Here is a 72,089-nt window from a genome sequence, read left to right on the forward strand (position 1 = left end):
CCGCGCCCCCGCGCCCCTCCTCTTCCTCCCTCACCCGCGACGGCGCTGGCCTCGCCATGCGCCGCATGTGCCCCGCCTCGCCCCTCTCTGCCGCGGCCACAGCTGCGGCCCCGCTCGCCCACGTCCCGCGCGTGCCCGCGCCGTCCCACGCGCTCGCCCCCGCGCTCCGGCCACCGCTGCTCTCCCTCCGCCCCTGCTGCCACTGCTGTGCTGCGGTCGCGCCCGCTCGCCTCTGCCGCCTCGCGCGAGGCCGCACGGCGCGTGCTGCTGCCTCTGGCACCCCCTCCTGCGTCGGCTTCCTTCGCCGAAGACGGCCGGCCGGTGAGCCCCGCCCTGGCCGCCGGCGCCAGTGCCCTCCCGTCGCGGCTCGGTTCGCCCCTCGTTCGGGCGCCCGCCCGTAACCGCTAGCGCCAGCGCTCGCTAAGAGCCCCCTTGGGGCCACAGACATGTGGGGCCCGCCCAGAACGTTTTTGTAAAAAAAAGGGGATTTAAAAAATAAAATAAAAATAAAATAAAATAATAAATAATAAAAATAATTAATCAATTAATTAATTAACTAATTAGTTAACTTAATTAATTCTGATTAAATTAACTAATTAAGATTAATTAATCTAATGACTAATTAACCTAATTAACTATTGTTAATTAACTAACAGAGTATGACAGTGGGGCCCACCCCCCTAATTAATACTAATTAGGTTAATTAATTTGTTTCATTAAAATGTGTCACTGACCGGTGGGACCCACTGGTCAGTTTGACCAGTCAACCTCTGTTGACTGCTGACGTCAGCATGACATCATGTTGATGTCATGAATCCAATTTTGAATTAATTTAAATAATTAATTAAATTCCAGAAATTAATAAAATCTTTAGAAAATCATATCTTTTAATCCGTAACTCGGATTAAATTATTTTCAACATGAAAGTTGCTCGGAACGGCGAGACGAACCCGGATACGCAGCCCGTTCGTCCGCCGCGCATCCCTAACCTATCGAACTCGCACCTTTCCCCCTCCAGCTCCTCTGCCCGAAAACGCGAAACACCGGGGATACTTTCCCGGTTGTTTCCCCCCTTCACCGGTATCACCTCATACCGCGTTAGGGCACGCCTAGCATCACGCTTTGCTTTGTCATGCATCATTATGCATCTGTTTGCATTGTATTCATTGTTTCTTCCCCCCCTCTTCTCTCGCTAGACACCGAGACCGACGCCGCTGCTACCCAGTACGACTACGGTGTTGACGACCCCTCTCTCTTGCCAGAGCAACCGGGCAAGCCCCCCTTGATCACCAGATATCTCATACTCTACTCTCCACTGCTTGCATTAGAGTAGTGTAACATGTTACTGCTTTCCGTTATCCTATCCTGATGCATAGCCTGTCTTGCTACTACTGTTGTTACCCTTACCTGCAATCCTAATGCTTAGTATAGGATGCTAGTTTATCATCAGTGGCCCTACATTCTTGTCCATCTGCCATGCTATACTATCGGGCCGTGATCACTCGGGAGGTGATCACGGGTATACACTATATACTTTATATATGATACATGTGATGACTAAAGTCGGGTTGGCTCGAGGAGTACCCACGGTTGATTCACGAATTGGAGGCTGGAAGGACATACTTTCCCGACAGCCCTCTGTGTGGATCTTTGTGGCGAAGCGACAGGGCAGGTTGAGACCACCTAGGAGAGAGGTAGGCCTGGCCCTGGTCAGCGTTCGCGGTTATTTCAAGATAACACGTTTAATGAGATCTTGGTATTTGATCTGAGTCTGGCCACTGGCCTATACAAACTAACCATCTACGCAGGGACAGTTATGGGCACTCGACGTCGTGGTATCAGCCAAAGCCTTCGTGACGTCAGCGACTGAGCGGCGCGCGCCGGATTGGACCGTAAGCCTGCTCTTGTATTAAGGGGGCTAGTTCTGCTTCCGGCCGCGTTCACAACGTGGCAGGCGTGTAAAGGGCGATGGGCCCAGACCCCTGCGCCATAGGATTTAGACCGGCATGCTAACCTCTCTGTTGTGCCTAGGTAGGGCTGCGACGTGTTGATCTTCCGAGGCCGGGCATGACCCAGGAAAGTGTGTCCGGACAAAGGGGATCGAGCGTGTTGGGAAATGTGGTGCACCCCTGCAGGGAAGTTGATCTATTCGAATAGTCGTGTCCCTCAGTAAAAGGATGACACGGAGTTGTACCTTGACCTTATGACAACTAGAACTGGATACTTAATAAAACACACCCTTCCAAGTGCTAGATACAACCGGTGATCGCTCTCTCACAGGGCGACGAAGGGAGGATCATCGGTTAGGATTATGCTATGCGATGCTACTTGGTGAACTTACCATCTACTCTCTTCTCCTACTGCAAGATGGAGGTTACCAGAAGCGTAGTCTTCGATAGGACTAGCTATCCCCCTCTTATTCCGGCATTCTGCAGTTCAGTCCACATATGATACCCTTATTCCATTTGATACCAATGCATACATATGTAGTGTAGCTCCTTGCTTGCGAGTACTTTGGATGAGTACTCACGGTTGCTTTGCTCCCTCTTTTCCCCCTCTCTATACCCGATTGCTGCGACCAGACGTTGGAGCCCAGGAGCCAGACGCCACCGTCGTCGACTACTACTACTACTACTACTACTCGGGAGGTTCCTACTACTACGTGCAGCCCGCTGACGACGACCAGGAGTAGTTTAGGAGGATCCCAGGCAGGAGGCCTGCGACTCTTTCGATCTGTATCCTAGTTTGTGCTAGCCTTCTTAAGGCAAACTTGTTTAACTTATGTCTGTACTCAGATATTGTTGCTTTCGCTGACTTGTCTATGATCGAGCTCTTATATTCGAGCCCTCGAGGCCCCTGGCTTGTAATATGATGCTTGTATGACTTATTTTATTTGTAGAGTTGTGTTGTGATATCTTCCCGTGAGTACCTGATCTTGATCGTACACGTTTGCGTGTATGATTAGTGTACGATTGAATCGGGGGCGTCACAAGTTGGTATCAGAGTCGACTGCCTGTAGGAATCCCCCTTCCACACTCCTTGGCCAAAGTCGAGTCTAGACATTACAAAAACTTTTACTAACATGGTTGTGTGCCTTACGGGCCCACGTCGCCATCTGGGTGGTATTAGTATCTTTTACTCCTTGATCCTTACTCTGGGGCTCTGAACTCTCTTCTACTCGGGTTAAACAATTTTACTAACTTTAACATTAGGATCATGTGACCACGTTCACCCCAAAGTTGGATAAGCCCTAGATATTCTTTAGAGTAGTATATTTAACATTATCCACACTGTTAGTTGACTCCTTTGAAACATCTTTGTTTTCAGTTGGAACCCACGAGAAAGGTCGTGCGCCACACGACGGCCATTGGTGCCTCAGGATCACCTGCTGTACACCGTCTGGGTTATCGCTGGCACCCTGAGTACACCGTCTATGAGGAGTACCAGGACTTCAACCAGGAGCAGTACCGTGCCATCGTCCACCTCTACTCTCGGGAGTATGACTCCACTACCGTGTTGCACACTGCTCATGGTGTTGGAGTGACTATTGACATGCCGGTCCACGATGCTGCTTATGCTGCTCTGACACGTCTTCGTGGAGAGTATCAGGAGTTGGACACCTCCCCCTTCAGGCACATTGCTATCGCATCTGATGTTGGTGTGGAGGGATACTACCCTGCTGCCTACTCCCCTGTCACCCGAGAGCCCTTCTACTATCAGAACCTGGTTCTGCATGCTTATGGGCTAGATAGAGCTAACCGAGCTCTTCGCCACGAGTTGTACACCACCCGTCAGCACCTGTACCGTGCTCTGACACTGTTGCACCCCTCTGTCCGATCTGGTGATCTGTCGCATTCTACGATCTACCCTTCCAGGACCGTGATGCCCCAAGGTGTCGGCTGGCCAGATGTGGGAGGCTACTCTCCCGCACTTGGTCCTCTCCTACCACCTGCGCATCGGGTTCCGCACCAGAGTATCCGCGGACCCCAGGTGGAGGTCTTCCCTTCGCGTCACTACCAGCTGTTAGGCTACACCTACCTCCATAGTTTCTCCTGGGACTAATGTAGGCTTGCTTGTTAGTGCTAGATGCATTCGCCGCGAGCCTGCGTGCCGCCTATGATGTTCTTAGTTGTGTACTGAACTCTGTGTGCTGAACTCTATGCATGATCACTTTTGTAAGATATGCCAACTACTATGCAGTATCTATCGTGTTCCTTTCATTATGCATGTTTCATCATGAATGATTTTTGCCCGTGCAAATTCTCAATGCTGAACTACCCCTGTTATATATTAGCAGGATGGTTAGACTAGGTGGTCGTGGTCGTGGTAACCCTCCCCCACCCCCGCCTGAGTACATGGCTGGGATGATGCAACAGTTTGAGTTGAATCGCTAGTTTATGGAGAATATTATGGCTCAGTTTCCTCGCCCCAATATGAACCAACAGCCAACCCAAGTGACTCTGCAGGATTTCATGCGTCTCAACCCAACTGTGTACCGCAGCTCAACTCAGCCTCTAGATGCTGATGGCTGGCTCCGTGACATCACCTATGAGATGAAGTCTGCTGATGTAGCCCCTGCCAGCTATGTCACCTTTGCTTCCTTCTTCCTGAAAGGACCCACTGCTCAATGGTGGGACAGCCACAGGCGTACTCTACCGGTTGGAACAATCATCACCTGGCCAGACTTCCAAGCTGCTTTCTATGCTCGCTTCATTCCTCAGGGAGTCATGGACCGTAAGAAGCATGAGTTCCGCAACCTCACCCAAGGCAACAAAACTGTTGAAGCCTATCAGGCGGAGTTTCTAGACTTGTCCTGCTATGCTGAAGAGGACATTGCAACTGATGCACGCAGACAGGAGAAGTTCCGTGATGGCCTTCAAGCTGACATCAAGCTCGCACTTCTAGTGCATGACTTTGCTGATTTCGCCACCCTGGTGAACAAGGCCATCAATGTCGAAACTGGTCTGCAGGAACACCAGAGCTCTCACAGGTGCAACCGTGACACGGGCTCATCTTCGGGCCCGTCCTCGCAGAAGCGTAGGATATGGATTCCCAACAGCATGTACCAGCCAACTGCACCTGCTCCAAGGCAGTCCTATGCTGCACCACGTCTGCCTCCCCAACCAACTAGGCAGCCAAGCCTTCCAGCTCCACCACCCAAGCTCCTGTTCCCACTCCCAATAATGGTCTCTGCTACAAGTGCGGTCAGCCAGGTCACCGTGCCAGGGACTGCAATCAGAATCAGAATCAACTGGCCCTTCCCACAGCTGGCCGTGGAAGCAACCAACCTCGCAACAACAATGCCAAGTCTTATGGTCGTGTTCATGCCAACCACGTTGATCTCAATGAAGTTCTAGACCAGCCTGCTACCGTGATGGGTACACTCCTCATAAATTCAGTACTAGCATCTGTTTTATTTGATACAGGAGCATCACATTCATTCATATCAGCTGAGTTTGCATTCATGCATGGCATTAAATACAAAGAGATGAACACTGCGATTGTGGTACACACTCCTGCGGGCCAGTGTCAAACCTCTATGGTTAGTCACAACGTTCCCGTTGAAATTGAAGGACTGGAATTCCTTGCCTCTCCCATCATACTGAAGTCCTGTAGCATCGACCTCATTCTGGGAATGGATTGGTTGAAAGCGCATACTGCTTCTATAGTTTGCGCCACTAAGGTCGTCCATCTGCTACACCCATCTGATGAAATAATTGCTTACCAAGCTCATCTAGTTCAGAACACCGAGGCACGGCTTTATGCCTTGAATGCGTTGAATGCCGCACCACTCAAGGGCATTGAAAACATTCCCGTCGTTCGTGAATTCCAAGACGTCTTCCCAGAAGAACTTCCAGGGATTCCCCCTGCTAGGGCTGTCGAATTCATCATCGACTTGAAACCCGACACCACCCCTATAGCTAAACGACCCTACAAGATGCTGCCGCATGAACTCATTGAGATTAAGGAGGAAATCGACAAATCTCTTGTCAAAGGTTTCATTCGCCCAAGTTGCTCTCCTTGGGGAGCACCTTCTCTCTTTGTTATGAAGAAGGATGGGACAAACCGATTAGTCCAAGACTACCGTCCTATAAACCAAGCTACCATTCAGAATAAATATCCTCTTCCTTGGATCGATGATCTTTATGATCAACTGGCTGGCTCATCAGTGTTCTCCAAACTCGACTTGAGGTTGGGTTACCACCAGATCCGTGTTCGTGAAGAGGATATCCCAAAGACCGCCTTCGTGACTCGGTATGGGTCTTACGAGTACACCGTCATGTCATTCGGCTTAACGAATGCTCCCGCCACCTTCTCTCATCTGATGAACTATATATTCATGGATTACCTCGACAAGTTCGTCGTGGTTTATCTGGATGATATCCTGGTATTTTCCAAGAACAAAGAAGAACATGCTGAACATCTTCGTCTTGTGCTGGAAAAGCTTCGAGAGCATCAACTGTATGCTAAGTATTCCAAGTGTGAATTCTGGCTCCCCGAAGTAACCTATCTTGGGCATGTCATCTCCAAGGATGGTATTGCCGTCAACCCTGAACGAGTTCAGGCTATTCTCGATTGGACTCCTCCGAAGAATGTCAAGCAAGTCCTAAGTTTTCTCGGTCTCGCCAGCTATTGCCGTCGATTCGTCAAGAACTTATCCAAGATTGCCAGGCCTCTGACTAATCTGTTGCATAAGGGTGTCAAGTTCGAATGGACAGACAAGTGTCAGGAAAGTTTCCAGGCACTCAAAGACAAGTTGACTTCTGCCCTAGTGCTTGCTCCACCTGATACTAAGAAGGACTTCGTCATTTACTGCGACGCTTCCCGTCAAGGATTAGGCTGTGTCCTAATGCAAGAGCGCAGAGTGATTGCTTATGCCTCTCGTCAACTGCGCCCTCATGAAGAAAACTACCCAGTTCACGACCTAGAGCTTGCTGCTGTCATTCATGCACTGAAGCAGTGGCGACATTACCTTCTCGGTAATCGTTGTGAGATCTTCACCGACCACCAAAGTCTGAAGTATCTGTTTACTCAGCCAGATCTGAACCTCCGTCAGCAGAGATGGATGGAGACTGTTCCAGACTTTGACGTGGGTATATCCTATACCCCCGGCAAGGCTAATGTAATGGCTGATGCCTTGAGCCGCAAGTCTTACTGCAACCACCTCCAGGTTCACAAAGTTCAGCCCTCGCTTGTCGAAGAATTTAGAAAGTTGAACCTTCATATTGTTCCTCCTGGAGCACTCGCTCCCCCTCCCCTAGAGTTCCAAAAGATGAATCTTCATGTTGTTACTAAGGGTTCTCTAAATACCCTGGTTGTCGTACCAGATCTCGTAGCTGGTATAAAGACTATTCAAGGTTATGACTCTGAAGTCCATAAGATTAAACGCCATCTAGCAGAAGGAAAGCCCTCATTCTTCACTATCGCCGATGATGGCGCCTTGTACTTCAAAGGCCGCCTAGTGGTACCATGTTCGAAGAAAAACCTGGATAGGACTAAAAGGGTTATGAAAGAAGCTCATGATACGCCTCTGTCCATCCATCCTGGTAGTACAAAGATGTACCAGGATATTCGTCAAAGATTCTGGTGGTCTAATATGAAGCAGGACATTGCTCGTTATGTTGCTGAGTGTGACGTTTGCCGTCATATCAAAGCTGAGCATCAAAGGCCTGCTGGAACACTGCAACCTATCTCTATTCCTGCATGGAAATGGGACCATGTTGAAATGGACTTCATCACTGGATTTCCCAAATCGCAGAAAGGTAATGATGCTATTCTTGTCGTCATTGACCGGCTTTTTAAAGTTGCACATTTTCTGGCGGTCAAAGAATCAATCACTGCTAGCCAGCTTGCAACTCTCTACATGTCCAGAATTGTTTCACTTCACGGTATTCCACTGGTTATCAGTTCAGACCATGGCAGCTTATTCACTTCAAGATTCTGGGCAAGTTTCCAAGAAGCTATGGGAACTCATCTGTCGTTCAGTACTGCGTTTCATCCTCAGTCACAAGGTCAGGTTGAACGTGTCAACCAAGTTCTTGAAGACATACTTCGAGCTTGTGTAATTTCCTTCAGCAAGAAATGGGAGGAATCTCTTCCATATGTCGAGTTCTCTTATAATAATAGCTATCATGCTAGTCTGAAGATGTCCCCCTTCGAAGTACTATATGGACGAAAGTGTTGAACCCCTCTGAACTGGTCAGAAACTGGGGAACGTCCACTCTTCGGTCCGGATATTATCCAACAGGCCGAAGAACAAGTTCGCATTATTCGCGAGAATCTCAAGACTGCTCAGTCACGTCAGAAAAGTCAGTATGACCGTCATCACCAAGACATGGTCTATCAACCTGGCGAAAAGGCTTATCTTCGAGTTACACCAATGAAGGGTGCTCACCACTTCGGGATCAAGGGCAAGCTAGCTCCTCGCTATATTGGCCCATTCACTATTCTGGAAAGGCGTGAAAAAGTGGCTTATCAACTAGAGCTTCTGCCGAACCTTTCTCAGGTTCACGATGTGTTCCACGTGTCACAACTCTGACGCTGCTTCAAGGACCCAATCCGAGCAGTGGATCATGAAGTGCTCGAATTGCAACATGACCTCTCCTATAAAGAGCATCTGGTCCGCATTCTCGACCAAGCTGAACACCGCACCCGTCAGAAGGCGATCAAGTTCCTCAAAGTCCAGTGGTCGCACCATTCTGAAGATGAAGCCACTTTGGAACTGCTACCTCTTGAGCTTGCGTTGGATTTCCCCGAAGAGGAAAGGATGATGCAAGAGAGTAGCGTAAGTATTTCCCTCAGTTTTTGAGAACCAAGGTAGCAATCCAGTAGGAGGCTACGCTCAAGTCCCTCGTACCTGCACAAAACAATAGCTACTCGCAACCAACGCGATTAGGGGTTGTCAATCCCTTCACGGTCACTTACGAGAGTGAGATCTGATAGATATAATATTTTTGGTATTTTTGGTATAAAGATGCAAAGTAAAAAGTAAAGGCAAAGCAAAAAGCAAAGCAAGATTAAAGTGATGGAGATTAATATGATGAGAATAGACCCGGGGGCCATAGGTTTCACTAGTGGCTTCTCTCCAGAGCATAAGTATTCTACGATGGGTGAACAAATTACTGTTGAGCAATTGACAGAATTGAGCATAGTTATGAGAATATCTAGGCATGATCATGTATATAGGCATCACGTCCGTGACAAGTAGACCGAAACGATTCTGCATCTACTACTATTACTCCACTCATCGACCGCTATCCAACATGCATCTAGAGTATTAAGTTAAAAATAGAGTAACGCCTTAAGCAAGATGACATGATGTAGAGAGATAAATTCATGCAATATGAAATAAACCCCATCTTGTTATCCTCGATGGCAACGATGCAATACGTACCTTGCTGCCCCTTCTGTCACTAGGAAAGGACACCGCAAGATCGAACCCAAAGCTAAGCACTTCTCCCATGGCAAGAACTACCAATCTAGTCAGCCAAACCAAACGGATAATTTGAAGAGACTTGCAAAGATAACCAATCATACATAAAAGAATTCAGAGAAGATTCAAATATTATCCATAGATAGACTTGAACATAAACCCACAATTCATCGGTCTCAACAAACACACCACAAAAAGAAGATTACATCGAATAGATCTCCACGAGAGAGGGGGGGACTTTGTATTGAGATTCAAAGAGAGAGAAGAAGCCATCTAGCTACTAACTATGGACCCGAAGGTCTGAGGTAAACTACTCACACTTCATCGGAGAGGCTATGATGATGTAGAAGCCCTCCATGATGACGACCCTCTTCCGGCGGAGCTCCGGAACAGGCCCCAAGATGGGATCTCGTGGATACAGAAAGTTGCGGCGGTGGAATTAGGTTTTTGGCTCCTGTTCTGATCGTTTGGGGGTACGTAGGTATATATACGAGGAAGGAGTACGTCGGTGGAGCTCCGAGGGGCCCACGAGGCAGGGGGCGCCCCCACCCTCGTGACCGCCTCTTTTGTTCCTTGGAGCAGGGTCCAAGTCTCCTGGATCACGTTTGGTGAGAAAATCACGTTCCCGGAGGTTTTATTCCGTTTGGACTCCATTTGATATTCCGTTTCTTCGAAACACTGAAATAGGCAAAAAACAACAATTCTGGGCTGGGCCTCCGGTTAATAGGTTAGTCCCAAAAATAATATAAAAGTGGAAAATAAAGCCCAATATAGTCCAAAACAGTAGATAATATAGCATGGAGCAATCAAAAATTATAGATACATTGGAGACGTATCAGGCATCCCCAAGCTTAATTCCTGCTCGTCCTCGAGTAGGTAAATGATAAAAAGAGAATTTTTGATGCGGAGTGCTACTTGGCATAATTTCAATGCAAATCTTCTTAATTGTGGTATGAATATTCAGATTAGGAAGATTCAAGACAAAAGTTCATATTGACATAGAGAATAATAATACTTCAAGCAAACCAACAAAGCAATTATGTTTTCTTAAAGTAACATGGCCAAAGAAAGTTCATCCCTACAAAATCATATAGTTTAGTCATGCTCCATTTTCGTCACACAAGAATGCTCTCATCATGCACAACCCCGATGACAAGCCAAGCAATTGTTTCATACCTTAATAATTTCAAACTCATAAACTTTCACGCAATCCATGAGCGTGAGCCATGGATATAGCACTATGGGTGGAATAGAATAATGATGGGGGTTATGTGGAGAAGACAAAAAGGAGAAAGTCTCACATCAACGAGACTAATCAATGGGCTAGGGAGATGCCCACCGATTGATGTTAATGCAAGGAGTAGGGATTGCCATGCAACAGATGCACTAGAGCTATAAATGTATGAAAGCTCAACAAAAGAAACTAGTGGGTGTGCATCCAACTTGCTTGCTCATGAAGACCTAGGGCACTTGAGGAGGCCCATTGTTGGAATATACAAGCCAAGTTCTATAATGAAAATTCCCACTAGTATATGAAAGTGATAACATATGAGACTCTCTATATGAAAAACATGGTGCTACTTTGAAGCACAATATATGAGACTCGCTATATGAAGAACATGGTGCTACTTTGAAGCACAAGTGTGGAAAAATGATAGTAGCATTGCCCCTTTTTATTTATTTTCTTTTTTTGGGCCTTCTTTTTTTATTTGGCCTTTCTCTTTTTTTATTTGGGACAATGCTCTATTAATGATGATCATCACACTTTTATTTATTTACAACTCAATACTAGAACAAAGATGACTCTATATGAATGCCTCCGGCGGTGTACCGGGATTGCGATGAATCAAGAGCGACATGTATGAAAAATTATGAACGGTGGATTTGCCACAAATACGATGTCAACTACATGATCATGCAAAGCAATATGACAATGATGATGCGTCATGATAAACGGAATAGTGGAAAGTTGCATGGGAATATATCTAGGAATGGCTATGGAAATGCCATAATAGGTAGGTATGGTGGCTGTTTTGAGGAAGATATAAGGAGGTTTATGTGTGATAGAGCGTATCATATCACGGGGTTTGGATGCACCGGCGAAGTTTGCACCAACTCTCGATGTGAGAAAGGGCAATGCACGGTACCGAAGAGGCTAGCAAGGATGGAAGGGTGAGAGTGCGTATAATCCATGGACTCAACATTAGTCATAAAGAACTCATATACTTATTGCAAAAATCTACAAGTCATCGAAAATCTCGGTACTACGCGCATGCTCCTAGGGGGATAGATTGGTAGGAAAAGACCATCGCTCATCCCCGACCGCCACTCATAAGGAGGACAATCAAATAACACCTCATGTTTCAAATTTGTTGCATAACGTTTACCATATGTGCATGCTACGGGACTTGCAAACTTTAACTCAAGCACTTCTCAAATTCACAATTACTCTACTAGCATGACTTTGATATTACTACCTCCATATCTCAAAACAATTATCAAGCATCCAACTTTTCTTAGTATTCAACACACTCAAAAGAAAGTTTCACAAATCTTGAATACCAAGCATGTTATTATTAAGCAAATTACCATGCTATTAAGACTCTCAAAATAATTTAAGTGAAGCATGAGAGATCAATAGTTTCTTTAAAACAAATCAACCACCATGCTCTAGAAGATCTAAGTGAAGCACATGGAGCAAAATTATAACGCTCAAAAGATATAAGTGAAGCACATAGAGCAAAACTACTTAGCTCAAAAGATATAAGTGAAGCACATAGAGTTTTCTATCAAATTCTAATTCATGTATGGCTCTCTCAAAAGGTGTGTGCAGCAAGGATGATTGTGGTATACTAAAAACCAAAGACACAAATAATACAAGACGCTCCAAGCAAAACACATATCATGTTGGTGAATAAAAATATAGCTCCAAGTAAATTACCGATGGAAGTGGACGAAAGAGGGGATGCCTTCCGGGGCATCCCCAAGATTTGACTTTTTGGTGTCCTTGGATTATCTTGGGGGTGCCATGGGCATCCCCAAGCTTAGGCTCTTGCCACTCCTTGTTCCATAATCCATCACAAGAATTCACCCAAAACTTGAAAACTTCACAACACAAAACTTAAAGTAGAAAACTCGTGAGCTCCGTTAGCGAAAGAAAACAAAAGACCACTTCAAGGTACTGTAATTAACTCATTCTTTATTTATATTGGTGTTAAACATAATGTATTCCAACTTCTATATGGATTATAAACTATTTTACTAACCATAGATTCATCGAAATAAGCAAACAACACACGAAAAACAGAATCTGTCAAAAACAGAACAGTCTGTAGTAATCTGTAGCTAGCCAAAGATCTGGAACCCCAAAGATTCTAAAATAAATTGGTGGACATGAGGAATTTATCTATTAATCATCTGCAAAAATAATTAACTAAATATCACTCTCCAAATAAAAATGACAGCAGTTCTCGTGAGCGCTAAAGTTTCTGTTTTTTACAGCAAGTTCAACAAGACTTTCCCCAAGTCTTCCCAACGGTTCTACTTGGCACAAACACTAATTAAACACAAAAAACACAACCAAAACAGAGGCTAGATAATTTATTTATTACTAAACAGGAGCAAAAAGCAAGGAATAAAAATAAAATTGGGTTGCCTCCCAACAAGCGCTATCGTTTAACGCCCCTAGCTAGGCATAAGAGCGAGGATAGATCTAGGTATTGCCATCTTTGGTAGTAGAAAAGGAAAGAGCAAGGTTGCTATCTATAGAATTAATATTTCTATTTTGATAAAGCACATGGCCATTAATGGTAGAAGAAAGATTAAGTATGTTACAGAAGTTTGTATCTAAGCTAGCCTTTATCTCTTTAATAGATTCGTTTTGGTAAGAAAGCAAGAGAGATGTGATTTCAGTTTTCTCATTAATGGGGTGCCCAAATATAGTTTTCATCTTCTCATAGGTATCTATGGGGTCCCCTTCAAGAAAACCCCCCTCGAAAATAGAATCTAAAATTTGTTTGAACGAAGCGGGTAGCCCAACATAAAAGCTTTTTAAGTAAACCTCAATTTGATATTGGGGTACATAGCTAGCCCGGATCCTTAATAGCCTATCCCAAGCATCTTTCAAGGATTCATCAAGTAAATAGCGAAAAATTCCAGAATCATCTTCATCAAAATTACTAAGGTTCTCATTGACAACTGCAGCAAGTTATTCTATAGCATTCCGATTCATGAGTTTAGATAAGATAACAGGATTGTCTAAAGCACTAGAACTTGGGAGAGAACCCCCAACTCTTTTTGGTTCTGACATGACGAGGGAAAAGAGGCAAACAGAGAAAGAGAGGGAGGATAGAGAGAGAGAGGGCGAATAAAACGGCAAGGGTGAAGTGGGGGAGAGGAAAACGAGAGGCAAATGGCAAATAATGTAATGCGAGAGATAGGGATTGTGATGGGTACTTGGTATGTTGAATTTTTGCGTAGACTCCCCGGCAACGGCGCCCGAAATTCTTCTTGCTACCTCTTGAGCTTGTGTTGGATTTCCCCGAAGAGGAAAGGATTATGCAACAGAGTAGCGTAAGTATTTCCCTCAGTTTTTGAGAACCAAGGTATCAATCCAGTAGGAGGCAACGCTCAAGTCCCTCGTACCTGCATAAAACGATAGCTACTCGCAACCAGCGCGATTAGGGGTTGTCAATCCCTTCATGGTCACTTACGAGAGTGAGATCTGATAGATATAATATTTTTTGTATTTTTGGTATAAAGATGCAAAGTAAAAAAGTAAAGGCAAAGTAAAAAACAAAGCAAGATTAAAGTGATGGAGATTAATATGATGAGAATAGACCCGGGGGCCATAGGTTTCACTAGTGGCTTCTCTCAAGAGCATAAGTATTCTACGGTGGGTGAACAAATTACTGTTGAGCAATTGACAGAATTGAGCATAGTTATGAGAATATCTAGGCATGATCATGTATATAGGCATCACGTCCGTGACAAGTAGACCGAAACGATTCTGCATCTACTACTATTACTCCACTCATCGACCGCTATCCAGCATGCATCTAGAGTATTAAGTTAAAAACGGAGTAACGCCTTAAGCAAGATGACATGATGTAGAGAGATAAATTCATGCGATATGAAATAAACCCCATCTTGTTATCCTCGATGGCAACGATGCAATACGTGCCTTGCTGCCACTTCTGTCACTAGGAAAGGACACTGCAAGATCGAACCCAAAGCTAAGCACTTCTCCCATGGCAAGAACTACCAATCTAGTCGGCCAAACCAAACGGATAATTCGAAGAGACTTGCAAAGATAACCAATCATACATAAAATAATTCAGAGAAGATTCAAATATTATCCATAGATAGACTTGAACATAAACCCACAATTCATCGGTCTCAACAAACACACCGCAAAAAGAAGATTACATCGAATAGATCTCCACGAGAGAGGGGGAGAACTTTGTATTGAGATTCAAAGAGAGAGAAGAAGCCATCTAGCTACTAACTATGGACCCGAAGGTTTGAGGTAAACTACTCACACTTCATCAGAGAGGCTATGATGTAGAAGCCCTCCGTGATGACGGCCCTCTTCCGGCGGAGCTCCGAAACAGGCCCCAAGATGGGATCTCATGGATACAGAAAGTTGCAGCGGTGGAATTAGGTTTTTGGCTCGTGCTCTGATCGTTTGGGGGTACGTAGGTATATATAGGAGGAAGGAGTACGTCGGTGGAGCTCCGAGGGGCCCACGAGGCAGGGGGCGCGCCCTAGGGGGGGGGCGCCCCCACCCTCGTGACCGCCTCTTTTGTTCCTTGGAGCAGGGTCCAAGTCTCCTGGATCACGTTCGGTGAGAAAATCACGTTCCCGAAGGTTTTATTCCGTTTGGACTCCGTTTGATATTCCGTTTCTTCAAAACACTGAAATAGGCAAAAAACAACAATTCTGGGCTGGGCCTCCAGTTAATAGGTTAGTCACAAAAATAATATAAAAATGGAAAATAAAGCCCAATATAGTCCAAAACAGTAGATAATATAGCATGAAGCAATCAAAAATTATAGATACATTGGAGACGTATCAGGAACGCGAGGATCGCCTACGTGATGAATACCCCGCACTGTTTCCTTCTACCTCCTAAATTTCGGGATGAGATTTCTTGTAGTGGAGGAGATTTGTAACGCCCGGGTAATTAGGCTACAGTAAAACTCTCCTAATGATGCCATGTCATCTTTGATTACTGTTGCTAAACTTTCGTTAGTTCAAACCGATTCAAAAATCAATTCAAAAAATCGCAAACAACAAAAGTTTTGAAAAGTTGAAACAAAAATGTTTGGACAGTGCCAAAAGTGGCATAGGTAATTATGGTGTAGAGGACACAATTTTACAAAATACCTAAATGCCCTAAACTAAATAAAACAGAAAAGGAAAATAAATAAAAGAAAGAAATTACAAAAAACAAAAATAAGAGAAAAACCCCCACTGGGCTCCTGCCCAGCAGGCCACAACCCTACTGGGCCAAACCACAGTCTGAGCCGGTCGAACCCCCCCACTCACTTATCCCCCCACTCCCCCGGTTAAACCTTAGCCACCACCACTCCCCCCCACTCGCGCCCCCACTCTTCCCTCCCCCGATCCAGATCGTATCAGGGCACGCACGCACGCATCGGCCTCGCCACCGAACGCCGTCGCCCCCTCCTCGCCGTTGGACATCGCCACGCCAGAGCTCCCCCACCGGCCTGCCTCCTCGACGCCGACGACGTCCCTGTCCTCCCCCACGACTCTCGCTGCCCCGTCCCTGCTCCTCGATGTGAGCACGCGCCCCCCTCTTCCTCTACCTGTCCAGACGCTCGCACGCTACCGCCGCGCACGTCGTGGCCGCCTCTGCGCGCCCGCGCCGCATCGGCACCCCTCCACGCCGCGGCCCCTTGCTCCTGGTCTCGACAACCGTCGCGCCTCGCCCCGCCTCGCACCGCCCTGCGCCCGACGACCGCGCCCGCCCGCACGCACCGCTCGCCGTCCTCACCCGCAGCCCCGCCCCCGCGCTGACCACGTCGACGATCGCTCCACCGCGCCCCTCCTCTCTCTCCCTCGCCCGCGGCGGCGCTGGCCTCGCCGTGCGCCGCATGTGCCCTGCCTCGCCCCTCTCTGCTGCGGCCACAGCCACGGCCCCGCTCGCCCACGTCCCGCACGTGCCCGCACAGCCCCACGCGCTCGCCCACGCGCTCCGGCCACCGCTGCTCTCCCTCCGCCCCTGCTGCCGCGCCCGCTCGCCTCTGCCACCTCGCGCGAGGCCGCAGCGCGCCTGCTGCTGCCTCCAGCGCCCCCTCCTGCGTCGGCTTCCTTCACCGAAGACGGCTGGCCGGTGATCCCCGCCCTGGCCGCCGGCGCCAGTGCCCCCCCCCCCGTCGCGGCTCGGTTCGCCCCTTGTTCGGGCGCTCGCCCATAACCGCTAGCGCCAGCGCCCGCTAAGAGCCCCCTTGGGGCCATAGACATGTGGGGCCCACCCAGAACGTTTCTGTTAAAAAAGGGATTTAAAAAATATAATAAAAATAAAATAAAATAATAAATAATAAAAATAATTAATTAATTAACTTAATTAATTCTAATTAAATTAACTAATTAAGATTAATTAATCTAATGACTAATTAACCTAATTAACTATTGTTAATTAACTAACAGAGTATGACAGTGGGGCCCACCCCCCTAATTAATACTAATTAGGTTAATTAATTTGTTTCATTAAAATGTGTCACTGACCGGTGGGACCCACTGGTCAGTTTGACCAGTCAACCTCTGTTGACTGCTGACGTCAGCATGACATCATGTTGATGTCATAAATCCAATTTTGAATTAATTTAAAAAAATTAATTAAATTCCAGAAATTAATAAAATCTTTAGAAAATCATATCTTTTAATCCGTAACTCGGGTTAAATTATTTTCAACATGAAAGTTGCTCGGAACGGCGAGACGAACCCGGATACGCAGCTCGTTCGTCCGCCACGCATCCCTAACCTATCGAACTCGCAACTTTCCCCCTCCAGCTCCTCTGCCCAAAAACGCGAAACACCGGGGATTCTTTCCCGATTGTTTCCCCCCTTCACCGGTATCACCTCATACCACGTTAGGGCACGCCTAGCATCACGCTTTGCTTTGTCATGCATCGTTACGCATCTGTTTGCATTGTATTCACTGTTTCTTCCCCCCTCTTCTCTCGCTAGACACCGAGACCGACGCCGCTGCTACCCAGTACGACTACGGTGTTGACGACCCCTCTCTCTTGCCAGAGCAACCAGGCAAGCCCCCCCATGATCACCAGATATCCCCTACTCTACTCTCTACTTTTGCATTAGAGTAGTGTAACATGTTACTGCTTTCCGTTATCCTATCCTGATGCATAGCCTGTCCTTGCTACTACTGTTGTTACCCTTACCTGCAATCCTAATGCTTAGTATAGGATGCTAGTTTATCATCAGTGGCCCTACATTCTTGTTCGTCTACCATGCTATACTATCGTGCCGTGATCACTCGGGAGGTGATCACGGGTATACACTATATACTTTATATATGATACATGTGATGACTAAAGTCGGGTTGGCTCGAGGAGTACCCGCGGTTGATTCACGAATTGGGGGCTGGAAGGACATACTTTCCCGACAGCCCTTTGTGTGGATCTTTGTGGTGAAGCGACAGGGCAGGTTGAGACCACCTAGGAGAGAGGTGGGCCTGGCCCTGGTCGGCGTTCATGGTTATTTCAAGATAACACGTTTAACGAGATCTTGGTATTTGATCTGAGTCTGGCCACTGGCCTATACGCACTAACCATCTACGCGGGGACAGTTATGGGCACTCGACGTCGTGGTATCAGCCGAAGCCTTCGTGACGTCAGCGACTGAGCTGCGCGCGCTGAATTGGACCGTAAGCCTGCTCTTGTATTAAGGGGGCTAGTTCTGCTTCCGGCCGTGTTCGCAACGTGCAGGTGTGCAAAGGGCGATGGGCCCAGACCCCTACGCCATAGGATTTAGACCGGCGTGCTGACCTCTCTGTTGTGCCTAGGTAGGGCTGCGACGTGTTGATCTTCCGAGGCCGGGCATGACCCAGGAAAGTGTGTCCGGACAAACGGGATCGAGCGTGTTGGGAAATGTGGTGCACCCCTGCAGGGAAGTTGATCTATTCGAATAGCTGTGTCCCTCGGTAAAAGGACGACCCGGAGTTGTACCTTGACCTTATGACAAGTAGAACTGGATACTTAATAAAACACACCCTTCCAAGTGCCAGATACAACCGGTGATCGCTCTCTCACAGGGCGACGAAGGGAGGATCATCGGTTAGGATTATGCTATGCGATGCTACTTGGTGAACTTACCATCTAATCTCTTCTCCTGCTGCAAGATGGAGGTTACCAGAAGCGTAGTCTTTGATAGGACTAGCTATCCCCTCTTATTCCGGCATTCTGCAGTTCAGTCCACATATGATACCCTTATTCCATTTGATACCAATGCATACATATGTAGTGTAGCTCCTTGCTTGCGAGTACTTTGGATGAGTACTCACGGTTGCTTTGCTCCCTCTTTTCCCCCTCTCTATACCCGATTGCTGCGACCAGACGTTGGAGCCTAGGAGCCAGACGCCACCGTCGTCGACGACTACTACTACTCGGGAGGTGCCTACTACTACGTGTAGCCCACTGACGACGACCAGGAGTAGTTTAGGAGGATCCCAGGCAGGAGGCCTACGCCTCTTTCGATCTGTATCCCAGTTTGTGCTAGCCTTCTTAAGGCAAACTTGTTTAACTTATGTCTGTACTCAGATATTGTTGCTTCCGCTGACTTGTCTATGATCGAGCTCTTGTATTCGAGCCCTCGAGGCCCCTGGCTTGTAATATGATGCTTGTATGACTTATTTTATTTGTAGAGTTGTGTTGTGATATCTTCCCGTGAGTCCCTGATCTTGATCGTACACGTTTGCATGTATGATTAGTGTACGATTGAATCGGGGGCGTCACAGAACAACTCCCTCACCATGATCACATTCAAGAACAAGATCATCACCAAGAGCAAGAACAAGAGAGTGTAATCATTGATGATGAAACTCAACAAATGCAACATGAATAAGAAGATATTCCACCACACATTAATGATCCATATGTTGAGGATGTGGATGATGGAAATGAAGTTGAACCTCGTGAAACCTTAACCTCCATCATGCCACGTGTGGCCGGTCGTGTTGATGTTGATCAAATTCTTAATGGAATTTCGAAAGGTAGAGTCACTCATAAACAATTGACAATTTTTTGTGATCACTTTTCGTTTGTCTCTAGTGTTGAGCCACTCAAGGTACAAGATGCATTGATGGACAATGATTGGCTCGTTGCTATGCAAGAAGAGTTGAACAATTTTGAATGCAACAAAGTGTGGTGATTAGTCAAGAGACCAACTAAGGAACACAATGTCATTGGAACAAAATGGATTTTCAAGAACAAGCAAGATGAGAATGGCGTAAGCATCCGCAACAAGGCAAGGTTAGTGGCACAAGGGTACTCACAAGTTGAAGGTTTGGACTTTGATGAGACTTTTGCTCCTGATGCCCGTCTTGAATCTATTCGCATCTTACTTGCCTATGATGCTTTCAATGGCTTTACGTTACATCAAATGGATGTGAAGAGTGCTTTCCTTAGCAATCCTCTACAAGAAGAAGTATATGTATCACAACCACCTGGTTTCGTTGATCCTGATCACAAAGACCATGTGTATAAACTTCACAAGGCTTTGTATGGCCTGAAACAAGCACCTCGTTCTTGGTATGATCATCTTAAGAAGTTTTTACTCGATGGTGGTTTTGTGAGAGGGGTGATCGATCCCAGTCTTTTTACTAAGAGGGAAAATGGTGATTTGATCTTATGCCAAATCTACGTAGATGACATCATTTTTGGTTCTCCTAACATTCATTTGTGCAAGAAGTTTGCGGCCTCCATGACCAAGACCTTTGAGATGTCACTCAATGCGGACTTGAAGTTCTTTCTTGGATTTCAAATTCAGCAATTTCAAGAAGGAATTTTCTCAAACAAAACACCTCAAGGACATTATAGAGAAGTTTGACATGACAAATGCAAGCTCATGTAATACACCCATGCCAACAAAAAATGTTCTCACTGAAGACAGCAACGGTATTCCTGTTGACCCATCTCTTTACCGCTATATGATTGGTTCATTGCTTTATCTTTGTGCATCTAGACCATACATCATGTTAAGTGTAGGCATATGTGCAAGATTTCAAGCTTCCCCTAGGGAAATTCATCATAAGACGGTTAAGCATATTCTTGGATACCTTGTTCACACCCCAAAGTTCGGTCTATGGTACCCCAAGGATGCCAAGTTTGATCTCATTTGGTACACGGATGTGGATTGGGCCGGAGACAAAGTGGGAAAGAAGTCTACCTCCAGTGCATTTCAATTTCTTGGATGCTCCTTGGTAAGTTGGTCCTCGAAGAAGCAAAATTGTGCCTCCCTCTCCACCGCCAAAACTGAATACATTGCAACCGCAAGTTGTGCAACTCAATTACTATGGATGAGGCAAACTTTGAAGGATTATGGTATCACCTATAGACATGTGCCTCTTCTATGTGATAATGAAAGTGCCATCAAGATTGTTGAAAATCCTATTGATCATCCTCGCACCAAGCACATCGATATTAAGTATCACTTCATGAGAGACCATGTGCAAAAGGGTGACATTGATATTGCTCATGTTGGTACACATATGCAACTTGCCGATATTTTCACCAAACCATTGGATGAAGCAAGGTTTTGTCAACTTAGGCATGAACTTGGTATCTTGGAGCTTGACAACATTATGTGAAATCTTGTATCCATGCATGCATTCACTTTATGTCTTGTCTTGATGTAGGCATGTATTTAGGGGGAGACATTCAACTCATGAGTTCTCTCACCCTATATGATGCATAAATGAACCAAACACTCTCAAAGTCACTATGTCATCACTATGTGCCATGGTACTATGATGGAGTTGTGATGATGGGCTCAAGGTTCCTATCCTTGCAGCACCATACAACAGTTACTCAAACATGGTGGCCTAGGCCACCGCAAATATTTCGAGCAGCCTACTTAGTTCATTTCGGGTCATCATTTATTTGTCATATGATATATATATAGAGAGAGTAGCACTATTCTAATCCCAGAATTAGAATAACTATTTGGATCACGACGCGTCTATATAAGGCCCGACGAGGTGTTCTCGAACTTCCAAAAACGCAAAAAGGGAAACCTGGCCGGCCCATCAGACCCCTTCGACCGGTTTCATCCCCACGCCACGAACTTCCTCCCCACCCCCACCAAGCAACCAGAGCCGCCACCGCGCCTGCATGCCCACCGGCCGCCGGAGAAACCGCCTCCTCTCCCGCGCTCCCGGGCACCGGAGCCGCCGCCTCGCTGGCACGGTTGCGGCCACGGGGTGCTCCAATCCCACCAGCGCGGTCACCGGCCACGGCCCCAGTCGCCGGATCCTGCTGCTGCAGTCAGGGCCCTCTCCACCGGCTCCTGCCGCTGCAGCTGACCTCTCCTTCGTGCTTCTTCTTCAACCGCCGCAACCAACCCCACGTCCAACCGCCGCTGCGACATTGATGGGAGGTCGGAGATATCTACTGTAGTGGTGGAGACAGGGGGTGGGGGAGGGCGGAGCACGGTTCCACGACAGAGGTCCGTCACGGTGACACGGAAGAAGGCTGGCGGCAGGATCCGTCACGGCGGAGGTCCATCATGTGTCGCTCTGTTTGTTCTTGGCGGCGGCGAGGCTCCCCTTGCCACCACACAGCCTCCTCCCAGTGAGGCCCCACCGCCGCAGCAGCCAACACGTTCACCCCTGCCACCTCCGGCCGTTCAACTACACAGCCCCGAGACGTTCGTCACCTCAGCCACCCGGTTCCCACTACTGCAGCGCCCAGACGAGGCCCATGTCCTTCCAGGCTCATACTTTTGATTTCAGTCTGTCCATCGTTATGCACCCAATTTATTCATAGAGATGGTCACTGATGCTTGCCATGTTATGCTACTGCAGGTTAGGCAAGGCAAAAATGTGCTGAAACACACTCACACAGGTATTTGGTTCTGGAAATTGGTCTGAGTTTGGCAAGACTGCTGCTTCATCTTTGCAGCCATGTAAATAATGTTGTGTTGACATTGTACTTCATTTAATTTTCTACGACCACCATGCATGTCAGTATCCATTTATCAATTGGCATTGCATTTATTTTAACTCCGCTTTTTCTTTGCAGCCATGTATGATAACTACAGAAATCCTCATCCTCCTGGGATGTAGATACCCCCACCAAACCCTCAGCCTGGTCCCTATGACAATCCATTGTATGGTGCTAGCTCTGGCCTGATTAAAACTGGGTTAGGAGTATATGGGGAGAAGTTCCCCGGCTCCAGTTCAGAATTCATGCACAGCAATGTAAGGAGCCTCCAAAGAACCTTGATCCCCCCTTGGTGTTTCAAATCACTCACATATTTGTTTCAAAACGCTCACATATCCTCTCTAAAATATTTATTGGTTGTACTCTTGCAGATCAGTAGATACTTCTCCAACCCATAGTACTACTTCCATGTGAATGATCAGTATGTCAGGAACAAGTTGAAAGTCATACTGTTTCCGTTCCTTCACAGGGTATATCATCTTTCCCAGCTGCAATGGATATGTTTTTGGTTCTTCTATCTATATATCTGGTGTACTGAAATGAAATAGTTGCAATGCCTTTTCAGGGGCACTGGACTCGGATAAGTTAGCTTGTGGGTGGCCGGCTGTCCTACAAACCTCCGATGTACGACATAAATGCGCCAGATCTGTACATCCCTTTCATGGCGTTTGGTACCTTCATTATTATTGCAGGTTTCACACTGGGCTTCATGGGAAAGTGAGTTTTTTTAAACTTCCTTCAGCCACAAAACAGCGTCACTTCAAAATCACAGTTCCTAATGCACTCGAACCCATATGCAGTTTCACTCCAGAAGCCATAAACCTTCAGTTCACAAGAGGACTGATCGGATGGGGCCTACAAATCATCGCCTAGAAGACGGCCTTGAATTTGGCATATACTGCTGCTTCGTTCAATACTCCATACTCATCAAGTAATTGTTTTTTCATTGAGAGGCTCATGAAGTAATTGTTGTTCTCACAGATCACACCTAATTGGCACCTCGGTGATCTCAGGGTCCAAGTTCAACAAGTATTTCACTTCAGGAAGATTTGGTATATATAAATTTTACACGGCTTTGTTGTGGATGGATCATTTGTCTATCAGATTTGGAATTGATACTTTGCTCATGTATATATGTGAATGAACCTTCTCTGTATCAAAAACAGTATTGTGTTGTTTATCATATGGTATGTACCTAAAAAATTCTTTTGGACCTTGGTTGATATGTACATAAGTTTTCTTAGACCAAAAGATGACCTCTCTGCCCGGCTGTTGACCTTCTTCCTTCTGCTGCACCCTCCTCCCCTTCGGGATGAAAAAACTTCATTACATAGTGGTGTAGAACCGCCAGCATCACTCGTCCTATTTTGCGTCACTCTTTCTATTTTTGAAAAAAGTTAAAATAAATATATGGGAGAAGGTCATACATGTGTACTAGGAAAAAGTTTGTGTAAAAATGTAGAAGACATTATTATCGAGGTGCTCATTTATAAAAAAACACATAGAGTGTTAAGAGCATAAAAAATCCTTTAAAAAAGATGAGGGGTCCATTTGGACAAACAACGGGTATTCTTGAAAAAAGGTTCAACAAAAAAGGAAAAAAAGAGTTAACAAAACACACAAGAGGTTCGACGAGTCAAAAAACAAGAATGGTTAACGTTCAAAACACGAAATACTTGACAACAAAATAAAAATAACATTCAAACAAATCAAAAACTTCAGTGAGATCAACAATCAGATTTCATTCGGTCTCTCACTTCAAAACACATGAAAAAGAACATGTAAAAATTACACAAGAAGTTCATCATTAAAAAAGACGAAGTTCAAACGAGAACAAAAGGAAGAAAGTATCACTAGTGAGCACGCGTTCATACCGGTCATTGCATACCCCCACATGATGAAGATGCTCGTGTGACCCTCTTTCCCAAATGGGTTTTCCCCGTTTTCAAAAATAACCTATAGATTGAAATTTAACTAACGTATAAGTTCGTTGTTTATTTCAAAAACCAAGAATTTCAATTATAAAAAAAACGAGAAGTTCAAAAAAATACAAATGTAGAAGCTCAAAAATGATAATGGAGGAAGAAGTTCAAAAAATCAACTTAAAAAAAGCATTTCAAAAATAATAATATATGAATAATTTTCCCCATTTTCAAAAAATAGAAGTTCAAATTAAAAATAATGGAGTGGTTCGATGTTTATAATATATATATATATATATATATATATATATATATATATATATATATATATATATATATATATATATATATATATATATATAGGGTCGCGCTATTCGTCACCCTGGGTGAGGAATAGTTATTCTTCACCCCCTCTATTTTACCATCAATGCATCGTAATTTTACGTTCCGTAAGTTTTGTCTTATTTCCGACGCAAAAAGGGACCGTAAGAAAATATATAATCGCCGTAAAAAATATTTTATGTTATGTAAAATTACAAACGTAAAAACATACTCTAAAATACACATAAACTGCAAATTTTCTTGTCTTATGACCTATATATTTATTTTTCTTATGTCAAATTTTACGTAGTGAATCAATAGGAATGTAACTATTTGAATTTGAAACGTAATTTAATTATGAAATGATCGTAAGATTACCTCGGGTGAAGAATAACCTATTCTGCACCTTGGATGATGAATAGTAACACTATATATATATATATATATATATATATATATATATATATATATATATATATATATATATATTACTAACCAAAAACTAAGAAGTTCAAATTTTAAAAATGGTGAAGTTCAATGCCTATAAAAAATCAGAATTTTCTCGTTAATAAAAGAAAAAACTCAGTAGTTCAAATTTTAGAACATCTTGATGGTTAGATGTGTGTTAAAACCATGTGAGTGTGTGTGCGTGTAGGTGCGTGCCAACACAAAAGTTCGGATGACGAAAAGGTAATAAAATGAAACCTAAAATTGTTCATTGCAAGAAGCCCCCCCCCCCTAAGGAACACACCATCAAAATATCCACAAAAATGGAAGGTCAAATAAAAATAAAAATGTTCAAAGACGAAATTATAAAATTGGATTTCCCAATTTCTAAAACAGATCTATAAGTTGAAATTAAATTAATGGGCCGATTCAATGTTTACTAAAAACTTAGATTCCAACTGATAATAGAAAATCAAACAAAGGTGAAGTTCAAATTAAAAATAACATAGAAGTTAAGAGTATATTAAAACCTAGGATTTACATGTTTAAATGATAACAGACTGAAGTTCACGTACTACATGGTGTGTGTTTCATATGAGAAAATAAAAATAAAAAAGCAAAGTCTAAAAAAATTTGTTGCTAGAAGTTCAAGTGCTTGACTTGAGGAAGTTCGAAAATACTTGTGAGAGAGGCTCATCATGTATTTACATATGCAAAAACGCATGAAAATGTTGTTTTTGTGAATTAAAATAATTCTCTCGGTCCATTACCAATTCGAAACAATTTTAAACAACTTTTCAAAGGTGTATAAATATTCTTATTCTGAAGAACGGTTAAAACAAAATGTTGATGTTGTTCGAAACAAAAGCTTAACCGTTATGTTTTAGAAATTCATGTTTTAGATATAAATGCGAAGTTCATGTTTTAGAAATTCATAAGTTCACATGTACCATATACTAAAGAAATTCACCAATGAAAAAAGGACCGTCTAGGCCATTTCACTGACAACAAAAAAAATGTCTAAAAATGTTGCGAGACAAAAAAACAAATCGTAGAAAGTGGAAAAAACTATAATTTTGTTTTGTAAAAAGTTAGAGTGGATCGATGTCTATAAAAACTCAGATTTTTCCATTACTAAAGAGAAACAAAGAGAAGTCCAAAGTGATAACTGTCGGAAGTTCACTACTGCATGATATGTGTTTCGTATGAGAAAAATACAATAAAAAGGTAAAGTCTAAAAGTTTTGTTGCTAGAAGTTCAAGTGCTCGTCCCGAGAAAGTTAAAAAATTCTTCTGAAAGATATTCACCGTGTATTTAGATGTCCAAATGGAAAAAGAAAGTATTTCAAATAAACCAAGAAGTCCAAATTATAAAGATAGAGAAGTTCAATATTTATAAAAAAAGACAGGTTTCTCTTCGTTACTAAAGAATAAAATAAAAAAAGTTCAAATTAAAATAAAAGGAGTAGTTTGATGTTTGCAGAAAACTCAAATTCATTTCATTTCTAGGAAAAATAAATGTGTGAGGTTCAATCTTTAAAAAAATGTTTGATGCTTATTTGAAAACATTTTTTTAAGAATAAGAAGTTCAATTCAAAATAACAGAGAAGTTCGAAGTATATAAAAAAACTCAGATTTCTTGCAAGAAGTTCATGTGCACCTCCGTGCACGGTTCAAAATTTATATTGCGGGGCGTCCGACCTCCAATTACATGTTTTCAAATGGCAAAAATGACGTCCGACCTTCAATTGCGTGTAATTTAACGTATACACAAAAATGCGACAGAAGTTCATAGTGAAAACAACGAGAAGTTAAAGTACTACGAGGAATGCATTTCAGGTGAGAAATAAAAGTATAGAAAAATAAAAGCTTAAAAGGTTTTTTGAAAGAAGTTTAAGTGCTCTGTTCGGGGAAGTTCATAAATTCTTGCGAGAGAGGTTCACCTTATATTTCCATGTTCGAACACACAAAAAAGAAATTGTTTTTTTGCATTTAAAATAATTCTATGAATCCACAAAGAAGTCCAGTTACGGAAATAGTTCATGTATTACCTAGTGTGTGTTTAATACGATAAAAATGAATTAAAAGTCAAGGTCCAATTTTGTTGTGGTTGTAAGTTCAAGTCCTCGTTCGGAGAAAGATAAAAGAAATATTGTGAGAGAGGGTTGTACCAAAACAATATCATTTGTGTAACACTGATGAAATGGATGAGAAAATTACAAACGAAAATACGTCACAGAAGTTCAACGTGAAAACAGCACGAAGTTCGACTACTATAGTGAATGAATTTGAGATGAAAAACTTTTAAAATTGTCGCGAGTATGAAAAAACGATCAACACGGAAAAGTTGTGTGCTTACAGCATTTTACAACCGGTATATCACTTGCTCAATTACGGTGAGTGGATGTAGAGCTACGAGAAGTGGATGGAGAGCTACGAGCAAAAAAGTCACGTGAAAAACGGAGTGAAGTTCAGGTACACGCGCCGATAAGTTCAGGTTCTTCACGCGGTGCATTTTCAAAGAATCTGTTTCGTGATAAAGGCAGAACGGATGATCTCGCCATTTTCGAAATTACATGAAAATGGCTAGGAATCAGAGAAAACCATCAACATGGAAAAGTTTCACATTTTCCGTAGCTTTTCAGCGGTATATTATTTGCCTCATTCTGATAAAGTTTGTAGAAATTACGGGGAAAATACGTTTTCAGCCATTTTCAAAATTGACTTAAAACCGTAAGGAATTGGCAGAAACAATATATACAAAAAAGTTTCGCATTTTCTCAAGCTTTCCAATGCCATATCATTTGCTGCATTCGGGCGTACGGTTAAAACATTAGCTCGAAAATACGAACTCGGTAGAACTTGTATTGTTTTCTAAATTACTCTTAAACCGTTGAAAATAAAAAAACTTTTAACATGAAAAAGTAGCGCATTTTCATAAGCTTTCCAACGCCATATTATATGCCTCAATTGGATTAGCCGTTTAGAAATGGCATCGAAAATACGAACTCGGGTGTTTCGTTTGCGAAATTCTACGATTTTCCAAATTACTCTTTATCCATAGGGAATTAGAGAAAACTTTCAAAATGTGGAAGGAGCGGTTTTGCAGTAGCTTTCCAACGCCATATTGTTTGCCGCATTCTGACAAACGGTTTAGAAATGCGATCGAAAATACGATTTCACGTTTTTTGTATGAGGAAAAAACGGTTTTCAAAACTGCTCTTAAACCGCTTACATTTTGCCAAAAATTTAACTTGGGTCATGATACTGATGTCCATAGCTTTCCAACGGTATATAGCAAGCCCCATTTGGGTAATGTTGCCGGAAGTTCAACCTAACACTCGGAGAAGTTCAGGTCAAACAACTCAGGCAGTAAAATTGAAAAAAACGCAATTTCATCACGACCTGAGAGCAAAGTCCGCCAACGAGCGAGATTCCTATTTAAAATCGGTATTTAGTTGCTAGAAACGTTTCTAGATTACACTAACATCATATAGAACACGACTAAATAGAATAATTCGCGGGGGAAGCCACGGTTGCGAAGATAGCCCGAAGGTCGGGTTCATACAGAGGGAAGTCCACGCGCGTTACTCAGGCAGTTCAGGTTATGATCAGAATATTATTCTGATCCCGTGATTAGAATAGTGTTTTTGTATTATGAATGTAAAAATAACTTATTCTGCACCCTGGGTGATGAATAGTATCATTATATATATAGGGTGGGTCTATTCTAATAACACCCTTAAGACCTTATTCTAATAACACCGAGCTTTATTCTGATAACACCCCGCGCCCGAACCGAACCAACACGCTGATGCTACTGAACCGCATGCACCGGGTGGGGAAAGAAAAAATGCAACCCACCTATCCTCCTTGTCCCCACGCGCATTCCCCAATCCCTCCCACCTTCTTCCCCGCTGCTCGTGCCCGGTACGATCCCCACCTCTCTCGACCAACTACCTCCGCGCGTCGGAGCCCCGCCAGAGCAACCCCGCCGCCAGCGAACGCGCCCCAGCCCACCTCGCACCACCACCGCCCCTCCCGTGCCGCCCAACTCTCCCCTACGCTGGATCCATGGCGGCCACGGCCCCTCCCGCGCCGCCCATCCTCTCCTCACGGGCTGGGACTCAGGGCCGGCCAATAACTCCAGGCCGCGCCCCTGCCCAACCACCTATCTCCCGAAGGCCTGCAACCCCGGCCACGCCCTCGCCAGGCAACAACCGGATCCGGCGGGATCTGGTTCCACTTCTGCTCGTCTCCCCCTGGCCCATCTACCCATCCGACGGCCAGGCCGAGGTACACCAACGACGACCCATTCGCCCGAGCCTCCCGGCCTCCCCGACGGCCAGACAGAGGTGCTCTCCCTGTGTTGTGGCTGCGACGGCTTCCTCTCCTTAGGATTCGGCGGCCATGGCCTCCGCCATCTCCTCGCCGGACCCCGTTGTGCGTCGCCGCCCACCCCGACCACCACCCCACTCCGCCCCTCCCTCAGTCAGGGGATCCGCTCGCGCTCGCATAGTTTCTTCCCGTGCCACCACCCTCTCCTCTGCTTTAGCTGCCCTGCAACACGATGCAGTTCGTCGCAGCAAACCCCGCAGCTCTCTCCTCCCCAATCTGCAGATCGCCAGCAACCCCGCCCCCTCCTCCTTCGTCGAGCTCACCTCGACCTCCGGCTGTTGTCTTCCCATGGCTTACCAGCAGGCAAAAAAGGTGCCCATGTACTCCACCGCCAGGTACTGCCAGCACCCGGCGACCCAGTCCCCTCCACCTCAATCTCTACCCGCTCCACTCACCGATGAGCTGCCTCGCCCCTCTGCAAGCCGCCGCCGCGCCACCCCTACCCGAGGCCCCCGCCGAGCCGCCCCACCCCAGGCCCCCGCCGCGCCACTCATCTACAAATCATCACCGCGCCATCCCTCCTGAGGCCACCACCGCACATCTGGGATCAGCTTAGCCCGACCCGGTGCTGGTCGGCCACTCTCCGCGATGGCGAGCCCTGGCAAGGAGATCCGGGGACCCTTCCAGCCAGGCCGTCGGCCATGCCGCGCCGCCGCCAGAGCCCTGGCCTCGCCAGATGGCGCGGGTGGTGCTGCACAGGGCGCATGGCCTGTCGCCGACGAGACCAGTGGTTCACCACTGCAGCTCGTGGGATGGTGGACTGATGCGGTGCGGTTGACGCACTGACGAAGTTCAGGTGAATTTTTGGCATTTTCAGATTTCGCTTGGGCACAAAAAATGCAGTTTCGCCTGGGTCTTCGCTGCGGTGCAGGTGTGTAGTGCGCGCGGTGCTGGCATGCAGTGCTCACGGAGCTGGTGTGCAGTGCAGTGCATTGCACCCCAGACCCCTCGTGCTCATCTTGAAGTGGCCGAGCACCTCGACGGCCAAAGGTTGTGCGTGCTCATCTTGATGGCTGGCTGGCACTCTCATATCACACTTGTGCAGATGCAGTTCCTGGACATGGCGTCTCGCGATCCTAAGGCTTCCGCGTGCAGTGCAGCTCATATTGTCCTTCAGTCCAAAAAGAAAACTGCAAAAGCTTGTTGTTTCGCTCTTGTTTGTGACAAGAATTTGGTGGTTCACTTATGTTAATAAAAACCACGAGCGGCATTCTTTCTTTTTGGATGCGGTTCACTTGTACTATATGTTGGTTCATTTTTGTATATGCGAGAAAAAAGAAAGCATCATGTGCATGCAGTTCCTTTTGTATATACTTGCAATATGGTGTGTGTATGTATGCAGTACACCCGATCGGTCATGTGTTTTTTTAGAAAACAATTTGTATTGTTGCATGTGGCCGTTCCACTTGTTTTCTGAATGCTTGCAGTGCGGTATGTATGTTTTGCAGTGCGCTCCCGTGGTTCCCCTTGTAAAAACATCCCCTTTGTAGAAACAATAAAAAAACCATCAGAGAAGTTCGTTTCTTTTTACATGTAGTCCACTAGTTGCTTCCCTGCGGTTCACTTTCACCAACCGAAAAAATGCAGCTCTTTGGTCTCGGCCACACGGATCACTAACTTCGACCATGTGGTTCACATAAACCCAAAAAAATTAGAAAAAAGAGAAAAGTTATGGGGTTCACTTGTCCTTCTGATGCATTGCGGTTTTCAGTTTGAAGAAGTGCGGTTTTCTGTCTAAAATCAGTGCGGGTTTTTTCCTTGTCTTCAAAAATTTACGTCCCACAAAAAATAAATCATGCATTCCGCTAGCCCGTCTAATGCAGTGCGGTTTTCAGTCTAAAAGCAATGCGGTTTTCTTCCTCGTCTTCAAAAAATTATGTCCCACAAGAAAAGAAACCATGCAGTTCTCTTACCCGTATGAGTCAGTGCGGTTTTTCGTCCGATGCAGTGCGGTTTTTAGTCGGATGAAGTACGCACGTCAATTTGGGTGTCGCGAAAAACAGAGTGTCCGCATTTCAGTAAATTTAAAACTCCTCTTAAACCATAAAGAATTAGAGAGAGTGTTCTACATGAAAAACTTACGCCTCGTCGATATTTTTCTAACGGCGTATCGTTTGAATCATTCCGACCAGCGGTTTGTAAAAATTTCGCGAAAAACGGCCGCTGCCACTCGTTGTCCGCCACACGTTTTTCAAAATTAACTAAAAACTATAAGGAATCTCAAAAACATTTCAACATATGAAAGTTGCGCCTCGTCTGTAGCTTTCCAACGGCGTATCACACGCCTTGTTTCGACAAACGGTTCAAAAACTGGAGCGAAAATAGTACCAAAAATTTGAAAAAAAATTCAAAAACAGAATTCCGCAATTTAGTAAATTTGAAACTGCTCTTAAATCGTAACGAATTAGAGAAAACAATAGTTATTAAAAAGATGCGCCTCGACGATATCTATCCAACAGTGTATCATTTGCCTCATTCCGACGAGCGGTTTAGAAAAAAAGCGAAAAAACGCTCGCTGCCACTTGTCATGGGCCGCGCCATTTTCTAAACTGCTCTTAAACCATGAGGAATCTCGAAAAGTGTTCAACATGGCGAAGTTGCGCCTAATCCATAGATTTCCAACGGTATATTATACGCTTCGTTTCGATAAACGGTTAAAAAATTAGAGCAAAAACAGTACAAAAAAAACACTGCGTACAGTTTTTTACGACACGAAGTTCACTGGTCTCTGTAATGCAGTGCTCTAGATAAAGAAAGTGCAGTGCCCTCGCGTTGAGCATGCAGCGCGGAAGTGTTATCAGAATAGTTATTCTGATAATATTATCAGAATAGACCGTCTGTATATATATACACAATAGTGCGGAGCATCTCTCGCGATATTCTTCACCCTGGTTGAGAAATAGTTATTCTTCACCCCCTCTTTATTTTGACATCAATGCAACGTATTTTTACGTTTTTTAAATTTTGTCTTATTTCATACATAAAAAGAGAACATAAGAAAATATATACTCACCGTAAAAAATATTTTATGTTACGTAAAATTATGAATGTAAGTACATAGTGTAAAACATATATAAAATATGATTTTTCTGCTCTTATAATCTTTTTTTTATTTTTTATACCAAAATTTACATATTGAATCAATATGCATGTAACTATTTATATTGTAAACATAATTTATTTAGGAAGCGATCATAAGATTACCTCGGGTGAAGAATAATTTATTCTGCACCCTGGATGATGAATATATATATATATATATATATATATATATATATATACTATTCATCACACAGAATAAGTTATTTTTCACCCGATGTAATCTTACGATCATTTCATAATTAAATTACATTTCGAGTTCAAATACTTACATTCCTATTGATTCACTACGTAAAATTTGGCGTAAGAAAATAAAAATATAGGTCATAAGACAAAAAAATTACAGTTTATGTATATTTTACACGATGTTTTTATGTTTGTAATTTTACATAACATAAAATATTTTTTACGACGATTATATATTTTCTTACGGTCTCTTTTTACGTTGGAAATAAGACAAACTTACGGTACATAAAATTATGGTGCATTGATGTTAAATAGAGGGGGGATGAGGAATAAATATTCCTCACCCAGAGTGACATCAATGCACTGTATTTTTATGTCTTGTAAGTTTTGTCTTATTTCATACATAAAAAAAGAACATAACAAAATATGTACTCGCCGTAAAAATATTTTATGTTACGTAAAATTATGAATGTAAAAATATAGTGTAAAACATACATAAAATGTGATTTTTCCGGTTTATAACCTATATTTTGTTTTTATACCAAATTTTACATATTGAATCAGTTTGCATGTAACTATTTATATTCCAAACATAATTTATTTAGGAAGCAATCGTAAGATTACCTTGGGTGACGAATAACTTATTCTGCACCCTGAGTGATGAATAGTAACACTAATGTAACTATTTATATAGAAACCTAATGTTTTGTTAAACACAAATTCACAGAAGCAGTCAGAAGGTCTGCCTTTGTTGAATGACATGTAGTCCCTAAAAGTTTCCACAAAAGAGGCAAATGCTAGAATCACCTCGCTCTGACACTTTATCATCTACGAATCACTGGGCCGGAGAAGAGGATATATTTGGTTTCCTAGATTCAGAAAAAAATGATGCCTGATACTCACCACCATTTATAACTTCTAATACATCGCTAGGGATTGGAAGGATCTATATATCCTCTTCCGTAATCCTCCAAGACCAAGAGCAAACTGACGGATTTCATTGAGCGCCTCCAGTACATGGCAAAGCAAGCAATCCAGCCATGCGGCATACCAACGGATTGAGCTTGGATTAACCTGACATAATTACTGTTACTCGTCACTTCAGAAGCCATGTACGGCCGCAACAAATTTTATAGATAGCCAAGAAAGATTCAGTGCTTGCTTGTCATGGTAATTCCCGGAACAACATAAATTTTGGGATTGAAGAGGTATCTCTGCTTCCTTACTCCCAAGACCGTACTTGTACAAAATGAATCCTGCAATGACGACGCTGATGAAGCACGACGACAGCAGCCCTAACCACGGAAACACAATCATCTTCTTTTGCCTGAGGTGTTCAACATCATGCAGGGGGTTCACGACACGCTGATGCGGGCACTCCACCCGCCTCCCCCTCCCCTCGGGTGCACCTGAGGCAACATGGCTCTCCTGGGGGAGAGGCAGGCGTCCGCGCTGTGCAGCATATCCATGGCGATGGTGACGCCCGGGCACCAATTGTGAGGGAAGGAGCCAAGCGAACGAGAGAAAGATGAGGAAGGGCTCGATCCGGAAGACCAGCCCGCACCAAGCCCCGCCGCCTCAACAGGAGCTCGTCTCCCTGCCCGTCGATGGCTCAGCGGAGCCTCCACCGCCCCAGCCCGCACGGCCGCGCGCGACTCCCGCACCGACGGCAGCCTCAAGAGGCCTCCAAGCCGATCCTCGAGTAAATAGCATAAAACTACTACTTTATAGGCTAGGGCTTCAAAAAACTACCGGTTTTTAATTTTTCTCAGATAACCATCAAATAGATGGTCGGCTGTTTCAAAAAACTCAAATCGCCGAATGCTTATCTATTGACGGTCGAATGCTTATCTATTGACGGTGATTATGACAGGTCGGACCCACACCTAAACAAAACGTTAGTTTGACCGTTTGTTTGACCGTTAGGGGTGGACCTGCACACAAATTTAAAAAAGCAATCAGGTCCCTGTAAGTTTATCAAAAAGCAATCGGGTCCCTGCCACATCACGCCAACCATTGACGCAAGTCTGCCCGAAGCTCGTGATGTCGCCTCCTCTGGCCGGTGAGCCGCCCGCCGCCCACCACCGGTGATCACCGGAGATCAACCCCGGCCGCTCCTCCGCCTTGCTGCTTCTCAACCCCGGCCGCTCATCCGCCTTGCGGCTTCTCTGCGCTTGGCGAGGACGTCGGCTCCCCATGGCGGCGGTGAGCCCTGGCGGCCCTATGGCAGGCCGCGACCCCCAGGCGGCTCCCCATCGCGGGCGGCGGCGTGGAGACCTGAGTGGAGCCCAGGCGGCTCCCCATGGCGCGCGGTGGCGCGGCGACCCGAGCCGGAGCCCAATGGCTGGTGCCGCTCCAGGAGGATCCCGATGGCATGCGGCGGCGCGGCGACCTGAGCCGGAGCCCCACGGCGGCGCGCCCGGCGACCACCCAGGCTGCGAGCGCGGCGACCACGGGTGAAGCCCCATGGTGCAACGGTGACCACGGGCAGGGCCCTTTGGAGGTGCGGCGGCGACAGTCCAAGGACTCGATTGCTTTTTTAAAATGATTGTAGGGACCGGATTGCTTTTTTAAAAAAATTATAGGGGCTAATTTGTAAAAAATCTGTGGATGAGGCGCTGACATGTGGCCCCCACAAGTCAGGTAATAGTCAAACAAACGGTCAACCAAACGGTGCGTTTAGTGGCGGGCCCGACCTATCATAAACATGTTTAATATTTTAACAAAGAGGATTTGGGGTTTTTTGAAACAGCCGACCACCCATTTGGTAGTTATCTGAGAAAAATTAAAAACTGGTAGTTTTTTGGAACCCTAGCGTGGTAGTTTTATGCTATTTACTCCCGATGCTCGGCCCGGCACAGGGAGGGGGCAGCCCGCGAATCTGTCGGTCAGGAGGTGGGCGCCGCCCTCCATCATCGCCGCCATTTGGGGAGGGACGTGATCCCGGTCGACGAGGTGTGGGGCGGGCGGCGCGGGGCAGGAGGTGGCGGCGGGATGGAGGTGGAGATGGGATCGAAGAGGCAGGGTCGTGCGGGGCGCTGGGCTTTTCTTTCTTCTTTTCTCTCCTCTGTACCAGTTCGGGGCTGACTAATGATGAGGACTGCGGGTTTAATTATTTAAAATCATAGGATCTTTTCACAAAAACGCGACGATGATGAACTCGACAGACTCAGCCCGTGCTTTATTATTACTAGTACAAATGCACGTACGTTGCATCGGGCGAAAAATTAAAACCTGCTCCACTTGCCATTATGCAGCACTTCTTTAATCCAATTTTTGCAAAACGTCAAAAATAAGACTACATTGAGTATTTCTTTTTTGACCATGAAATTTGGACGTACCCTAACAATGTTTGTCATGATCTATTTCAGTTCTCATGCATTGCAACGAGAGTAAAATATTACCACCTGCCCCTAACCCAATATATAAGCCGAGTATAATCGCACATATATGTTGTTGAAACAAACCATTGATCACGGATGCACTTGCTAGGTTGCTTGATCGGAAAAAGCACTGCCTTGTGCCATGGACGTCGGCATTTGGTGTTGTAGACCAGATTAACCGGTGATCTCGCACATGATTCCTTCTCTGCACTATCTGTATCGCCCATGCACACATAGATGGACTTCTTGGGATCAACGTGAGTAGCGGAAAATAAATAAACATGTGCTTACTAACCTATAAAACTAATTAACACTCGAACAAATATGTTTGTACATACAACTCAAACAACTTTGCAAATAGCAAAATAATAGTATAAAATTGTTCAAAAGTACCAAGGTCCATTCTTGGAAACAATCCATTATCAGATAGAAGAGTGTCCAATCCTCTCCTATTACAACATCACATATGATATAAAATCAGAACTTTCAAGTTGTAGGTTTAATAAAAATTTAATTCATAATTTTGCATGTCTAGAACTAACTCATTGTCTTGATTATAGATTCAATTTTCAGTAAATTAATCAATGGCAGTGAGCTACATATGCACATGTTTTTATTCCCCTCATCCAATATCATTAATGAAATGATGTACTAACAAAAAATACATCATAAAACTCCCACACACAAAAAACAGCATAAGCCAATGTGCTTTGATTGGATTTTTTTTTGTTTATGCAGAAATGTACTGACCAGACCGAATTACTAAATTATCTCATGAAGTTTCAGGTCGTCTTCACTTTTTTTGTGTGGAACGTCTCCACCACGAGCAAGTTCCAAGTGAACATTACACTCTTGCACATATGTACTGTTGGAACTCTAAATTTCAATACGTACATTTGTTCAAACCTTCAAGCTGCTCTTTGTTAGCGGTTGCGTGTTCCAGAGGCGCAGCAAGCCCCATCAAGCTGCGATTCCGCGAGGAAGCATCAGGGGCAGCAGTTTTTTTCTATGGTGTCTTGCATGCAATGCTTCTTCACAAAGTAACAAAAAATACCATCTATTTAGTAACGGAGATCAATAACACACCTCAAGATCAATAATACCTGGTCACTAAAACATCAGAAAGTCTCTCGTGTTGGAAACTTGAAATGCATTAGTACATTGATCTTTTACTTTCATAAGCAAACTTCCATTGATCTTTTGAATTCTGATTCACCTATGTCAAGCTTCTATCCTGCGGCACCTTTTCTCGCAAGGCTGAATACTGAAAGGTAGACATGAAAACAAATCAAGTATCCTTATAGTTTTCTAACCCATTGGCTTTAACATTCACGTTTCTACTACCGATTCTTCTAAAATGCTGTTGCCCACAACCCGTCCCATGTCACCAAAGTGGGGGGAAAATTCACCAAACTGTGCATTGTTGTGTGCTTTGGCCATTGCAAAGAGAGGCGGGCATCGTAGTAGGTAGCTTAGCCAGCAATGGTAGTTGTCGTTGCTTCTTGTCTTGCTCCTCCTAGTCAATGCTATTACTGTTTCTGCCTGAAACACCTGCGCATGCAGCCAAAAAAATTCAGAGATATAAAATGACAGTAGAGGGATTGTACGCCATGCCACCCTTAGGCCGCCTCCTGTGCCATTTTCAAACCTCCGCATGGCTTAACTGCTCCGGCAACGCCCTCCTAGAGGGAGGAAAAACAGAGAGAGGTCATTTGAACTCCTTTTCTGCTCTGTTTCCGGTCTTAGCGGACGTACGCGGGCAGGGCCAACACAGGGTCGCAGCTATAGGAGGCGCGCTTCAGTTCGACGGCGGTTCACTCAACATTGTTGTAGATAACAAGATCTTCTCCCCCTCCGATGATGCGCCTGACCCGCTGCTCCAGGGAGGTCGCATCCCGCTGTGGAGGACGACCAAAGTCTCTGAACAATATTGCTGGTCTATTAAAATAATTTGGCAAACTGGAATATTTATAGTTCCCTAGGTTGGTAGTACATGAAGTTACAACAGGATACATACCAGTCATCTCAACAAAAAGATCGTGATCACATATAATTTGCAGGAACGACAATTTGCAATCATGGAAGTCCGACTGGCAAACCCCTGCAGACTTGTCCATATACAATGACACCTGATGAACAGATGCTTAATTATGCACATCAGTACTTGGAGTTCATAAATCAACAGTAAAAAGAAACAGTTCAATCTTCAGGCAAAGCAAACCAAATCAACAGTCAAAAGAGTAAATAAGTTCAAATGAACACATATATGAGATTAGATGATCGTAGCTGAAAAGAAACAGTTCAATCTTCTGGCAAAGCAAGACTTATTTTGCAGAGAAAATTCAGGAATTCAAAAGAATAAATAACAAAGAACCAAGGGGAGGGACAAATTTAATGTGGCAGGCTTCATTACCATCTCAAAAACTTGGCGTGGCTCAATGATTGATAAAGGGTCCTAACAGAAGAAAGCAAGAGTGTTGTTCAATAGCTTCGCCAAGTTTAAACCCGTTTTACACGGACCAGCGATGCCACCTAATATATGCCCATGTGTTGCAACGGGAGAAAAAAAATTCATGCTCCTAACAACACAAACATGGCTCAAGACTCCCAATAGTGTACTTAACAATAGTTTGTCAAAAGTTAATAATACTTCTGTTTCTAAGATAAGATAGTGGTCTCCCAATAGTTGGTCAAAAGTTATTGTTAGCCTCCGAATCAAACAATACACATATGATAAATAAAGTCATTGCTTGATAAGTTAAAAGTTCCAAGCATTTTATTTTTAGAACACAGGGAGACTGAAGCATTACAGTTTAGTGATTTACCATACTATGTAGCTGGTTGTAAAAGGTTCTGTCGAAGCCAACCATACAAATATCGATCCAATATAAAAAAACTTAATTTGTGCGCTGCCGTTTCAAAAAAAAATTATGCCCTGAAGTGGGATATGGCAAAAATTCATACTTGTACAAGGTGCAAGCGAACCATAATTTTGATGAATGTTTAGCAAGCTGCAAACACACAAGAAGCAGTCTGGCATATTATGAAGCCACCGGGGAGACATCAGCTGCTAGGCCACAATGGGCATCTCCTAATCCTGCTCCTCCGCTCACTCCTCGATAGATACAACCTGGGAGAATCCTTACAGGTAGGTGAACGTCAATCACCCGGTCTGTTATGATTTGGTCGTGCAATATTGTCTAGATACCGCAAGAATCAAATAAAATGCGCTGATATAAAGTAGATAGCATTACTCTAGTTAGCATAGCTCAGTATTTGCATCTTTCAATCAGTGAAGGATCCTTGACTCTAGAGATCGGGGTAAGCATAAATATGGGATGCTTCAATATGGCAGCTCCTTCCCTCCCTCCCTGTCTAAGTGCAAGCGGATGCTGGGCATCCAGCAGAAACCTATGATGGACTTGATGACTGAATCCAAGCTGTTCAAGGAGGACGTCTCCAAGAGGACAAAAGCTAAAAGTGGATTGAGCCTCAAAAAATAAAGATAATGAATGCATGACAGACATAACTTAGGGTTGCGACGGATACATACTGAATAGTGGCAGTTTTAGAAGAATCTGACGCATCATTCATCCCGTGAAACATATCAAAATTGACAACGATGTGAAACCCATACCTACAGATGAGAGCACACAGGATCAAGTATGATTAGCCACAAGGCTCTTGTGTAAGTAGTAGAATGGTGTTGCAAATTCTGAACTTATATCAGTATAAAGAAACTTGGATATTTCCCTACTTATATCAATATATTAATTCGAACCAGTGTTACAAACTATATTTTCGTGGAAAATGAACTTAGAGGGTTTGCCAAATCTACCAACAAACAGGAGCAGTGATAGCTGATGCACTTCCGATCTTTTATACTATCAAAGACAACAAAAACAATGGTAACATATATCATTAGTAGCCAAATCTCAGTAGTAAAGTAATATATTATGCTTAGCCAGAGCCAAGAATTGAAGTGCTTCAGAGTAATATACCACCTCAAGAACCAAGAATCAAAAGTCATTTCCAATCAAAAAAACTCTCCTAAACACTACAGATAAGCATCTGATGATCAAATAGATGTATCATTTATAACTACCAAGATATATTTGCAACAATAAGAAAAATGTAAAAAATTATTATTGTGTATATAATACTGCCGTTAGAAAAAAAGATTGTAGGTGAGTCAGTTATTTGAGTATTGGCCCATTACTTGATGCTTTTGTCAAGAGCTTTCCGATAATAAACATCATCATAAGCAAAAAAAATCGGGTTATGAAGGTGAATAGCGTGTGTATATCTGATCCAGAAATGCTCTATGTACTACTCCTGGACCAAATATATTTCTAAGATTAGTCAGTACAACATAAAGTAGTTAGTACAGCATAGAGTAGTCACTTATCTGAACCCCTTTCCTCACGATCTGAAATAAAATAAAAGAGCAATACCTTCAGGGCGATTGATTGCTAGCTTTCTAGTTAGTTCATGTGCAATTTGTGATAGAGGCATTACAAGCATGTATCCTTATCCTGCTATATAACTGTCGTACGGTTAAAAGCAAACGATTTTGTCCCAAATAATCCAAGTAATTGGACTGCAAGATGAAGGTGCATACAACATCCAATTCTGCTAGTGGTCTTCCACACTGATTTTTTTTGTTCTTGAACCTAGCGGGAACTGAAGAAGTGATGGAGGCTGGGACCCCAGGACACGCACTTCAGCAATGGATTTTGTAGAGCCGAGAAGTGATGCCACATCTCGCACTTATCGGCTCAAAACGAAATCTAGAAGAAGCATACGAAAAAATAATGTAGTACCTGTGTACGTGGGATCGATCCATGGCTCCCATGCCCCGCAGCCAGAAAAATCAAGAAGACAAACTTTTTTTTGAGACAAGAAGACAAACTTGAGCATACATATTAGAACATAGTCAACATACTCTATGGGGGCAATTTGTGGCTGGGGTCAAGCCCTTCGTGGCCCGAGCTGGCGGTTGAATCCATCTGCGCTGCTGCTGCCAATCTAGCGCGGGGCTAGGAGGGAGGGAGCAGTGCTGCTGCCGGTCCAGCGCAGGGTGTGGACGGAGCGCTGCTGCTGGGCTCCCAAACTGATCCGGTGGTTGCCCATCGACCGGATCCAGACCCGCCGCTGCCGCTCTCCGGCAGGTCGCCGCATCGGCCGAATCCATCCCTCCTTCGCTAGAACCTGCCTCTCGCCCCCGATCCAGTCCACCTCGGACCGCTGCACCAGATCCGCTGTTTCCCTGCATCGCCCTGGAGCCGTCGCGCCCTCTACGTCGAGCCCTGCCGCATTGACCTGGACGAGGACGCGATGACGCGAAACGTTATCATACGCATCGTTTATATTTCCAAGGGCGTGCGGACCCCAAATTAGTACCACATGTTTATATTACGGTTTTGTCTATACAAATCGTAAAAGCGTATTATGACATGAGAAAAAAAATATTATAACGGTAAATTCACGAAGTCAATCCGTATTTTATTATTAGGGAAAGACTAGCACAGATGCCCGTGCGTTGCAACGGGAGACAAAAAACTCACTTTACTAATACAATGGCTCACATCACGAGACATGATGATATCAACAAACTCCTTAAAATCCTCCACATTGTCACGCGAGAAACACCATAATATGAGGAGTGTTGTACAAAGATCATCCATCTTTCTGTGATATAACAGAGAAAAGTGCGGAGTTTGAGTCGCAGACAGTAGGGACTCCGAGTCCGATTCCTTGTACTTTGGTGACGGGTGCTAGTGAGTTGATCAGAAAAATAAGAGTAAAGATGTTTTTTGTTCTCAGAAAAATATAGCACATGACCAACAAAAATGAACACCTTTTTATTGTAATTTAGACATATTTTTTTGCGTGTGTTATACGTAATATTTTTCTCTTGATTTAAAATATGTCGGTATGCCAAATATTAGTATTACAACATCATATCTTAATTAGTTTTTGACGTCAACAATTCTGATATAAAGAAGTGGTTCAACCGTGGCGTATGCACCTAAACAAAACACCTACCAATTCAGTTACAAACGAAGCGGTTGAACAAATTTAGACACAAAAGAAAAAATTCATCGGTCTCAAACATGTAGGTTGAAAGTGCTAGTGATCGACTAGAGGGGGGGTGTGATGCCCCCGATTTGACCGTACACTAATCATACACGCAAACGTGTACGATCAAGATCAGTGACTCACGGAAAAATATCACAACACAACTCTACAAATAAAATAAGTCATACAACCATCATATTACAAGCCAGAGGCCTCGAGGGCTCGAATACAAGAGCTCGATCATAGACGAGTTAGCGGAAGCAACAATATCTGAGTACAGACATAAGTTAAACAAGTTTGCCTTAAGAAGGCTAGCACAAACTGGGATACAGATCGAAAGAGGCGCAGGCCTCCTGCCTGGGATCCTCCTAAACTACTCCTGGTCGTCGTCAGCGGGTTGCACGTAGTAGTAGGCACCTCCCGAGTAGTAGTAGTCGTCGTCGACGGTGGCGTCTGGCTCCTGGACTCCAACGTCTGGTCGCAGAAATCGGGTAGAAGGGAAAGGGGAAAAGAGGGAGAAAGCAACCGTGAGTACTCATCCAAAGTACTCGCAAGCAAGGAGCTACACTATATATGTATGCATTGTTATCAACTGGAATAAGGCTATCATATGTGGACTGAACTGCAGAATGCCGGAATAAGAGGGGGATAGCTAGTCCTTTCGAAGACTACGCTTCTGGTAACCTCCGTCTTGCAGCAAGAGAAGAGAGTAGATGGTAAGTTCAACAAGTAGCATCGTGTAGCATAATCCTAACCGATGATCCTCTCCTCGTCGCCCTGTTAGAGAGCGACCACCGGGTTGTATCTGGCACTTGGAAGGGTGTGTTTTATTAAGTATCCGGTTCTAGTTGTCATAAGGTCAAGGTACAACTCCAAGTCATCCTGTTACCGAAGATCACGGCTATTCGAATAGATTAACTTCCCTGCAGGGGTGCACCACATAACCCAAAACGCTCGATCCCATTTGGCCGGACACACTTTCCTGGTTCATGCCCGGCCTCGGAAGATCAACACGTCGCAGCCCTACCTAGGCACAACAGAGAGGTCAGCACGCCGGTCTAAATCCTATGGCGCAGGGGTCTGGGCCCATCGCCCTTTGCACACCTGCACGTTGCGAACGCGGCCGGTGAGCAGACCTAGCAACCTCCATTACAAAGGAAGTTGCGTTACGCGGTCCAACCCGGCGCGCGCCGCTCAATCGCTGACGTCACGAAGGCTTCGGCTGATACCACGACGTCGAGTGCCCATAACTGTCCCCACGTAGATGGTTAGTGCGTATAGGCCAGTAGCTAGACTCAGATCAAATACCAAGATCTCGTTAAACGTGTTATCTTGAAGACAACGCGAACGCCGACCAGGGCCAGGCCCACCTCTCTCCTAGGTGGTCTCAACCTGCCCTGTCACTCCGCCACAAAGGTCCATCCAGAGGGCCGTCGGGGCAAAGGTCCTTTCAGCCCCCAATCCGTGAATCACTCGCGGGTACTCCTCGAGCCAACCCCACTTTAGTCATTACATGTATCATGTATAAAGTATAGGTATATACCGTGATCAACTCCCGAGTGATCACGGCCCGATAGTATAGCGTGGCAGACGGACAAGAATGTATGGCCACTGATGATAAACTAGCATCCTATACTAAGCATTTAGGATTGCAAGTAAGGTATCAATAGTTGTAGCAATAATGATAGGCTATGCATCAGGATAGGATTAACGGAAAGCAGTAACATGCTACACTACTCTAATGCAAGCGGTATAGAGGAGAGTAGGTGATATCTGGTGATCAAGGGGGGGGGGGCTTGCCTGATTGCTCTGGCAAGAGATAGGGGTCGTCAACACTGTAGTCGTACTGGGTAGCAGCGGTGTTGGTCTCGGTGTCTAGCGAGAGAAGAGGGGGAAGAAACAATAAATATAATGCAAACAAATGCATGACGATGCATGACATGACAAAGCGTGATGCTAGGTGTGCCCTAACGCGGTACGAGGTGGTACCGGTGAAGGGGGAAAACATCCGGGAACGTATTCCCGGTGTTTCACGTTTTCGGACAGATGAACCGGAGGGGAGAAGTTGCGTGTTCGGTATGCTAGGGATGCGTGGCGGACGAACGGGTTGCGTATCCGGATTCGTCTCGTCGTTCTGAGCAACTTTCATGTACAAAGTTTTTTCATCCGAGTTACGGATTAAAAGATATGATTTTCTAAAGATTTTATTAATTTCTGGAATTTAATTAATTATTTAAATTAATTCGAAAATGGATTTATGACATCAGCATGGTGTCATGCTGACGTCAGCAGTCAACGGGGGTTGACCGGTCAACCTGACCAGTGGGTCCCACTGGTCACAGACACATTTTAATTAAACAGTTTAATTAAACTAATCAAAATTAATTAGGGGGGTGGGCCCCACTGACATACTAATTAACTAATAGTTAATTAGGTTAATCAGCCATTAGATTAATTAATCTTTATTAGTTAATTTAATCAGAATTAATTAATTTTATTATTTATTATTTTATTTTTGTTTTTATATATATTTTTATATTTTTTTATACGTTCTAGGGTGGGCCGTGTTGTCCAATGGCCCAGGCCTTAACGGGCACAGGGGGTTCGGGCGCACGGGCGCAGCCACGAGGGCACACCCGGCTAGGCGCGCGGGCGCCGATGGGGTCGGGGAGAGGGGCGGCCAGCGCCGACGAACGGCGGGGCCGGTAGGAACGGCTGCAGGCCGCGGGGTGCGCGCGGCCAACGGCCAGTGGCCACGCCAGGAGAGGGGCGAGGCCATGGCCGAGGTGGCCGGAGCAGTGAGCGGCAACGGGCGCGGCGAGGCCAGGGGCGGCAGCGGGAGCCGCGGTGCGAGGCGCGACGCGTAGGGTGGCGATGCGTGGACGCGTCAGGGGCGCGGCCCTGGGACGGAGCGCCGTGTGCGCGCGCGGCGAGGCAGAGGTGAAAGCGGGAGGAGGGGCGCGCGGCGGCGAGCAGGGGGCGTGGGATACGGCAGGGTGGAGCAGGGGGAAAAGGGGCGGCCGGCACGCTGAGCGCGGCATTGCAGCGGTAGCTGCCGCGGCCACGGGCGAGGTGGGCGAGATGGGGAGCTCGCGTCGCGACGAGTCCAGGGTGGCAGGGGTGGCCGGAGGCGGGCTGCAGAGGCGGCTGCTTCGAGCGAAGCAGCATCGCGGCGAGCCTGGCAGGCGCGCGCGTGCGCGAGGAAGACAGGGAAGGAGAGGGGGAGCTCATGAGGGGAGGAGGGGAGGCAGTGCGGTGCGGTGGCTGTGGTGCCGTTCGACGATCTAGTCGGCGCGACGGGGCGGACGACGGTGACGGGGAGAGAAGAGGAGGCCGGGGCCTCATCGAGGGAGCGTAGGGGACGGGGCAGCGGGGGTTGAGGGGGAGGTCGGGGACGAGCGATGGAGAGGAAGAAGTTGGCGGGGTGGTCCGTCGAGGAGGGCGGCGAGACGGCGTTCCGGCCGACGGGATCCGGGGCGACGGGATCGGGCCTCTCCCCGATCCAGATCCAGAGTGAGAGGGGTGGGGGGAGCGAGTGGGGAGTGGGGGGGAAGTGTCGGTGGAGTGGGGGATAAGGGAGGTGGGGTGGGCCTCCTGGTGGCCTGGGTGTGTGGCCGAATGGGCCGGCCTGCTGGGCCGAGGCCCAGGGGGCAGGGGGTTTCTTTTTTTTGTTTTCTGATTGTTCTTTTATTTATTTATTTCTTTTTGTACTGTTTTATTTTAGTTTTCTTTTAGCTTAGTTTAAAAAAATATAAAAGCAAGTCCTGATTTAGTATTAAAGTTAGGCTACTGCCCCATTAACTTTGGGCAACTAAATAAAATATCTTAACATTTTATTATTTGCAAAAAAGGAAATGTAATTAATTTTTTTGCTACTGTTTTAATCACTTTAGGGTATTTAGTTATTTTAATAAAATGTGGTTTCTCCATCATAATTACCTATGCATTATTTGGTACAAGCCGAACATTTTTGTTTTAAGGTTTGAAAACTTTAATTGTTTGACTTGATTTTAAATTTGAAATTTGAACGGGATTTGAATCATCGCAAGATTAACAACAATAATCGTGGTGACATGGCATCATTAGCGGAGGGTTACTGTAGCGTAACTATCCGGGCGTCACAATTCTCCTCCACTACAAGAAATCTCATCCCGAGATTTAGGAGGGAAGTAAGGGAAAGATGTGGCTTCGAAATTCTATCGGGTCTTCTCGGTCTTGGTTGCTCTTCTCGGAGAGGTCGATCCATTACATCGATGCCTTCATTCCTCTGCTTCAGGTCATCATGAGGAAGTCATCAACCTTTTCTTCGGGAACTTCAACGTACTTACGAATAGGTAAGGGGCAGCTCGGCTACGACAGCATGCTTACGAGGGAAACAATCTGGGGTTAACCAAGAATGAGCATAAGATTATCTCTCGAGTTGAACATATAAAATACATCGAGAGTACGATACGAAGGTACAATGAGAGGGTCCAAGCGGATGGGTAGCTGCTCAAGGTCTGAACCAAAGTGAGAAAGGGGTTTAGAGCGGCGAGAGTAAGCATTGCGTCTGATACCAGAATAGAGCAGTAGGAAGGTGGCTCACGAATTACCTACGAAGCCAAGTATAAGGGATAACTTTGAAGCAGGGATGCACAGGAGAGTCAGGATTCGATCCTGTGGAACTGTGGGTTATGGGCCCACCATGTGGGTTAAAAGTAGGAAGGGCGGTGACGTCTTGCACGATCATGTAAGCAAGGCATGTCAGAGGATAGCCTGTTAGTTATGTCGGCAACAACCTCGGTACCAAGGGCGAGGGACGAAGAGAACCATTTTCCTGCTCGTTAATTCGAGGCAGACCAATAGGCAAAGTTCTCGTCCATCGATGGTTACCTGAATGTCATCAACAATAGTAACAGGGTCTTACCGACACGATTGTGCACCTAGGTGTTTACATAAGCAGAAGAATATTGCTGCTTAGATCATATAGATCACCGGAAAGGTTAAACAAACCAATGTAAAGGAAATGTGAGCATCAGATTAACAGAACAATGGAAAGGAAAATGTGTTTAAACACATATTTCAAGGGTATATCCTTCCCAAGGACAAGCAGAGCATGATATCCATGACAGGATATAATGTAGAAAACTCTTTAGGTAAGGAGAGAGAAATTTCATGACTTTACCCATACAGCGGTGTTTGGATAATTGAGAAGGAAACATTTAACATCAGGCTTTAAATGTTCTTGTTGATAATTGGAGTAAAATATATATGCTTCGAGATAGCATTGACATGGTCTTCAGGCAAAGGTCAGACTTTGGAAACACAAAGGATCCATCAGGAATAACTTGTAGAATAAGTCTTACAATTTCCTCATGGAAGAATGGATAACCTTGCTGAAAAGGAATCTATAACCATAGGGCCTCCGGCTGAGTGTGCTAAGTACGGCATCCTGGATATAAAAGATGGTAATACTCCAAGGTAAAGAAGAACAAATGTTGGATAGCAAGGAATTCAAGGTATACCACAAAACACGAATAAGTTTGTGTTGAACGGAAGGCAATAAAGTGGTCGGTGATAACACAAAGCGAGGATGGTATTTCTCATCAAGAATTTGATATATATCTTGGAAGAGCTCAGGATGTTGATGATGACCACGACACATTTGTCGAGAGATTTCATGAAGATGTTATCGGTCGCCGATGACATCAAGTCAAATGATGATGCAGCAAAAGGTTATGGGAACCAAGGGTACGCCATAGACTCGAAATCAAGTTTGTTGTTCCAGTAGAAATGATATGACGAGGAAGATCGACGTAAGATTAAGTCATTTTTGAAAATTTTGCTCCGAGGAGAAGGACCAGGTAGCACAGTTAAAATTTAGCACGATAATGATATAGCCAACCGGGCTAGGAATGACTTGAAGGATTATTAAACTCGTAAGCAATGAAAATTACTTATAGTTATTGAATCGAAGTACAGACTCGATTCACTATCGGTGTCCTTGAGTGTCTAACAACTCAGAATCTGGGGAAAATTTTGGAATCAGTGAGGAATAATACTTGAAGAAGAACTCATAAGAAGTTATGCAGTTCCGTGATAATCTCGAGATACCAGAGGGGGTAATACTCCATGACAGATCAAAGTAGAGGTTGGACAGGTGCAATGATCTGCACAAGACAAGTACTCAACTTGTCTTGATAAATGGTATTAATGAGAAAATATGGTCGGAACCCTGATTGCAAAGGACCAATCATAGATACAGGACGAATTTATAACAAGGGGATTAATATCATTTACAAGAAGCTTCGATGATAAGTTTCACATCGGGTCCATGGGCATGAACGCAAAGGCTCATGGTCGACTCCCACTTCTTCCATGCATAACCTTTCATTTTACTTCTCGCTTTTGATGAAGCTGTAGTGTAGAAATTTTATCTAGCAAAATACCAGAAGAGTATGACTCGTGAAGACTTTCGAGTTCACACATAATAAGGAAGGCATAGGTTCAACCCATCGGGGTATCGTGTAAACATATTCCGCAAGCTTCAATAGTAAACATCACCAGCTCGAAAGTAGAGCATTGTTCAAAAGCAGGTGATACAATTTACCAAAGGCATTATATACCCATGGAAGGCTCACAAGGTTATTCAATATGAAGGACACTGTCGGATAAAATCCAACAAAGGAACCGTTGGTCCACAAGGGATCTAATGTGAGCATCGGTACTCAACCAGAGGAAGAAAATGCAAGGAGATCCGATTATAGAAACAACTGACTAATTCAAAGTTCAAATGCAAAGGAATTATGAATTCCAAGACAAGGGATCAGAAGCAATGTTCTGATTAGGGATGGATAAGTTGAATAGCCTTAGGGGTACAATCAAAGGCAATTTGATTGGTCGAGATCCAACTCATGTTTAAAATGACGTCTGAGCCGGAAGGACGAAATGAAGGATCTAATTAAGGATTGCGAGCATTCACAACATATTGATTCAACAGACTCAAACTGATAATGACTAAGGATGCCAATAAGATTACCATACTTATGGGATCAATTATAATGCAAGTGAGTAAGAATTTCGAGAGCAATAGGCTGTTGATGATTTTCAGGAGATCGAATGGTATTTCGAAGACCTTTGTGAAACACCTGAACAACTGGGGATGAGCGGATACTCGGCAAGTGTGAGGAAATATCCGTAGGGGTATTCATGTAACAAGAAACTGCAAGGCAGTAGGCACAAGGATTCTCGGAACAACGAGTATTTCGGGATAATAACAAGAGCAACTGGGGACTAAGGTAAGAATGGCAAGTGTATGTAGTTATCTATAGGGGTTGACGGTGGGAGGGAATTGCAAACGCAATGAGCACAAGTTCTCGGGATAACATCGGAGAGTATCTTCTGAATCTTCTGGTGTAGCAGGTGTTCATCTGTAATAAGGGGCTCTCCGGGAGAAAGCAGTTACGAGAACCTAGAGTCAAATTTAGTAAAATCATTTAACCCGAATAGAAGAGTGTTCAGAGTCCCAGAGTAAGGATCGAGGAGTAAAAGATCCTAATACCACCCAATGGCGACGTGGGCCCATGGGCCGCACATCCATGTTAGTAAAACAGTTTTCATCGACTAGACTCAAATTCGGCCAAGGAGTGTGGAAGGGGGATTCCTACAGGCAGTCGGCTCTGATACCAACTTGTGACGCCCTCGATTTGACCGTACACTAATCATACACACAAACGTGTACGATCAAGATCAGGGACTCACGAGAAGATATCACAACACAACTCTACAAATAAAATAAGTCATACAAGCATCATATTACAAGCCAGGGGCCTCGAGGGCTCGAATACAAGAGCTCGATCATAGACGAGTCAGCGGAAGCAACAATATCTGAGTACAGACATAAGTTAAACAAGTTTGCCTTAAGAAGGCTAGCACAAACTGGGATACAGATCGAAAGAGGCGCAGGCCTCCTGCCTGGGATCCTCATAAACTACTCCTCGTAGTAGTAGGCACCTCCCGAGTAGTAGTAGTTGTCGTCGACGGTGGCGTCTGGCTCCTGGACTCCAACGTCTGGTCGCAGAAATCGGGTAGAAGGGAAAGGGGAAAAGAGGGAGAAAGCAACCGTGAGTACTCATCCAAAGTACTCGCAAGCAAGGAGCTACACTATATATGTATGCATTGGTATCAACTGGAATAAGGCTATCATATGTGGACCGAACTGCAGAATGCCAGAATAAGAGGGGGACAGCTAGTCCTTTCGAAGACTATGCTTCTGGTAACCTCCGTCTTGCAGCAGGAGAAGAGAGTAGATGGTAAGTTCAACAAGTAGCATCGTGTAGCATAATCCTAACCGATGATCCTCTCCTCGTCGCCCTGTTAGAGAGCGACCACCGGATTGTATCTGGCACTTGGAAGGGTGTGTTTTATTAAGTATCCGGTTCTAGTTGTCATAAGGTCAAGGTACAACTCCAAGTCGTCCTGTTACCGAAGATCACGACTATTCGAATAGATTAACTTCCCTGCAGGAGTGCACCACATAACCCAAAACGCTCGATCCCATTTGGCCGGACACACTTTCCTGGGTCATGCCCGGCCTCGGAAGATCAACACGTCGCAGCCCTACCTAGGCACAACAGAGAGGTCAGCACGCTGGTCTAAATCCTATGGCGCAGGGGTCTGGGCCCATCGCCCTTTGCACACCTGCACGTTGCGAACGCGGCCGGTGAGCAGACCTAGCAACCTCCATTACAAAGGAAGTTGCGTTACGCGGTCCAACCCGACATGCGCCGCTCAGTCGCTGACGTCACGAAGGCTTCGGCTGACACCACGACATCGAGTGCCCATAACTGTCCCCGTAGATGGTTAGTGCGTATAGGCCAGTAGCCAGACTCAGATCAAATACCAAGATCTCGTTAAACGTGTTATCTTGAAGACACCGCGAACGCCGACCAGGGCCAGGCCACCCTCTCTCCTAGGTGGTCTCAACCTGCCCTGTCGCTCCGCCACAAAGATCCATCCAGAGGGCCGTCGGGGCAAAGGTCCTTTCAGCCCCCAATCCGTGAATCACTCGCGGGTACTCCTCGAGCCAACCCAACTTTAGTCATTACATGTATCATGTATAAAGTATAGGTATATACCCGTGATCAACTCCCGGGTGATCATGGCCCGATAGTATAGCATGGCAGACGGACAAGAATGTATGGCCACTGATGATAAACTAGCATCCTATACTAAGCATTTAGGATTGCAAGTAAGGTATCAACAGTTGTAGCAACAATGACAGGCTATGCATCAGGATAGGATTAACGGAAAGCAGTAACATGCTACACTACTCTAATGCAAGCAGTATAGAGGAGAGTAGGCGATATCTGGTGATCAAGGGGGGGGGGCTTGCCTGGTTGCTCTGGCAAGAGAGAGGAGTCGTCAACACTGTAGTCGTACTGGGTAGCAGCGGCGTTGGTCTCGGTGTCTAGCGAGAGAAGAGGGGGAAGAAACAATAAATATAATGCAAAGAAATGCATGATGATGCATGACATGACAAAGCGTGATGCTAGGTGTGCCCTAACGCGGTACGAGGTGGTACCGGTGAAGGGGGAAAACACCCGGGAACGTATTTCCGGTGTTTCGCGTTTTCAGACAGATGAACCGGAGGGGGAAAGTTGCGTGTTCGGTATTCTAGGGATGCGTGGCAGACGAACGAGTTGCGTATCTGGATTCGTCTCGTCGTTCTGAGCAACTTTCATGTACAAAGTTTTTTTATCCGAGTTATGGATTAAAAGATATGATTTTCTAAAGATTTTATTAATTTCTGGAATTTAATTAATTATTTAAATTAATTCGAAAATGGATTTATTACATCAGCATGATGTCATGCTGATGTCAGCAGTCAACGGGGTTGACCGGTCAACCTGACCAGTGGGTCCCACTAGTCAGAGACACATTTTAATTAAACAGTTTAATTAAACTAATCGAAATTAATTAGGAGGGTGGGCCCCACTGACATACTAATTAACTAATAGTTAATTAGGTTAATCAGTCATTAGATTAATTAATCTTAATTAGTTAATTTAATCAGAATTAATTAAGTTAATTAAGTTAATTAATTTTATTATTTATTATTTTATTTTTATTTTTATATATTTTTATATATTTTTTATACGTTTTGGGGTGGACCCCGTTGTCCAGTGGCCCAGGCCTTGACGGGCACAGGGGGTTCGGGCACACGGGTGCAGCCACGAGGGCACACCCGGCTGGGCGCGCGGGCGCCGATGGGGTCGGGGAGAGGGGCGGCCAGCGCCGGCGAACGGCGGGGCCGGCAGGAATAGCTGCAGGCCGCGGGGTGCGCGCGGCCAACGGCCAGCGGCGACGCCAGGAGAGGGGCGATGCCATGGCCGAGGTGGCCGGAGCAGCGAGCGGCAGCGGGTGCGGCGAGGCCAGGGGCGGCAGCGGGAGCCGTGGTGTGAGGCGCGGTGCGTAGGGTGGCGATGCGCGAACGCGTCAGGGGCGCGGCCCTGGGACGAAGCGCCGCGTGCTTGCGCGGCGAGGCAGAGGTGAAAGCGGGAGGAGGGGCGCGCAGCGGCGAGCAGGGGGGCGTGGGATACGGCAGGGTGGAGCAGGGGGAAAAGGGGCGGCCGGCACGCTGAGCGCGGCGCTGCAGCGGTAGCGGCCGCGGTCGCGGGCGAGGTGGGCGAGATGGGGAGCTCGCGTCGAGGCGAGTCCAGGGTGGCAGAGGGGTGGCCGGAGGCGGGCTGCAGAGGCGGCTGCTTCGAGCGAAGCAGCATCGCGGCGAGCCTGGCAGGCGCGCGCGTGCACGAGGAAGACAGGGAAGGAGAGGGGGGCTCACGAGGGGGAGGGGAGGCAGTGCGGTGCGGTGGCCGTGGTGCCGTTCGGCGATCCAGTCGGCGTGACGGGGTGGACGACGATGACGGGGAGAGAAGAGGAGGCCGGGGCCTCACCGAGGGAGCGTAGGGGACGGGGCAGCGGGGGTTGAGGGGGAGGTCGGGGATGGGTGGTGGAGAGGAAGCAGGCCGGCGGGGTGGTCCGTCGAGGAGGAGGGCGGCGAGGCGGCGTTCCAGCCGACGGGATCCGGGGCGACGGGGTCGGGCCTCTCCCTAATCCAGATCCAGGGCGAGGGGGTGGGGGGAGCGAGTGGGGAGTGGGGGGGGGGAAGTGTCGGTGGAGTGGGGGATAAGGGAGGCGGGGTGGGCCTCCTGGTGGCCTGGGTGTGTGGCCGATGGGCCGGCCTGCTGGGCCGAGGCCCAGGGGGCAGGGTTTTTTTGGTTTTGTTTTCTGATTATTCTTTCCTTTTTTATTTATTTCTTTTTGTACTGTTTTATTTTAGTTTCCTTTTAGCTTAGTTTAAAAAATATAAAAGCAAGTCCTAATTTAGTATTAAAGTTTGGCTACTGCCCCATTAACTTTGGGCAACTAAATAAAATATCTTAACATTTTATTATTTGTAAAAAAGGAAATTTAATTAATTGTTTCGCTACTGTTTTAATCACTTTAGGGTATTTAGTTATTTTAATAAAATGTGGTTTCTCCATCATAATTACCTATACATTATTTGGTACAAGCCGAACATTTTTTTTAAGGTTTGAAAACTTTAATTGTTTGACTTGATTTTAAATTTGAAATTTGAACGGGATTTGAATCATCGCAAGATTAACAACAGTAATCGTGGTGACATGGCATCATTAGCGGAGGGTTACTGTAGCGTAACTATCCGGGCGTCACAGGGGTGAATAGGCGATTTTTATGAAAGTCTTCAAAACATGGAAGTTTCGAAGACAAACGATAGAAATAAACCTATTACCATGCAGCGGAAGGTAGACTACACTAGGCAAACCATAGTCAAGTATTCAATGGAGTGAAATCACAATGACTAATAGCAGCTAGGTAGTAAAGATCAGGTAGGAAGATATTGTGAAACCAATCAGAACAAGCAGTCACTCAGTGAAGACAAAAGATAAAGCAATCATACAATGACTTCACAAGGACCAACAGTAAGTAAAGGGAAAGGAAGGATGAAACCAGTGACTCGTTGAAGACAATGATTTGTTGGACCAGTTCCAGTTGCTGTGACAACTGTACGTCTGGTTAGGGAGGCTGAGATTCAACTCAGAAGACCTCGTCTTCACCTTATTCCCCTTGAGCTAAGGACACCCAGTCCTCGCCCAATCACTTTGGTAAGTCTTCAAGGTAGACTTCCAAACCTTCACAGACTTCGTTCACCGGTGATCCACAATGACTCTTGGATGCTTAGAACGCGACGCCTAACTGGCTGGAGGATTCACAGTCCTCAAGTGTAATAAGTCTTCAGATCACACAGACATGAAGACTTAAGTGATGCCTAACACTCTTTGGCTCTGGGTGTTTAGGGCTTTATCCTCGCAAGGAATTCTCTCTCAAAGGCTTCGAGGTGGGTTGCTCTCAAACGACAAAAGCCGTTCACTAACTCTGAGCAGCCAACCTTTTATGGTTGTAGGGGGTGGGCTATTTATAGCCACTAGGCAACCCGACCTGATTTGTCCGAAATGACCCTTGGTCACTAAGGAACTGACACGTGTTCCAACGGTCAGATTTCAAACACACACGACAACTTTACTTGAGCTACAAGCAAAGCTGACTTATCCAACTCTGGACAAGATTTGCTCTCATAGTCTTCACTCGAAGACATAGGATTTTGGTTAAGCATCACTTCAGTCATTCTGACTGGTTCACTTGGACCCCACTTAAAAGTACGGTGGTTCCTATGACTCAACAAAGAAGAAAAAGAACGACGAAAGAACTAAGTCTTCGCGCTCCATAGTCTTCATGCGATGTCTTCTCTTGTCATAGTCTTTAACGTGAATGTCTTCACATACCACCTTTGACTTCAATGTCTTTTTAATTTTTAGGGGTCATCTCTGGTAGGAAACCGAATCAATGAGGGACTTCTACCTGTGTTATCCTGCAATTCTCACAAACACATTAGTCCCTCAACTAGGTTTGTCGTCAATACTCCAAAACCAACTAGGGGTGGCACTAGATGCACTTACAATCTCCCCCTTTTTGGTGATTGATGACAAACTAGTTGAAGTTTTCAACGGGGAATAAAATATGTGAAATTGTAAGATAGGGGATTGTCATCATAAGTGGCAAAGGCTCCCCCTGAAGATGTGCATATAAGTAATTTGCTTTTGGTATGCAAATGCACATGGCAGGTTGTACTTGTGGAGATCCTCTTCAACTTATGATGACAATTCATCATGCAAGAAAAGTATGTGAAGATAATGACATGCATAATGAAAAATGGACGTCCGCAAAATGATCTAATTGCAGAATTTATCGTCGCACATGTGGAATTTATCATCGCATCACATAATAGCAAATAAGTAGCAGACGACCATCGAGTTTAAGTGTTACAACTCAAAGAACCAAATGTATCGAAAACGAGAGTTGTGAGCACTTGGCAAAAGTAGCAAAAAGTAAAGCAACCACCCATATGAACCCGCTTGAAGACTATCAACTCATATGCTTCTCCCCCTTTTGTCAGTGAGGACCAAAAAGGTTTGAAGACATAGAGCGCCTACTCGTTCCCATGAGGTGCAGGCGAGGCAGCAGGGTCGTCGGTGAGATCCGGTGGTGCAGAGGAACTTGGTGCACTGTCGTCACATGCTGAAGTTGGAGGAGGTGAAGTTGCATCATCTTGGTCATCGATGACTCTGGCATTTACGGTCGCAGTTGAGGACGAGTATTCAGAGTCTTCAAGTGAGGGAGTCCGACGCAAGTGAGCATTTCTAGGAGGAGTTGAGTCAAACTTGAAGCGTTCGGTGAAGCCATCGTCGTGCAGATCAGCTTCAGCACTCAGTAGGGTCAAACTCTTCCACGACCTCCGACAGGTTTCATGAGTGACAAAGGCATTCTTGGTGGCAAGATTGCAAATGCAGTTGACATCCACCAAGAGGCTTTGCATATGACGCTTAAGCCAGTCATGATGTTTGTCCTGTTTCTGATGCAGCGCGACGAGAAGCTCTCGGTCATTGAGGACACGAGATCGTCTTTGAGGCCTTTGCGCAATGGTGCGGCCAGTGGCATCAGTTTGAGCACGAGGGGCACGTGTGTTTCCAGCAAGGGGATAAACACGAGACACTGCTGGAATTCCTTCAATGGGCTGGGTGAAGCTTTGGTGATCAGCATTGTGAAGATAAATGGGATCCTTAGCAGGCTCTGGGTAAATGGCTTCAACTGACAGATCAACCTCGGGCAAGAATATAAGATGATTGCGCGCAGACGGCTGATAGTTGAAGGCTGAGTGACGCTTGATCAGACGCATGACCCATGGAGCATAGAATTTCAACCCAAAGATGTCGGAGCCAGACACAACCAACTGCCTGATGAAGAAGTCTTGAGCATTGAAGCTGATGCCATTGAAGATATAGAAAACCAAAGTCTTCATTGCTCCTTCAAGCTTCGCTGCAGATGAGTGTCCTTTGACAGGCCATAGAGTCTTCCTGATGATGTGGTAAATGGTGCGAGGCAGGTACTCTAGGTCTTCAACAAAGAACTCAGATGGGTATTCAGCGTTGTGAGGCAGAGGCTTCATCATGCTCAGCATTTGACTCATGTTGGGTTCTGGCTTCTGAAAGATGCTTTCCAAGGCATTTTGATGTTGTTGACAACCTGGTTCATAGTATTCACCAGGAGTGTGCAGGCCTGTGAGCTCAATGATATCAAGAGCTTTAGCTTCATGATGGACATTTCCTGTCATCCACTCAAGGACCCATGTCTTCGGATCCCTATTTTAGCCTTGAATATGAAGAGTGGCATAGAATTGAAGCAGCAATTCTTCATTCCAGTGCTCCTTGTCAGTGATGAACTGCAACATACCAGCATCTCTGAAACAGTCCAATGCTTCTTCGAGGCAGGGCAGACCAGTTATAGCTTCAGAGTTGAGGCGCATATGTGGAAATATGCGCCCTTGATTGTATAGGACACAGGAATAGTAGCTACGCTGCTGATAGCTCCAGAACCGATATGAGAAAATGCGCGGTCTGGTATAAGGGTTCTTGGAGCTGTTGAAGAAGGTATTATGTGCCATGAAGCCATTCGCATTGAAGACCCCAAGCGAAGTGGCAGTGCCTGGGAAACGTGGAAGTCTTGGCTTGGGATTTTGGACTTGAGGCCTATGCTCGACGTGGTACTCAAATTGTGTACCAACAGCAGACGGAGGAGTCAGAATGGGCCATCGAACCATAACTAGCTGACCATGATCAAATGCCAGCTCCATTGTGTGAGGTATTGGAGGGGGAACATGGGCATTGGCATTATCTTCATGGGCTTCAGGGGCCACATGTGCTTCAGGTACTTGGACCTTAGGTGCTGCAGCATTGACTTCAGGTGTTGCAGCATTGACTTCTGGTGCCTCATTGGCTTCTGGCGCCTCATTGGCTTCCGGCGCCATATTGGCGTCAACCATGACAACGTCATTGGCGTCAGCAGTGATGTTGGTGGTTACTTCAGGGTTGTTAACCTCCACTTCAGAAGCTGGAGGGGCGGTCACGTTCTCCTCGAGAACAACATCTTGGTGAGACGGGGGTGTAGCAACTCTTGTGTCTCTTGGGGCTTCTTCTTCATCTTCTTCTTCATCGGCTGATGCAGCCGGAATGTCTTCAGCCATTTTGGCTTCGGGTTCAGACACGTGCATTGTGGGAGTGACTTGGGGCCTTGGTCCTTTGCGAAGCCTGCATAATGCGGGCGATGCTTGTGGAGATGGAGTGTGATGGGCCACAAAGTCATCATCATCTTGCACTGTTGGGGTAGCTTGTGGTTGGGGAGAGCTTGGAGTGTCTTGTCTCTGTGGGTGATCAGCCCACGATGCATCCTGAGCAGTTGGCGTTAGAGGACGACCAATGCTGATGAGTTTGCTGTGCGTAAGCATAGGCGATGATACCAATTGGTGCTCGATCTGAGGAAGGACTTCATCATCTTCAACATTGTCATGGTGACCAATGTCTTCAGCAGCGGTGGGGTCAACTGCTGGAATGTCTTCAGCTTCAGGAGCCTCTGTGGAAGCAGGCTCATGAATTACCATCCGTCGTTCTTGATGCGAAGAGGCAGGACGAGCAACCGAGATGGGCTCAACAATAAGGGGCTCTGTGGGAGCAGCCCGATCTTTCTTGGTTTTGCACTTCTTCTTGGAGGGAGCGACATCAGAAGCTTCAGGATGTTTCCTCTTTCTGGCTTTAGCCTCGGCAGCCCTTGTCTTCTTTAATTCTGAAGCCACTGTGGGGACCTTAGGCTTCGAGCCTGTCATACTGGCTGGGAAGACAATGGGATGTGCTTCCTGCCTTGTTGCTTCGGGTTCGGCCACAGCTGGCTTCTTCTTCTTCTTTGTAGCCATCCTGGGATCGATGCCAGGACACCCAAGAGCCTTGCACTTTTCAGCTTCATTGTAGGCTTGCACACACTTGTCAACCAGACTCTTCATGCGCTCACGAGAACCTTTAGCTTCTTCACGTTTCTTGAGAAAGGCTTCCTTGAGCTCGTGCAACATAGTCTTGAAGTTCTTGACATCTTGCACGCTGAGCTTTGCCATGTGCTGCTTGAACTGAGCTTTCTCATAGTCGATGTTTTGCTTCAGTTCAACGATGCGCTGAGCTAGAGCTAGCTCAGAAGCAATGGCGCCAGTGAAAGCGACGCTGTGGCCAATTGGAAATTACAGATCATCAAAGCTGAGATTGGGGGTTTCAAACCACTCATTAATGAAGTTGTGAAGGATTGCTACGTCAAAGAGAGGCAACTCATTGAAGATTTATGCTTCTTCTTTGCTCTTGATCAGTTGCTCAAGAGCGTCATCTGCAAGATCTTCATCGCTGGACAGATCAATGGCGTCGTTGCGCAGAATAGCAGCAGCAGTCAGTTCTTGGCTAGTGGGTTGCAAGGGCATCTTTACTCTCGAGGGCTTGGAGATGCGTGACAAATCTTTAGACTACACACTGTGTTCAGGAGGTGCAGTGGTCAGAGGCTTCGCCTGTAAGACTTTTGGTGCAGGAGCAGGCTTTGAAGCTTTAGACTTCTTCAGTTTCTTTGGCTTCGGGGGTGCAGGCGCTTCATCAGATTCAGCGTCATCTGCAGGCTCATCCACGGCTGTCCCTTGAACCATGATATGAGTGATGAGACCTTCCAGGTTGTAGAAGGGCCCAACAAGATTGGGTTCAACTTCGCGTGTGCCATCAGCACGAGGAGCAGAGGGGCCTGGATTGAAGTCTAAGACTCGTGACTTCTTGTTCTCTTTGGTCGAGTTCCTGGCAAACTGAAGGTTGCGCCTGAACAGATTATCATCGCGGCACCACAGTAATGAAGATGGGCCTGCATCCGCAGGCTGCGGTCCACGTACCATGCAAGGATAGAAACCTTGTTCAATGGCTTAAGCTCTGGACTTGGGTTGAAGATTTCTGTATAGAATGTCTCCCCATGGTCGTTTGATGGCATTCTTCTCAGCATACTCCTGGGTCACGAACCTGTACTTGAACCACTGTTCTTCCCAATATCTTCGAATCCATTGGATTCGAGTTTTTCGCTGATTGTAGTCCTCCTCTGGATCTGTCTTGTACATCTCATAGAGGTCAGGAGGCAAATCTCTTGAGGTGTTGCCACGACGCTGTCTGCCACCCTTTCTTGTAGGTTTCTCTGGTGCCATGAAGCTTAAACTGAAGGGCTTCAACACGTTTAAAGGCTTCAAAGGCTTCCGCTTTCTGGTCAAACAGGAACTGGCTTCGGGAGAGTTAATGTGATGCTGTAAGAATTCTGCAAACGAATGCAGACTATGAGAACCAAGGAATTCTTCCATGGACATGTACCTGTGACAGCATTAAGGTGCGAGGGATGGGGAAGAGGTCATATGCATTCTCAGAAGATTTTGAAGATAAATCAGTTTAGAAGACATTGACCTCATAGTGCGAAGACATTCACTCATAGATAGAGAGTTGGTTCCAGATTTGTACGAATCCATGAATAAGTACAAGTGAGGAATCTAACTACTTTGTGAACCATAAGTGAACATACTAGGCATATTATGAGATGCAGTATGAAATAGATCCAACTTGTGTGAACAGAAACTGCTTGTGGTAGAAAGTGATGAATCTATAGGATCAAAGGGGCCATAAAAAGGAGGTTTTATTTACCACACGAAGAACTGCTAGACGGAGTGGGAGAGGAGGCCGAGCAGTTCGATCGTCCATGCCCTAACTTGGCGACAGAGGACACCTACGGCGACGGCGGAGAAGACGATGTCCGCGTCTAGCGTGAAGATGGCATCGGTGAGGTCGCGGCAGCTAAGCGCTTCGTCGTCGGCGTCGTCGAGGGCTAGCGGTGGCGCTAGGGTTTGTGCGAGAGTGGAAGAAAGGATAATGACTATGGTGAGGCGTGTATTTATAGGGACAGGGACGGCACAGTGTTATTACACAGGTGCCCCTGGCGATTCACATCTGAAGGACACGTGGCCATCATGCAACATATCAGAGGTTGTTCCACGTTCCCACGCACGCCTGGATTGTCGGGTGGTCGTTCCCACTTCTCCAGGTTTCAGGTGAAGGAATTAGCATTGAAAACGGACTTAATGTTTGTCTCTGTATCTTGTGCTGACTAGGACGCAGAGAAGACATTCGACAGTTTCAATAGAATGCATATGATTTGGACAGATAGAGTTTGAGATAGAAAGCATAGAGAGATTAGGGTCCGATCACATTCACTTAGTTCAAAAGATTTAACAAGGAAGACATAGCTATAAGTGAATGCTGTAGAGGACAGAACACTAGTATGTATATATCAGAAGACAATCAAGTCAACATAGTGAAGATAATCATGAAGACAAGTTGAAAATGAAGACAAACAAAATGTGAATACATAGCACATGTGACGCCATGGGTAAAACACTTCAAACAGAAGAATTTGGTGGTGGCGTTACCCACCGTATAGGAAGTATTAGACCCAGACACGGCGCACAATTATCGTGGTGCTCCGAAGTCAAATTCCACGTTAATGTATTCACACTCAGAATGTAAGTCTTCATTGATTGAAGATATACTTTACTTCGCGTGTTGCACATCTAAGTCACCAACATGCATAAGTATTAGGATGTGTGCCTGATCACAGGACATTTGAGGATTCCAAGATATTTAGCTCACACCGTAACTTGCAAAACCTCTTCTCATCCAAGGGCTTGGTGAAGATATCTGCCAATTGCTCTTCAGTGTTGACGTGTATGATATCAATATCTTCCTTCACAACATGATCTCTGAGAAAGTGATGATGAATTTCAATGTGCTTTGTCTTCGAGTGCTGAACTGGGTTGTTGGCAATCTTGATGGCGCTTTCGTTGTCGCAGTAGAGTGGTACTTGCTTTAGGTGAATGCCATGGTCTTTGAGTGTTTGCTTCATCCATAGAAGCTGAGCGCAGCAAGATCCAGCAGCAATGTATTCAGATTCAGCAGTGGAGAGAGATACACAGTTCTGCTTCTTTGAAGACCAACATACAAGTGATCGTCCCAGAAAATGACATGTGCCTGATGTAGACTTGCGATCCACCTTGTCACCAGCATAATCAGCATCCGAGAATCCAACTAGATCAAACTCTGATCCCTTTGGATACCATAATCCTAGTGTTGGGGTGTGAGCCAAATATCTGAGAATTCGCTTCATAGCTAAGTGATGCGATTCCTTTAGTGCCGCTTGGAACTGGGCACACATGCAAACACTAAGCATGATATCTGGCCTAGATGCACATAAATAAAGTAAGGAACCAATCATGGAGTGGTATACCTTTTGATCGAACTCTTTACCATTATCGTCGGGACCCAGACGATGTTTGGCTGGCATTGGCGTCATGTAGCCTTTGCAATCTTGCATTCCAAATTTCTTCAGGCAATCTCTGAGGTATTTCTCTTGAGATATAAAGATTTCATTGCGTTGCTGACGTATTTGAAGACCAAGGAAGAACTTCAGCTCACCCATCATGGACATCTGATATTGCTCTTGCATCATATATCCAAACTCGTCAGTGTATTTCTGATTGGTGCAGCCGAAGATAATGTCATCCACATATATTTGGCACACAGTTCACTATCATATGTCTTCGTGAAGAGAGTGGGGTCGAGGGAACCAGGTTTGAAGCCTTTGCTCTTCAGGAAGTCTTTGAGTGTGTCATACCAAGCCCTAGGGGCTTGTTTGAGGCCATACAGTGCCTTGTTGAGCTTGTACACCATATTAGGATGTTTTGGATCTTCAAAGCCAGGCGGTTGTGCAACATACACTTCTTCGTCAATCTTGCCATTGAGAAAAGTTCTCTTCACATCCATTTGATGCAGAAGAATGTTATGATGATTTGCATAGGCCAGCAGTATGCGTATGGCTTCAAGTCTAGCCACAGGAGCAAATGTCTCATCGAAGTCAATCCCTTCAACTTGAGTATATCCTTGAGCAACGAGATGAGCTTTGTTTCTGACAACTTGACCATGCTCATCTTGCTTGTTGCGATATATCCATTTGGTGCCTATTATATTGTGCTTGCGAGGATCAGGACGCTTAACCAGTTCCCATACATTATTCAGCTCAAACTATTGAAGCTCTTCTTGCATAGCTTGAATCCATTCAGGTTCCATGAAGGCTTCATCAACTTTCTTGGGTTCAGATATTGAGACAAATGCGAAGTGCCCACAGAAATTTGCTAGCTGTGTTGCCCTTGAACGAGTGAGTGGACCTGGTGCATTGATGCTATCAATTATTCTCTCAATCTATACTTCATTTGCAACACGAGGATGTACATGACAAAGATTTTGCTCTTGCTGATCATTGTCATCGTTAGAAGGATTGTCTTCAGGCTGAGCATTGTCTTCAGGTTGATCATTGTCTTCAGGTTGATCAGGTGCGGAGATGATAAGTTCCTCTTCAGGCTGAGCTTCAGAAGGTATGATTTCTCCAGTTCCCATAAGTTTGATTGATTCACTGGATGGAACTTCATCTAGCACATTTGGCAGGTGCTCTCTTTGCGAGCCGTTAGTCTCATCGAATCGCACATCCACAGTTTCAACCACTTTATAGTGAAAGAGGTTGAAGACTCTGTAGGAGTGCGAATCCTTTCCATATCCAAGCATAAAACCTTCATGTGTTTTTGGTGCAAACTTTGAAGTGTGATGTGGATCCTTGATCCAGCACCTGGCACCAAATACTCTGAAGTAACTGACATTTGGCTTCTTGCCAATAAGGAGCTCATAGGATGTCTTGTTCAGAAGCTTGTGAAGATAAACACGGTTGATGATATGGCATGCAGTATCAATGGCTTCAGGCCAGAATTTTCTTGGAGTCTTGTATTCATCAAGCATCGTCCGAGCCATCTCAATAAGTGTTCTTTTCTTGCGTTCGATGACGCCATTCTACTGTGGCGTGTACGGAGCTGAGAATTCATGTGTGATGCCCAAAGTATCAAGATATGTATCTAGGCCAGTGTTCTTGAATTCAGTGCCATTGTCACTTCTGATGTGCTTTATCTTGACGCCATAGTTGTTCATTGCTCGATTGGCGAAGCGTCTGAAGACATCCTGCACTTCAGTCTTGTAGAGGATTATATGCACCCAAATATATCTTGAATAATCATCAACAATGACAAAGCCATAGAGACAAGCAGTAGTAGTAAGAGTTGAGTAATGAGTGGGACCGAAAAGATCCATGTGGAGCAATTCGAAGGGTTGAGTCGTTTTCATGATTGTCTTCAAGAGATACTTGGCCCTCGTCATCTTTCCTGCTTCACAGGCACCGCATAAGTGATCCTTCTTGAACTTGACGCCCTCGATGCCTATGACATGCTTCTTTCTTGCAAGAGTGTGCAAGTTCCTCATGCCAGCATGCCCTAGCCTCCAATGCCAGAGCCAGCATTCTGAAGCTTTTGCTAGAAGACACACGGCAAGCTGTGGTCCTGCTGAGAAATCTACCACGTACAAATCATCTTTCCGATACCCTTCAAACACTAGAGACTTATCAGATTCCATTAGAACAAGGCAACAATATTTTCCAAACATCACAATCATGTTTAAATCGCAAAGCATTGAGACAGACATTAAGTTGAAACCAAGGGATTCAACAAGCATGACTTTATCTATGTGTTGATCCTTTGAGATTGCAACTCTACCTAGACCCAATACCTTACTTTTACCAGTGTCAGCAAATGTGTTGTGACTTTTGTCTTATGGACGTAAGGTTAAGTCCATAAGAAGGCTTCGCTTGCTAGTCATGTGATTGGTACACCCACTATCAATAATCCATTCTGAAGCAGCTGGTGTCATACCCTACAGTGCAGTTAGGGGATAGGCTGTTAGAAATATGCCCTAGAGCTAATAATAAATTGGTTATTATTATATTTCCTTGTTCATGATAATCGTTTATTATCCATGCTAGAATTGTATTGATAGGAAACTCAGATACATGTGTGGATACATAGACAACACCATGTCCCTAGTAAGCCTCTAGTTGACTGGCTCGTTGATCAATAGATGGTTACGGTTTCCTGACCATGGACATTGGATGTCGTTGATAACGGGATCACATCATTAGGAGAATGATGTGATGGACAAGACCCAATCCTAAGCCTAGCACAAAGATCGTGTAGTTCGTATGCTAAAGCTTTTCTAATGTCAAGTATCATTTCCTTAGACCATGAGATTGTGCAACTCCCGGATACCGTAGGAATACTTTGGGTGTGCCAAACGTCATAACGTAACTGGGTGGCTATAAAGATACACTACAGGTATCTCCGAAAGTGTCTGTTGGGTTGGCACGAATCGAGACTGGGATTTGTCACTCCGTGTAAACGGAGAGGTATCTCTGGGCCCACTCGGTAGGACATCATCATAATGTGCACAATGTGACCAAGGAGTTGATCACGGGATGATGTGTTACGGAACGAGTAAAGAGACTTGCCGGTAACGAGATTGAACAAGGTATCGGGATACCGATGATCGAATCTCGGGCAAGTATCGTACCACTAGACAAAGGGAATTGTATACGGGATTGATTGAATCCTTGACATCGTGGTTCATCCGATGAGATCATCGTGGAACATGTGGGAGCCAACATGGGTATCCAGATCCCGCTGTTGGTTATTGGCCGGAGAGTTATCTCAGCCATGCATGCATGACACCCGAACCCGTAGGGTCTACACACTTAAGGTTCGATGACGCTAGGGTTATAGGGAATAGATATACATGGTTACCGAATGTTGTTCGGAGTTCCGGATGAGATCCCGGACGTCACGAGGAGTTCCGGAATGGTCCGGAGGTAAAGATTAATATATAGGAAGTATGGTTTTGGCCACCGGAAGTGTTCCGGGCATCACCGGTAGTGTACCGGGACCACCGGAGGGTCCCGGGGGTCCACCAAGTGGGGCCACAAGCCCCGGAGGGCTGCATGGGCCAAGTGTGGGAAGGGACCAGCCCCTAAGTGGGCTGGGGCGCCTCCCCACCAAGGCCCATGCGCCTAAGGGGAAGAGGGGGCAAACCCTAAGGGCAGATGGGCCTTAAGGCCCATGCCTGGTGCGCCTCCCTCTCCCCCTCCACTTGGCCGCCAGCCTAGATGGGATTGGGGCTGGCCGCCGCCCCTAGGGTGGAACCCTAGGTGGAGCGCACCCCTCCCTCTCCCCTATATATACTTGAGGACTTGGGGCTGCCAACAGATGAGTTCCTCTCCTTCTTGGCGCAGCCCTACCCCTCTCCCTCTTCGTCTCTTGCGGTGCTTGGCGAAGCCCTGCTGGAGTACCACGCTCCTCCACCACCACCACGCCATCGTGCTGCTGCTGGATGGAGTCTTCCCAACCTCTCCTTCTCCCCTTGCTGGATCAAGGCGTAGGAGACGTCACCGGGCTGTACGTGTGTTGAACATGGAGGTGCCGTCCGTTCGGCACTAGGATCATCGGTGATTTGGATCACGACGAGTACGACTCCTTCAACCCCGTTCTCTTGAACGCTTCCGCTTAGCGATCTACAAGGATATGTAGATGCACTCTCCTTCCCCTCGTTGCTGGTTTCTCCATAGATAGATCTTGGTGACACGTAGGAAAATTTTGAATTTCTGCTACGTTCCCCAACAGTGGCATCATGAGCTAGGTGTATGCATAGTTTCTATGCACGAGTAGAACACAAAGTAGTTGTGGGCGTTGATTTTGTTCAATATGCTTACCGTTACTAGTCCAATCTTGATTCGGCGGCATTGTGGGATGAAGCGGCCCGGACCGACCTTACACGTACTCTTACGTGAGACTGGTTCCACCGACTGACATGCACTAGTTGCATAAGGTGGATAGCGGGTGTCTGTCTCTCCCACTTTAGTCAGATCGAATTCGATGAAAATGGTCCTTATGAAGGGTAAATAGCAATTGGCATATCACGTTGTGGTTTTTGCGTAGGTAAGAAACGTTCTTGCTAGAAACCCATAGCAGCCACGTAAAACATGCAAACAACAATTAGAGGACGTCTAACTTGTTTTTGCAGGGTATGCTATGTGATGTGATATGGCCAAGAAGAATGTGATGAATGATATGTGATGTATGAGATTGATCATGTTCTTGTAATAGGAATCACGACTTGCATGTCGATGAGTATGACAACCGGCAGGAGCCATAGGAGTTGTCTTTATTTATTGTATGACCTGTGTGTCATTGAACAACGGCATGTAATTACTTTACTTTATTGCTAACCGGTATCCATAGTAGTAGAAGTAATAAGTTGGCGAGACAACTTCATGGAGACATAATGATGGAGATCATGATGATGGAGATCATGGTGTCATGCCGGTGACGATGATGATCATGGAGCCCCGAAGATGGAGATCAAAAGGAGCAATATGATATTGGCCATATCATGTCACTATTTGATTGCATGTGATGTTTATCATGTTTATACATCTTATTTGCTTAGAACGACGGTAGCTTAAATAAGATGATCCCTCACTAAAATTTCAAGAGAAGTGTTCTCCCTAACTGTGCACCGTTGCGAAAGTTCGTCGTTTCGAAGCACCACGTGATGATCGGGTGTGATAGATTCTTACGTTCGAATACAATGGGTGTTGACGAGCCTAGCATGTACAGACATGGCCTCGGAAGACATGCGAAACACTTAGGTTAACTTGATGAGCCTAGCATGTACAGACATGGCCTCGGAACACGGAGGACCGAAAGGTCGAACATGAGTCGTATAGAAGATGCGATCAACATGAGATGTTCACCGATGATGACTAGTTTGTCTCACGTGATGATCGGACACGGCCTAGTTGATTCGGATCATGTATCACTTAGATGACTAGAGGGATGTCTATCTGAGTGGGAGTTCATAAGATGAACTTAATTATCCTGAACATAGTCAAAAGGTCTTTGCGAATTATGTCGTAGCTCGCGCTTCAGTTCTACTGTTTAGATATGTTCCTAGAGAAAAATTAGTTGAAAGTTGATAGTAGCAATTATGCAGACAGTAGAAGGCTTATGTCCTTAATGCACCACTCAGTGTGCTGAACCTCGAACGTCGTCTGTGGATGTTGCGAACATCTGACATACACGTTTTGATGACTACATGATAGTTCAGTGCGTAATGCTAAATGGTTTAGAATTGAGGCACCAAAGACGTTTTTGAAACGTCGCGAAACATATGAGATGTTTCGAGGGCTGAAATTGGGATTTCAAGCTCGTGCCCACATCAAGAGGTATAAGACCTCCGACGATTTTCTTAGCCCGCAAACTAAGGGAGAAAAGCTCAATTGTTGAGCTTGTGCTCAGATTGTCTGAGTACAACAATCATTTGAATCGAGTGGGAGTTGATCTTCCAGATGAGATAGTGATGTTTCTCCGAAGTCATTACCACCAAGCTGCTAGAGCTTCGTGATGAACTATAATATATCAGGGACATATATGATGATCCTTGAGATATTCGCGATGTTTGACACCACAAAAGTAGAAATCAAGAAGGAGCATCAATTGTTGATGGTTGGTGAAACCACTAGTTTCAAGAAGGGCAAGGGCAAAAAGGGATACTTCATGAAACGACAAATCAGCTGCTGCTCTAGTGAAGAAACCCAAGGTTGAACCCAAACCCGAGACTAAGTGCTTCTGTAATAAGGGGAACAGCCACTGGAGCAGAATTACCCTAGATACTTGGTAGATGAGAAGGCTGGCAAGGTCGATAGAAGTATATTGGATATACATTGTGTTAATGTGTACTTTACTAGTACTCCTAGTAGCACCATGGTATTAGATACCGGTTCGGTTGCTAAATGTTAGTAAACTCGAAATAAAAGGCTGTGGAGTAAACGGAGACTAGCTAAAGGTGAGCTGGCAATATGTGTTGGAAGTTTTTCCAAGCTTGATGTGATCAAGCATCGCACGCTCCCTCTACCATCGAGATTGGTGTTTGCGTTGAGCATAGACATGATTGGATTATGTCTATCGCAATACGGTTATTGATTTAAGGAGAATAATGGTTACTCTGTTTATTTGAATAATACCTTCAATGGTCTTGCATCTAAAATGAATGGTTTATTGAATCTCGATCGTAGTGATACACATGTTCATGCCAAAAGATATAAGATAGTAATGATAGTACCACCTACTTGTGGCACTGCCACGTAAGTCATATCGGTATAAAACGCATGAAGAAGCTCCATGTTGATGGATCTTTGGGCTCACTCGTTTTGAAAAGTTTGAGACATGCGAACCATGTCTATTGGTGTATATGCATGAAGAAACTCCATGCAAATGGACCGTTTGGACTCACTTGATTTTGAATCACTTGAGACATGCAAATCATACCACATGGGCAAGATGACTGAAAGCCTCGTTTTCAGTAAAATGGAACTAGAAAGCAACTTGTTGGAAGTAATACATTTTGATGTGTGCAGTCCAATGAGTGCTGAGGCGTGTAGTGGATATCGTTATGTTCTTACTTCACAGATGATTTGAGTAGATGTTGAGTATATTTACTTGATGAATCACGAGTCTGAATTATTGAAAGGTTCAAGTAATTTCAGGGTGAAGTTGAAAGATCGTCGTGACAAGAGGATAAAAGATCTATGATATGATCATAGAGATGAATATCTGAATTACGAGTTTGGCACAGAATTAAGACATTGTGGAAATTGTTTCACAACTAATACAGCCTGGAACACCATAGTGTGATGGTGTGTCCGAACATCATAACTGCACCCAATTGGATATGATGCATACCATGATGTCTCTTATTGAATTACCACGATAGTTTATGGGTTAGGCATTAGAGACAACCACATTCACTTTAAATAGGGCACCACGTAATTCCGATGAGATGACACTGTATGAACTATGGTTTAGAGAAACCTAAGCTGTCATTTCTTAAAAGTTTGGGGTTGCGACGCTTATGTGAAAAAGTTTCAGGCTGATAAGCTCGAACCCAAAGAGGATAAATGCATCTTCATAGGACACCCAAAACAGTTGGGTATACCTCCTGTCTCAGATCCGAAAGCAATAAGGGATTGTTTCTAGAATCGGGTCCTTTCTCGAGGAAAAGTTTCTCTCGAAAGAATTGAGTGGGAGGATGGTGGAGACTTGATGAGGTTATTGAATCGTCTCTTCAACTAGTGTGTGGCAGGGCACAGGGAGTTGTTCCTATGGCACCTACACCAATTGAAGTGGAAGCTTATGATAGTGATCATGAAACTTCAGATCAAGTCACTACCAAACCTCGTGGGATGATAAGGATGCGTACTACTTCAGAGTGGTACGTAATCCTGTCTTGGAAGTCATGTTGCTAGACAACAATGAACCTACGAGCTATGGAGAAGCGATGGTGGGCCTGGATTCCAAAATGGCTCAAGGCCATATAATCCGAGAGAGGATCCATATATGAAAACAAAGTGTAGACTTTGGAAGAACTACTTGATGGTCGTAAGGCTGTTAGGTGCATATGGATTTTAAAAGGAAGATGGGCAATGATGGTAAGTATCACCATTAAGAAAGCTCGACTTGTCGTTAAGATGTTTTCCAACAAGTTCAAGGAGTTGACTACGATGAGACTTTCTCACTCGTAGCGATGCTAAGAGTCTGTTGGAATTATATTAGCGATTACTGCATTATTTATGAAATCTTGCAGATAGGATGTCAAAACATTGTTTCCTCGACGATTTTCTTGAGGAAAGGTTGTATGTGATACAACCAGAAGGTTTTGTCAATCCTGAAAGATGCTAATAAGTATGCAAAGCTCCAGCAATCCTTCTAAGGACTGGAGTGAGCATCTCGGAGTTGGAATGTATGCTTTGATGAGATGATCAAAGATTTTGGGTGTATACAAAGTTTATGAGAAACTTGTATTTCCAAAGAAGTGAGTGGGAGCACTATAGAATTTCTGATGAATATATGTCGTTGACATATTGTTGATCAGAAATGACGTAGAATTTCTGGAAAGCATATAGGGTTATTTGGAAAGTGTTTTTCAATGGAAAGCCTGGATTAAGCTACTTGAACATTGAGCATCAAGATCTATAAGGATAGATCAAAACGCTTAATGGTACTTTCAAATGAGCACAGACCTTGACATGATCTTGAAGGTGTTCAAGATGGATCAGTCAAAGAAGGAGTTCTTGCCTGAGTTGTAAGGTATGAAGTTAAGACTTAAAGCTCGACCACGGCAGAAGAAAGAGGAAGGACGAAGGTCGTCCCCTATGCTTTTGTCATAGGCTCTATACGGTATGCCATGCTGAGTACCGCACCTGATGTGTGCCTTGCCACATATCTGGCAAGAGGGTACAAAGGTAATCTAGGAGTAGATCACCAGATAGCGTTCTAAATTATCCTTAGAGGAATAAGGATATGTTTCTCGGTTATGGAGGTGATAAATAGTCCGACGTAAAGAGTTACGTCGATGCAAGCTTAACACCTATCTGGATAGCTCTGAGTAGAGATACCGGATACGTATAATGGAGCAACAATTTAGAATAGCTCCAAGTAGAACAGTTATTTGGAATGGCTCCAAATGTAGCGTAGTAGTTGCATCTACAAGATGACATAGAAATTTGCGAAGTACATACGGATCTGAATGTTGCAGATCCGTTGACTGAAACCTCTCTCACAAGCATAACATGATCAAACCCAGAACTCTTTGGGTGTTAGTCACATGGGTATGTGACCTTGAGTGTTAATCACATATCGATGTGAACTGGATTATTGACTCTAGTGCAAGTGGGAGACTGTTGGAAATATGCCCTAGAGGCAATAATAAATTGGTTATTATTATATTTCCTTGTTCATGATAATCGTTTATTATCCATGCTAGAATTGTATTGATAGGAAACTCAGATACATGTGTGGATACATAGACAACACCATGTCCCTAGTAAGCCTCTAGTTGACTGGCTCGTTGATCAATAGATGGTTACGGTTTCCTGACCATGGACATTGGATGTCGTTGATAACGGGATCACATCATTAGGAGAATGATGTGATGGACAAGACCCAATCCTAAGCCTAGCACAAAGATCGTGTAGTTCGTATGCTAAAGCTTTTCTAATGTCAAGTATCATTTCCTTAGACCATGAGATTGTGCAACTCCCGGATACCGTAGGAATACTTTGGGTGTGCCAAACGTCACAAC

At 45.1% G+C, this 72,089-nt stretch overlaps 1 long non-coding RNA gene and 1 pseudogene across 3 annotated transcripts; one reads left to right on the forward strand and one right to left on the reverse strand.

The window, feature by feature from the left end:
• The first annotated feature begins 22,718 nt into the window (after positions 1–22,718).
• On the forward strand, positions 22,719–23,847 carry LOC125508514 (uncharacterized; annotated as a pseudogene). The gene is made up of 4 exons (XR_015604328.1): positions 22,719–22,895; positions 23,010–23,108; positions 23,204–23,355; positions 23,439–23,847. The product of XR_015604328.1 is annotated as an uncharacterized LOC125508514 (transcript).
• Positions 23,848–35,523: 11,676 nt separating this feature from the next.
• Positions 35,524–41,750, reverse strand: LOC125508513 (uncharacterized). Of its 2 annotated transcripts, none has more exons than XR_015604330.1 (3): positions 37,497–41,750; positions 37,288–37,358; positions 35,524–36,607 (listed from the first exon to the last, which is right to left on the reverse strand). It is a non-coding gene; the product is annotated as an uncharacterized LOC125508513 (long non-coding RNA). The 2 variants fall into 2 exon arrangements; XR_015604329.1 differs by having other exon boundaries at positions 37,480–41,750.
• Positions 41,751–72,089: the final 30,339 nt, after the last annotated feature.

Source organism: Triticum urartu, chromosome 5A, assembly GCF_056163025.1.
Source record: "Triticum urartu cultivar PI428250 chromosome 5A, HENAU_Tu73, whole genome shotgun sequence".
Taxonomy (NCBI): Eukaryota; Viridiplantae; Streptophyta; class Magnoliopsida; order Poales; family Poaceae; genus Triticum; species Triticum urartu.